We start from the raw sequence: 60,948 nt of genomic DNA on the forward strand, positions 1-60,948 counted from the left end.
CCCGATGGCTGCTTAGGACAAAATGCTGCAAAAAGGAAGACGGTGCTCTGCGGCATGATTTAGGGGTTAGGTCCCGGCAGCAGCAGGAGCAGTAGATCTGGAGCCCTCTGTGTAGCCCAAAGGATGCTGGCACAGCTAACATTTCATCCTCCTCCCCTGCTGGAGCAGTGGCAGGGCTGGGTGGTGACAGGAGTGTGACCTGTAAGCAGCTCTGCAGCATCCCTCCAGCCATAAAGCAAAGGGCGCTGCAGTGGCCAGGCACACGGGGTCATGCTTAAACCAGCAGGGCCATGCTCCCTGTGAGGCTCTGCAGCCTGGAGCCATGCAGCCTCCAGGCGGGGAGCTTCAGGTCTTCCATCACACAGCTCCCGAGGCAGGCTTTGGCACGTCCCCATCACCATCCCTGAGTCCCCATCAGGCCAACAGCAGGGCACAGCAAAAAGCTTCGCCACCTCCCCTTGAAATCTCCCCCGTGCTTCAGGGCTTTTGGGTGGAGAACTGGGAACACCGCCCTCCCCAGCATCATCTGGGGTCGGCTACCCGGCTGGTGGCAGGATGCAAACAGGGAGCACCACCAAAATACCTGCATTAATCACAGGGGCGATGGAAGTGGTGGGAATGAGTCATGGTTCCAGGGAGATTTTTTTATTCCCTCTCATAATCATTTTCTTATTATTTGGCCAGTTTTATTTCTGGAGTTTGTCCTTCCTTCCCAATGTGAAGAAACTCCCAGCAACCACACAAATAAAGCCTGCATTTTAAAGCTTTCAGCAATGCCACATTTGAAAACAGTTATTTTAGGAGCTTCCTATGAGTGCTGTGCAATTCAGCATTTCTGAGGAAGTGTTTAGTCTTGTCTTTATTAAACTCCTGGAAGCCAACAGAGTATTATTAACTGCTGAGGCAAAGCTCCTCCTACACAGGCGAGCTGAAAGGACCAAGAAATGAGAAACCCCATGATGGCAATAACCTGAGGGAGCCCCGCTTTGGACAAAAGCTGTCTCTTAGAGTGATCCTGGGCTAGAGGGCAAGATTTCGCCTTTCTGTGAAACAGGGATTCGACCAGGGTGCTTTCACACTGTAGGTTACTTCCCTGATAACTAGCATGAACATCATTCTGAATTCAAGCTGCTAACTTCAGGAGGAAAAGCAGGGAATGCCATGCACCTCAGCACTGGAACATGCCCTTTGCGTGGGGCAGGGACAGTGGGGTAAAGGCATGTTAGGTCGGGCAAAGAGCTTGGTGCAGCCCCCTGGGAGGGCACCCCTCAGCAGCTGGGGTCCACTTCTCCCTGATGGCTTGCACCTGCAGCTCGTGTGTGGATAATGGGTCAGCCTGGGGAGGCGGCTTCTCTGCCACAGCCCAGCATTTGGAGCAGCTCGGCACAGCCAAGGTGAATTCAAGGCAAGGACTAAGATGGGGAAATATCCCAGGGGGGAGGTATCAGGGACTTCCCGCTCCATCTCTCCTGTTGCTCAGCAGATCTGGATTTCCCCTGGTTCTGAGAGGAGTGTTTCTCAGGCAAACAAGCAAAAAAAACCAAAAACAATTACCCACTGAGGCTCAGTGCAGAGGGATTGCCAGGCCCAGGACATGTGGGACAGGAGAACGAGGCTTGTGGGGAAAACAACAGCCTCCTGCACTTTGGCCAGCTGCTGGCCAGCCCCCGTGGAGCCCCCATCCCGAATCGTCCTTTGCATCGTCCCCATCCCGAAGCATTCCTGTTCCCTGGTTATCCCTCTGACAAATGCGCGTACGGCGCACTTAGCGATCTCTTATTTTTCTTCTCTCTCTGGAAATGAATGATTCTTCTTTACCCGGCATCAGCAAGGTAATGAAAGTCAGTCTAATTTTTATTTTAGAAAAAGCAATTTTCATAAATGGTGTTCCACTAATGGCTCATGATCACATATAAACCCCACAGCAAATTACTCTTAATCCAGTTTGTCTGTGTTATGTTACCTGAGGGAAATAATATCAATCCTTTCTCTTTGCTAGCAAACTGTTCGCCAGGACTTCTCCAATATATATTAATCCCATCATTTATCTTTGTCAACTGAGAACAAAAATAATTTGTGGGAGAGTAAACAGAGGAGCATACAAGACAGGAGCTCAGCATTATTAAACAGAGGAAAGCAGGTGTTCACAAAACCAAGCTTATTTTTATTGCAAAAACTTGAGTAATTCTCCTTCTGCATCCATGCATAGTAAACAAGAGTTTAGGGAGATTCTAATATTTTAGAGGAAACTGAAATTTCATTGCTCAAGGAACAATGTACAAACAACCGAGTACTTCATGCAGCATTTTTATTTGATGCGAAATCCATCCAGAACTCTCTCATGTGCCAGATCCTCTTCTTGAGCATATTTGGGTGTTGCTTTTGGGGCAAGAGGCTCGACCCAAAGGCTGGAGGCAGCACAAGATGTGTGGCGCAACCTCGCGGGAGGCTAGGACCGGGCACACCCAGGGGCCCTGTTGGGGCTTTGCCTCGGTTTCTCCTGTTGCGGTTTTCCTTGGCACGGTGTTGCTGGATGCCTGACTTTGGAGATAACTCTCTGGGGTTGGTGTTTCTGCGTTTTTTTTGGGCGAGGCAGCCCCACGTCAGCAGCACACCTCTAATTGAGGCCGCTGACCCACCCCGCACCGCCTGCTGCAGAAAGAGCTATTTTTTGTCTGGCTTAAATGGGGCTTTAAATAGAGCTTCATAATGAGCCTCATTACAGCAGGTACTCCCGTGTAGCGGGGATTAAATTACCCGCGGCAGCCGCTGACCTGTGGGCCAGGTATTCCCCCCGGCCGCCCCGTGCGTGCCCGCGCACACCCTTGCGGCTGGCGGCCCCCGGCGGCCCATAAAGCAGGGGCCAGGAATGCGCCATCCCGCACGGCTGTCACCAGGGCGTAAGCCAGCTGACGGGCAGCCGCGGGTGCTGTCAGGGCGCGGGAGTTATGGGGTGCCAGGTCACACACCCCTCATTCATGGCTGGGGGCATGCGCCCCCTCCCCGAATAAATAAATTAAAAAATACTCCCCGCTGACAACCCTCCCGGGGCCTTCGAGCCGAGCAAGTGAGCGGTTAGAGCAGCAGGAGGGGTGTCCCTGCACTCTTCTGGGCATAAAGACAGCTTTATGAAATGGCAGAGACTGTCAGCGCCTTTGATGAATGGCACTGGGGAGAGGGACGGAGCCTGTACGCTGCCAGCCCCGTCCTTGGCTGGGCACATCGTCACCATGCTGTTGGCCTGGGTCACAGCAGGCACCTTATGCAAGGGAAAAAATGGTGGGAAAATGCTGTGGCACAGTGATGCTGCCGTGCTTTGTGCGTTCGGTTGCTGTTTCTTACCAGCAGTCCTATTCTGAACAGCTCTGTGCAGCCCTCCTGAACATGGAGCAAGCCTGCTGTGTTTTCTACACAGCCTCCCTCAGGGCTTCAGGTCCTTCTCTCCCTCCTTTCCCAATTGCTTTCCAGTACTGAGCTGCAAAAAATGGAGCTCCAAAAAGCAGTGAGGACAAAACACACCCCAGCCCTGCAGCTGTCTGAATAGCTGACTGAAGTTGGCTTGAGAGCAACCCTTCAGATGCTTCTTCCTTTTTTTTCACCCCAGATTAATTCACCCAAAGTCTTGTAAAAGAAATCATAGCGCAAAATTCAGGCAACTGCTTTGGTACCTAGCAAGCCATTCTGTGCAGCTGGAGGTGTGCTGCTTGACACTGCATATTTCAAGACTCTTAAAAAGCAAAGTGGAGAGAGATTTCTAAATGAAAACTCCTTGCCAGACCTTTATTATCAAATTTTTGCCAAAAGACACTTTCTCCAGCCACCTTTTCCCACACCTTGTGAGCCTGTGTGTGATGGCTGGGAGCAGGGCGTCGAGGCTGGGGAGGGGAACCACCTCCGGGCAGCATCGCCCACTGAGCACCGCTGCCACAAATGATTTTGCCAGCCAGGTATATTTGTACTCTGATTAGGATGACGCATTAGGGACACTCTGGAGGGTTTTCCATTAATTTGGTGTTTTTTCTGCTGTGCTCCAGCTGCACTACATTTTTGTGGGTCACTCCCTAACTGACAATGAAAAGCCTGCAGGATACTCATCGATGCGGCTCACTGTGTGCAGAGGGTGAAGGTCTTGAGGGGGACCAGGAGGCCACCAGTGCTGGCCCCAGCATCCCGAGCTGGCTCCGGAGCACAGGCTCAGTGGGCGGCCGAGGTCTAGGAGCGGGAACCTCGCATCCGACCTGTCTGCAGTGGTCCCCTGGAGAGAGCAGGTCCTTCGTCTTCAGAGTCACTAGGTGGCAACCTAAGGCATCCTTTGTGTTTGGGAGAGCTCTGCAGAAGGTGGAAATGCATCTGCTTCTGCCTCGGGTTGCTCCCCCTCCTTTTTTTTTTTTTTTTTTTTTTTTAATTCTGAATTACTGACAGACACTGTAAAAACATCTCTTTCCCCATGTTCTTCAGCGGCTGAGGGTGGAGGACACCTCTGGATCTGCTTTATCCCAAGATTGCACCAAATAACGAGGTGAATGCAAGCAGGTGACCACATGCTATGCAAAGCTGAGGAAGAAATGAGATGTTTCCAAGCGGAAAAAGTGATTGAGAGGGAGAAGAGTCCTCCGCTGATCTTGCTGGCTATTGGGTTATTGAGATAACAAGCAGTGAAAATCCCAAATTTGGGTCATGTTCGAGATGTCTGTGGCTAGCTTAATAGGAATTACTGGTTGGGTGCATGTTTTGAGTGTGGTTTTGCCTTCATTCTCTGACTACATTTTGTGGGTTCTTTTTCTGGACCTTTTAACAGAAAAATCTGAAAATATTGATTTTATATATTTTTTTTTTCTTCTAAAAGAGGACAGATTCAAATGTTCTGCCTAGGAACACAGAATTCATCACACTGTTGCAGCCTACAGAACATAACCAGTGTCAGCAGGGGGAATGTTTTCTTCCCATGAGCTCTGGCTTAATCAGGGGCCGGGGATCCCTTATCCTGACTGGGTGACACCTTGTAGCTGAGTGTGGGTACGGACAAGGCCAGAGCAGTCACCCCCATCTCACCTAGACACCAGCTCTCTCGGTCCACCCTTGCCACCAGCCATGTCTCCAGAAGGGGAAAGTTGCAGCTCTGTCACTCAATAACCATTTGTTTATCCCACGACCTGTCACTTCTTAATCCATCTGCTCTCATGACTTTCTTTTCCCCTCCCTTGCTCTATTTGGAGCTTCAAATTTGTCCTGCTATTGCCTCGCATGAGGAAAATACACAGAGCTAATCCTCAGCGCTGCGAAAGGCACACGCGCCTGCAACGCCAGGCAAACACTCCTGGCTTAATGCACTTCTGGTGCCCTTCTATGAACTTCCTCTAAGCGCGGAGTCCCTTTTCCCGAAATGCAGCATCCGTGCAGCTGCAGCACAGCTCCCAGACCCGCCAGCCCCAATGGTCCCAGCAGCCCTGGGATGCAGCAATGCAGTGGAGCTGCAGCGAGTATGGCAAGGTGCCAGCAGCGGTTCAAAAGGTGCTGCATGAATATTTGCTGCTGATGTTTACATCCAAGCAGCGCCCCAGGTGCCTCCCTGTGGCCATGCTGGAGGGGAGGCAGAGATACAGATAGATGGGAGGCAGAGCATCCTCCTCGGGAGCCCAGCTGCTCCATCGCTGGGAACGCGTCCCCTGGCTCCACTGCATCTCCACCCAGAGCAAGGAATCCATTTACACCTTCCTCCCATTTAATTTGGCTCCCAGCAGGCCTGTTTTATAGGGCTGTCTACTCTGGGAACAGGGATTTTTCAGAGTATTTATTCTCTCCAGATGTTCTGACCGTCTTTGGTAACCCCTCTGGTGCGAGCATTAGACAGTGCCTTCTGTCTTTGCAGGGCATGATTGAGTAGGACAGCTCGCTCCTGGCTACACACGCTAATGGCAAAAAAAAAAATGGAGTCATGATTCAGAGCAAAAGCCAGGCACAAAGTTTTATGAGACCTCAAACACTTCCCCTGTCCTCTGAACTGGGCTAAAGAGACAAAATCTTAAAGGAAAAAAGTTGGAGGGCAACTAGTTCCCTTTTCAGTAGCTGCTCAACATTGCTCAATCCTTTCCTTCAGTGCAATAAAAAATTGGGAGACTTTTGGCTGGTTCGTTTCTGACTCCCTCCCCATACCGGTATTTATGTGAGCACAGCTGGTATCAGTTATTTCCTTAGTCAGCTAATAACTGATAGTCAGGTCACTTATCCTATCGAAGAGTAGTGATCGGGAAGAAAAAAAAAAAGTAATAATTTTGTCTTTAATTTTTTTTAATTACTTTTTTCTTAGTTCTTGCAAAGTAAGTGGAAGGTAAAGGGGGATTACAACCCACACGGGATACCCAGACGGGTGTGCTCTGTGCAGTAAGAGAAGCAAATTCCCTGCCCATGCCAGCAGGCACCCTCATGCCCTGCTTTGCTCTTGGCAGCGCTCTTCTGGAGCTGTCGGCCCCACAGACCGCAGTGCGGGATCGCAGTGCTGGGGATGACACCCAGCATCGCCCTGGTCCTGCTGCCTTTTGTTGCCGCAGCCATCCAGGTACCATTTGTCCCACCACCCCGGTTAAAGCCAATTTCTCGCTGATGCCCCAGATGGATGCTGCGGTGGCTGGTGCTCATAGCCAAAACTGAGCCCCGGCGCAGACGGGACGAGGCACGACCGGAGCTGTGTGCTCTGGCCAGAGAAAACAGCCTCTGCTGGAGCACGGAGAAAGAATGGCCATTTATGGTTTGCAGGCTACAGAAACATGATCTTCTGCTGGGTTTCTAATGTGGAAATAGCCCAAGAAGACTGGATCTCTCAGTCTCAGGAAAATGACCGGGCAGTTGGCTTTCGGACAAAGAGCCCCACACATCATTATTTTGGCTTTGCTTTCTCCCCTGGTACAAAGGGCTGCTTTCTTAGCCCAAATCATTGTCCAGGATGGCCACCCCAGTGTGCTGGCCACTTGCAGCTTCTCGCAGTACTGAAGTGGCAAGAATGGAGTGGTTTGGTCTGTTACCAGCCAAATGCCTCTCACGCCTTGTACTGTAGTGTCTTAATTAATGCTCAAACACAACAGGTAAAGTACCCCTGGGTTGCTTCTACTTCAGCCTGAGCCTTCTGTCATGCCCCGCTGGGGCTTCTAAGTCTTGTAGGCTTCACCCCTGAGTCTCAGCTTCTTTCATGGAGACCAGGTTAGGAGAAAATCTGAATGACCATGGCCAGGTCTTCACCTGCCAGGGTGGGCAGAGTCCCTGCTCAGACGGAGGTAACTTGGCTGCTGGCACACAGGTGCAGGGATGGGTTGATGCTCAGAGCTGCCCACCAGCAGGTTTGTTCCTCAGCCATGAGCTGCTCCCAGCTCTGATGCCTACAAGCATGGACAATGGTCCCAAAGGTCCTTGTGCTCCCCTGACTGATTTCTGCTACAAGGCTTCACGACGGGCATGGACCCTCCGTCCCATTCGGAGAGCGCGCAGGAAGACCATGAGCTCTAGGAGAAGAAAGCTGGCAGAAAACAGGATTCCTTTGTGGAAATGGAGATGAATTTGACTGGTTTGGGATCAGCTCATGCATTAACAAATTGGAGCTTGTTTCTGGTGATGCCGTATGCTCGCTCGTTCAGTGTCACCCAGTCTTTCTCCTCTTGCTACGGCATGACCATTTTTGTTTGCCTTCCCTGTACAGACCTGGCTCCATACCTCAAAGAGCTGTTTATTTTGTAGGGGATTTCCAGACAGATCATTGGGAAATATTCCGGAGCGGTTGTCTCAGCCTGTGACCACCAGTCCCAGGCAGAAGCACAGAAAGCAGCTGTGGGACCACGTGAATAATGTGCCAGAGCCCGAGCACATCAGGCGAAGCCCAGGACGAGCCATCCTCGGGGTGACATCATGCCCGATTCCCTGGGTGGGTTTATTGATCTCAGTGGAGGAACCCCAAAATCTGCAAATGAAAATCTCATTTGTACCAGCTCTGCGCTTGGAAGGCTGGCTTCATTTCTTTCAGCAGCAACATTAACAGGACTCGTCTGTCAGGATGCAAATAGAAAGATGTATCATGTTCTGAGGACACTATTTTCCAATGGAAACATATCATGGGACAGGCTTTTTGAACAAAGGCTTCACGTAGTCACCTTTTGCTTTGGAAAGAGTTAAAAAAAAATGCAATTTGTAGCTAGAATTAATAAAGAGCTGGACAAGATCTAAAAACTATTCAGTTTTGCTTTATGTACTCATATTTATCCAACCTCAAAATAGTGGCACATATATATATTGCATCACTAATTGTCAAATAGTGATGTTTACACAACTGCCTAATCCTGGAGCCCTTCTCCTCCTGATGCACTGCTTCCACTTGGATTTAGGCTTGATGGGCTTCAAACAAAGGCACGTACAGGAATCCTCATCTATGCAAACCAGCATCATGTTCTTTTATGTCCCTCCGAAAGCTGACCAGCTGCTGGGGCTGCCAACAAGAGCCTTTGCTGAGGCTTTCCAACAGGATAATGTCAGATTTGGAAGCCGGCAGCTGCAGGTTGAGTGTTTTGAAGCGCAGTCCTTCAGCACAGCTACGTGGGGGAAACTTTCAAACACGAAGGTGGCAGCTGCATTAGCAGGCAGCGGTGTGATGGGGCATGTCTGCAGCACAAAACGCTGCATGCCAAGAGCCTTGCCTCCATGTGATTTGGTCTTTGGCAGTTTCATTGCAGCCTGTTAAGCTGAATGAGGAGCCCAGGAGAAAGCAGAGAGCAGGCGAGCCTGGTGCAGCAGCCTGCACTCGCCAGGCACCTCGGTGCTCAGGCTTCATATGAGCTTTATGAGCTTCATCCAACTTTTATTTCCTTTTGAATTTAGCAGACAGAATAAAATGTGATAAGCAGAATACAGGAAACCCTTGCGGCAGGAGGAAAAACTCTGGGAAGAAGTTGAATTCAGGGTAATGAAACAGCTATCGGGCGTTAGCACCATCCCCAAACCAAAACCAGCCCCTCCTGCAGGGCCGGGAACGTGCAGCGGGTTTCGAGCATGGCTGCTCTCCAGATCGCTTCCACCTGTGGGAAGGGGATGCTCGGTGGGGCGTGGGGCTGGGGGGCGCCCACCTTTCCGTGGCAACGCTGGCCACCCGCCAAGGTCCCAGCCTGCCCATACGGACAGCGACATGGCATCTCCACCGCCATGCCCTTGCCCTGAGGAGAATGCAGGTGTGCGTGAAGCCACCCGTGGGTGCTTTCCAGTCGCTTATCGGGGCAGAGGTATTCTCATGGTTCAGGAGTCATTTGGGGCAGGGGATTGCAGGCAGGCAGCACGACTACACAAGCCGTGCTTCCTTTGGAGACCCAGCAGACAAATCTCGAGATGATGAACTCGAGGTTTCTCTGTACTTGCAAGTGTGTAGGCATGTGTGCTCTGGGCCTGAATCATATTCCTGGACACAAAAGCAAAAAAGATGTGTCCTATCTTTGGCCAAAGAGAAAATGAAAAAAAAAAAAAAAAAAAGAAAGAAAGAAAGAAAGAAAAGAGTGGGTGATGTGCCAGAACTTTTACTTTTTATTAAAAACTTAAGTGCAGATGACGAGAAACCCACCTGTTTTTGATTTTTTTAATAAAAAGTCAAATAATCCCCACAAACAATTCCTTTGCAATGGTTTCAATATCGGAACCGTAAAGATGAACTTTAAAGGCGCTTGTAAAAGAAAGAATATTACAATAATTTCAGTGCAAAACTCCAATATCATATTTTCTTTTATTTGAAAGAAAAAGGGAATGTGGAGAAGATTTTTTTTTCCTTCCTCAGGATGCAGCAGTTTTAGATAATCTCCTCACTCCCCGAAGGGCAGGGAGAGGAGGAGGAGGACAGGGAAGGCCTGAAGACCCACAGCACTGTGCAGGATGTACCTGGGGACACTTGGTGTGGCACTCGACCTCCTCCTACAGTCTTCCCCTGGCCAAAATTGGGAACCATGCCCCTGGCTTGGCTACAACTGTGGCGTGAGAGCAGGGAGCAGCCTGTGGAGATACGGGAGCCTTCATGGGGACATGGGGGTTTCCTTCTCCCGCAGCAGGCAAGGAGAAAATGGACAACAGTCCTTGGGGCAGGATGCAGCCCTGTCACCCTCCTCACCACGGCAAGTTCCTTAAACTCAAATGAACCAAAGCATAACCCAGCTCCCAGAAAGAAATTAATAATGATAAATAAACATAAATAAGAAAATAAGAAAATAAGCAACCTTGCCTTAATATGACCTTCCCCCCCCCCCAAGAAAAGCCATGCAATTTCTTCAGGACTGTTGTACCCAGGGTGTGCAGGCCCCAGATGTGGTGGGACACAGCTGCCCTGGCAGTGATGGGGCTGGGAAATGCCAGGCGTGTCTGGCTGGGGCCAGCAGGAGCCAGGGGCGAGCAGGAAGGGGCAACGTGCTCCTTTCCCCAGCAGCATCAAGGGTGAGGACACAGAATGCGCTTCCTTTTGGGGAAATAAATTAAATTAAACTAAATGCATGGCAGTCACTCATCTGCAGGCACTGCCAGGTGTCTTGGCCCTGAGCAGGGGCACGGCGCTCTGGGGGCGGAGCACCATTCTTTTTTTTGGACCATGGGCCTGCCATCCCCCCGCACCAACGCTGCAATTTTCTGTGAAAAAGGAGAAGCCAGGGGAAAATATCCATGAGAATTAAACTCTTATTTTTCTCTGAAAATCCTTCTTTCAGCCGACTTCTTGGTCGCTCTTGCTCCAACACCAGAATTTTAAAACGCTTGGGAAGTGGATAAGGTGAATTTTAATCTCTTTTAAAACGTACTTCAGGCGGGGGAATTAAAGCTGGTGAGGATCAGGCAGCGGTTGAAGAGCACATTTCAAAACCACCGTCAATCCACAGCTTTATGAGATATCAGCAAACAGAAGCAGAGCCTGGCAAGAGCTCGCAGCCCAGGGGTGCAGCTCACACTGCCCCAAGGACACAGCTGCAGGACGGGTGTCACCTGGATGTGGCTCTGCCAGCTGCAACAAGAGGCTCGAAGGCAGAGGTGGGCACACGGGCTGGCCTGACCGGGGCTGAAAGTCAAGTGGGCGGAAGAATTCAGGAGCAGAAAATAAGCCTGAAATGAGCAAAGCAAGCAGCTCCAGACTGTGAGGGGAAATGCGAGGCTGGCCAGTAAAAGGTTTTTTTTTGCCAGTGGCGGTGGAAGGTTTCTCTTTGTTTCACTCCCCGGCTTTCTAATTTTTTTCTCTGTCCAAAATCGGTTTACCAGCTCTGATTTCCTGTTTCCATTTTGGAAAAAGAAACAATCAGACAAAAATTCCCCCGCCAGGAGTCATGCTCAAAGCATCTTCAGGCTTAGACTTGTTAAACTCTCTGCTGGGGTGAGCTGGCAGCCTTGCAGGAGCAGCCTTTTTCATCTCATTTGGAGCCTGCAAAGCCGAACAAATGATGGTTTATAGACATGTAAACCCATGGCAATCAGTCCATGGGCTCTTTTTCTCTTCGAGAACTTGCTGTTCCTGAGTACCTCTGCGCAGCGGGTCAGGGAGACAGCAGCGCAGCATGGTGGTGGGCAGACCTCCTGTCCCTGCTGAGGGGCCTCTCCACAGCATTGCTCTTGAGGGGGCATTTTCCCTGTCTGCGCCCCTCACCTTTGCCACCCTTGGCTTTGGGACCTGCTCGGATATAGTGGTGGCCACTTGAACCTCGGCGCCCAACCGTGCTGCAGCCAAGGCTCACGGGGGGGGAGGATGGGGCTGCTGAGTGCTGCAGGGTCCAGGCAGGGGGAGCTGGTGGACACCTGCCAAGGGGAACCCTTTGCAGGCCCTTGTGCTTGGTGCCTTCCTTGGTGCCCTTCTAAAGGCAAAACAATTGTTTTTTGGTGGCTTCAGGGCTGTTCTCGTGCCGTCCGGACTCCTCCTGAATTTCCCGCTGCCGCAGCCAAGGGACACCGTGTGAATTCCTGCCTTTAGACATTCTGATATTTCTAGCCCTGTGGGTTGGACAGGAAGTTCTGGAAATAATTGAGGATGACAAGTACGAGTTTAGCCAATGTGATTTATGCGGATATTTTTCTGAATCCTCCCAATCCTCAGACCTCCCTTCCGATGCGTTTCGCTGCCCCAACAGCCACAGTGGGGACGAAGCCCAGCAGCAAGGCCACCATCCCATGCAGCCCAGCTGGCTACAAGGTACAGCGACGTGCGGGGGACCTCAGGATGACCTGGTGACACCAAACAGCTCCTGCACCTTCTCCTTTCGAGCCAAGGCACCTATGCTGTCGCCAACGCAATCCCACCAAAACCACTTAATTAAGGCGAGAGATGTGCGAGGCTGTGGGGACTGTGCCCCTCTGCCTGGAACTTCCACCCGCCCGCGCTGCTTGTCACTTGTCTAAACAGCCGTAAATCACCGCCGATTCCCAGCTCTCGCTGGGGAGCTTGGTGCTTCAAAGGCAGTGAGCGCGACCCTCTGGTGAGTCACATGAGGACCCCCTCAGGCCCCCCCATCACGGGGCTGCCGTCAGCCACACCAGCAATGCGTACCCATGGGCGCACAAAGCAGACACTTGCACCACTTCCTAGCTCGCTCCTCTGCCAAATGTCAGCACTCGCTCACCCCACCAGCATTTTTTGTTTGTTTTTGTATTTTTCCTATTGTAAGTTCTTCCCAAGTATTAGAAGGAGAGTAAAAAGGGCACCAGAGATATTGCAATCCGCTTGTCTGGAGCTCAGAAGCAATCCCTGGTCTGCACCCCCAATAACCCACACAAAATGGCAAAGCGAGAGTGCTGGAAATCAGCATTTCTTGGCACTGCCTCACTGGGCAGGCTACGGCCCCAGAAAAAAAAAAAAAAAAAAAAAAAAAAGTGTCTTTGCATTTACTGATGTATTTACATTTGTTTCATCCAGGTTAGTGGAGAACTGTCCAGCGGCACCAAGCTGCTGTCCATTCCTTCTTCACACTTAGCTTTCCTCCTTGTCATTTTATTTTATTTTATTTTATTTTATTTTATTTTATTTTATTTTATTTTATTTTATTTTATATGAGGCTTTTTAACACTGCAGAGGAAGCAGAGGTTATAGCAGGCGTTTTACATGTAAGGGGGCTACACAGCATATTCAGCTGGGAATGTCATTTCCTTCAAGTGTGACCCGAGCATCAGATGTTTGCCTTCCCAGGAATCAAGGTGAAGAGGAGTAAACACATGCTCAGACCAGGAAAATAATGAAAGGCAGGGGCCGAGCTGTACGGGCACAGAGGCAGAGCCTGCTGGCTGCCCACGAGCTGATGGCATGTGGAAAACTCATCAGTGGGCAGCCTGCCAGAGCCAAACTGTGCCTATGGGTGGTCACCAACAAAGAGTAGAAAAAGAGGAAGAAAAAGAAAGAAAAGCCTGCGAGCAGATGATTTTCCACGATGGGTGCTGTCTGTACTGAGCAGCCCAAGCAGTGTAACCATCGCCCTCCCGCTGAAAGACAAAATGGCAGTGGAGGAAGGGGCGGAGTGCCCACGGTGCCCAGAGGCTTTGGGGCAGCAGTGTGGCCGCACGTGGTGGCACCTCAGGTGGCTGCGTCGCTAGGGCTGCCCCTGCCTGCAGCAGCCCCTGCCCCAGCCACCCCATGCCTTCACCTGTGCATGTAATGTCCCAGAAACGTGTTCCTCATATCCCCACACCTGCTGTGAGCCCACCCGCTCGGGGACCCCAAAATAACACCAGTGGGCTTGAGGAAACCGAGAAGGGAAACTTCAACAGGGCAACGCTGTTTCCAAAAACGTGTTCAACGTTTCAAACGTGATCTCTGCTCCCTGCCTGCATGCTCACAGTGAAGGGAGGCCCTGACCCCATCCCCCTACAAGTGCTCCATAGGCACACAGCTACCTCTGATTGCACCAGCACGGCAGGGCAAGAGCAGTGAATGGGCACCCTCAGGCTGTGCCAGGGGAGCTCTATCCCAGCTGGGGCCGGCCCAGCAGCCCCCTGCCCCCAGGCACCTGCACTTAGGCAGGGGCCAGGCAGCCTCGGGGTGCTGATGCCCTGCTCCTGTGCCACATCAGCACCTCCCCGCCCTGCTGCTCGGGCCTATTTAAGCCCTCCCCAGGGAAGCAATGTTGGTTGGCTCTCTGGGGGTTTGGCTGGGCTCCCATGTGTTGTCTATTCTCCCTGGAGGGCCTAGCCCAGCTCTGCTGCAATGGGGTGTGGGGAGGGTGTAAAGCTCCCAGGCAGCAAGTTTTGGTGTCATTGCAGCAGGGAAGATCTTGGAGAAGAGGATGGGGCGGAGCCTGAGCAAAGGTAAGGTGATATGATATGGGAAAAGGGAGAAAGATGTGGGAGGGCTGTGAACGGGCTGATGACCAGGCTGCAATGTGCAGCCAGGTTGGTTATGAAGGGCTCTGGGGGGCTTTTTGGTGAAGCAATAGCTGCTGCAGGCTGGGAGGAGCAGAGTGGCTGTGCTTTGCCTCCAATAAACATGTTACAAACTGCCAGCTTGATAGCTCGGGGGCTACAGCTCCTCTGTGTAGGCACAGAGTTCTTAGTTATGTAGAAGTTATTGATGCCTGTGCTGTGCTATGTTGGTAGCAGCTGGGTGGCTGGGCTCTGCAGCTTGCTGTCTCAACGAGCAAGAGACTGTGCTGGGGTTATTTGTAAGGGTGTGTGTGCTGCTGCTTCACTGGGATGTGTCCTGAACATCCAGTGGGTGCCAGGAGGGAGCTTACCTTCCCTCTTAGCAGAGATGTTAATAATAGAGGCTCTTTTCTCTGGGCATCTGCTGGTTTTCATTTTATCCCCCCTAATTTGTTGAGCTCTAATTCTTTTCCCTGTTTGGCCAGGCTGAGCAGCAGACTGAAAAGCGATGGGAAGAGACGTTGGGTTTGATGGAGGGATGTGTACTTGAGAGATTACACAAACCCCACTTCTTCAGGAAGCCAGGCTGAAAACCCACAATGCTTATTTTCTAAGAAAATAAACCGTTCCAATACATCAACTGTCTGCACATAGGCGGGACAATCACTGCTTAGCGAAATTACTATAATTTTCCCTTTTCTGTCCTTCCAAAACGACTCCTCTAGGCTTGGACCTCAGGCAGCCTATAAAATGTGGCTACCGAAAAATTTGAGTGTGCGGATGCTGTTTATTACATTACTGCTGAGTGCTTCTGTGTTGCAGGGCTCTGAGCTGGGGGAATCAGGCAGTCAGGATTTCTATTCCAGATGTGTTTTGCGAGTGCTCTGGAGGCTCTGCAAGTGAGGAGAGCTGCCCGCAGGGTGCAGCATCCCCCTGCTGGGCTCTGCGCTGCAGGGTGCTGTGGGTGTGCATCACACTGGGTGCCCCTGCTGCCTGTGTGCCCTGATGGTGCTCAGGTGCATTTCCCCAGGAGGAAGGAGGGGTTTGAGCTAGGAGACATGGATGGTGGGGACTTGTCTGGGCTCCCTGCACACTGGGATTTCCTTGCTTTTAGGGCTGCTCAGCTCCCCCATCCCATCCTGCCTGGTTCCAGCCAAGGTAAGGTGCCTTTTGCTGCCCTGCTAGCTGCTGTGTCTGCAATTAGGTATTCCTGGCCTCACTATGGGAGCCATTAGCTAGGGAATGGCTCAGGGGCCTCTGTAAGAACTAATTCAATTTACCCCGAGTGTGGCCATACCCGTACCAGTTTCCCATGATGTATTTGTTGGGGTAGACATTAAGAAGATAATGCAAGCTTTATTGAACAATATTGTTGGCTAGAATGCAGCTGGGGGCCACACCTTCAGGTACTTCACTGGAGGCGTCTTCCTAATTGTTCTCTAGAAAAAGGGTGATTTTGTTTTGTTCATCAGCTCTGCCCTGTGAGGCCCAGCATAGCAGAACAATGGGGTGGTGCCCTGAAGCTGCTGTTGTTGTTAGTCACTGGCTCTGGATCATTTCTCACCTGGGTGGTGGTGAGAATGGCTGGTCTTGGGTCAGAGACCCCAATGGGAGCAAGGAGCGTGGAGAGGGTCCTGCTGAGCCCCCCAATACCCGGAGAATTAATTGTGGTGAAAATTCTGTTTTGGGATCTAGCCCCCAAAGCCCCTGTGTGCCCAAGGAATTTATTGGACCTAGCCCCAGATCAGGGAGGTTAAATGGGCTCCCACACACATGCTCCTTGAGCTTTATGTGCTTGTAATATTCTAGGTTGTTTTCTGGTCCCTGATGACTTAATTCATTGTGTTTTGTATTTGTTTTATAACTGGCAGGCAGTTAATGTTATTGGCAAAAGAGTAAATAAAAGATAAATGGTGCCTGTGTTCTAAAAAATAAAAGCCATATTGTTCAAAAACACGCAGGCACCCCAAAACCCATGTTCACTGAAGCTTTGCATGGCCTGCTGTTTCTGAGCTGTCTTGCACCTCTCACCTGGTTCAGGGGCTGCTCGTGGGTGGGTGAGGGCACACTGCACCTCTGGGGCTGGGCTAGTGTGAGCGGCTCTGGGTGCTTGCCCCTCGTTGGTGAGGGTGGCTGCTGCCTCAGACAGCTGAGGGACCTGAGAGGCTGCAGCATGAGGAAAAAATAAAAAATAAAATACAAGGAGGGGTTGGGGCCTAAGAAAGTGCGAGTCTGGCAAGAGATTTGAATCTGAGGCAAATAAAAGTAAATGTTGCTAAAGCTGCCTATTAAAATTTCCATTCACCAGCTTTCCTCCTTCATTAGGGCTAATGAACAGAGCAGTCTTGGCCTTTCTTTGCTCCCCTGCTCGTGCCTCCAGGCTTTGTCATCAGCCCCCTGTGGCACCAAACCCTATGTTTTCCCTGTGCTGCCCTCCCTTTGTGCCTGGGGTGAAACCTTGGCCCACTGACATCAGTGGCTGATTTGGGGAAAGCTGAGATCTCACCCAGAAAAATATTCTGATATAAAAAATGTTTACTAGCTGGCATCAGTGTATCGAGGCTCAATCTTTGAGACCTCATTAGTACACATATGATTTTTTTTTTTTTTAACCTCTGAAGTCCCCTGTCCCAGTTTCTGGAACTATTGAAGCAAATGAAAGCACCAGTTGCTCCTAGTCCCTGGTGGGTAGACTCACAGGCTTGAGGACAGTGCTTCGTCACTGAGCCTCCTGCTGCAGCAGGAGCAGATCAGCACTGCCTGGTGTGATTACAGTTACAGTAACTAAAGGGCTCTTTTTCCCTGTGAAAAAAGATAAGCTGACCGGGTTTCTGCACTGTTGTGGAGACTCAGCCTGGTGGATGTTGTTCCTATTCAGCCCCAGATGGAGCAGCCATGCAGTGTGTTTTGCAGCGTGTCCCTAGCCCTGAGCTGTGCCCTCAGCTTCTGCCCGTTTGGGTGCTGGGAGGAGCAGGCAGTGTGAGCATGGCTTCAGGAAGCCAGTCACAGCTGGGTTGTGAAACGAGAACTGCATCCTAGCCTAATGCTTTAACCACAAACCCTCTCTCCAATGTACACTTTTTTCCTTGTATCCAAAACCCATTCAAGTGTCTGGAGCAGTTGAACATCTGGTATTAACTGCTCATCCCAGTTCTGAGTTTCAGAAAATGAATCTGAACCACTGGATTAGTCGCATCCCCAGCAGATGAGTTTACCCCTGCAACTGACTGTCTCATTCCAGCTCTTCCTGGAGTTTTGACTCCTTTGCTACCTGTTCCCTTCTAGGCCCACATTCTTCTGAGTGACCGGGGCTCTGTGCTGGGCCAGGGTGCTGGAGGACCCCTGCTGGAGGAGCGGTCAGCGCAGAGGTAAGGGAAGGGACTTCTGTCTCTCTTGGTTTTGCTGCTGCGTCTTGGTGTGTGGAACAGGGGGAAATTAGCATTGCTGTCTGAGCTGGGCCTGTCCTGCATGGGGAAAATGAGCAGTGAGCAGGTGTGACCAGCATTGAGGGCTTGCTCTGTGCACAGAGATGAACAATGGCTTAATGGAAGTGCTGGGACTTCACCATGCAGCCAGATGTGTTATTTCCTCCCAGTGGAAATGTTGGGCACTTACTTGGTGGAGTTAGAAGCTGAGGATTATCTATGCTGCAGGAAAGTCACTGCTTTCTAAACAAAACATTTTGGAATATTCAAGCCTAAAACACTTGGACTGTGACATTTGTAAGTGAAGTCTTTCATTTAGCAGTATCTCCTCTTAAAGTAAACATTGTTGGAGTAAGGTTTTTTGCACAGATGTTGAGTTTGATGGACCTGCTTGTTCTGATTGAAAAAGACTTCATTCCCCACTTGTGTGGGTGCTCTGCTTCAGCTTTATATTGCACCATATCCTGTGTTCAAGTGTTCTTATGCCAGGCCCCCTGAACATGTATTGCTGTGATGAGCTGGAAGGGGTGCTGCATGGAGCTGTAGCTTAGCCAGGTATTTTGGGGCTGGAGCTGTGCCCGGTGTCTGTTAGATGAACGAATGTCCACATTGCAGCTGATGTTACCGGGGGTGCACAAGGGTGGCATGGATTTACAAACGGATGGTGGAAGACTTCTGAAAGGCACAGTAAGGAACACCTCCCAGTGTGGATGCTTAATCTGCTGGGAGGACGGGTGGGTGTGAGGTGTTTTCAGTTCTAAATAAAAAAATATTACATAGATCAGGGCAGAGACTGTGGTTTAGAGAAGGAAGAGTGATCTGGGAATCAGGATTCACCAGTGCCTCTCCTGGAAAAGAGTTTTTATTTAACTTGAAAAACATGCCAATAACAGAAAGCATAACTCATCTTGTGAAAGTTATGGTTGGCTGTAAAATAGAATACAGAAAACTTTCCTACTCAAGCTGAAATGTTTTTCTTTTAATTCCTTGGTATTCTCTCTGCAGCATTATAAACTCTAATTCATGTCTTGGCCTGGGCTTCAAGATCTAGCTGTGCTTAGCAGAATGTAGTCCACTATCAAAACTTTCAAGATTTTGTCACACACCTTCCCTAGCATTAAAAAATACCACATGTCAGTAGGTCTTTTCCCATTTATGGGACCTATGGCTTAGGGGAAAGGCAGAGAGGAGGATTGGAAGGTAAATAACTAACTAAATGGGTTTTAACTGCTGCATGTTGTTTTAAATATCCTTTAAAAAACTAATATTGTAAACTGAGATGGGTTCCAAGTTCAGGGGATTGCATATGTCATTTATTTTCTTTCCAGGTAGTTCTTAAACCATACAGTTCCGGCCGTGATTTAATGTTGTGAGTTTAAATGGAACCGTATGTAATTAGACATTGGGCAATATAACAATGAGGATTTCTGATGTCCTGTGTGTTTTGCTGGGACATGGCTTCCTGTTAGAGTTGTAGGCATTTTTAGAGCCATGGAAAATGCTTGAGCCTTGCTTCCCCACCCAGACCGCTGTGATATGACTGATGCAACCCTGTGGATGTGCCTGTGTGCGTGGGGTGCTGCTGGGCTGGGGCAGGAGAGGGCAGCTTGAGGTTGTCTGAGCCTGACTTATGCTCAGAGCCCCCATCTTGCTCCACCATGCTTTCCAAGTAAAGAAGCAAGGGAACAGCTGCCTTGCTAGAGCGGAACAGCATTTGGGCTTTTGACTGGGGACATCTCAGACATTGTTTTCATTTTGAAATAGTGTAAAACAAATGCTTTGGAAATTTCCAAGGAAGAAAATGAAAATAAACCTTGGTTATGTTTTCACTTTGTTGTCCTGAAACTCACAACAATGCTTTTTTAGACTGTTGCTTTACCCAAACTGTCGTGTATCCAGACATCACTCCCACTGGAGCATCTGCTCTGTTCCACGAGGGCTTGAATTCCATGAAAACTGTCTCATCTCCTGCAGACCGGCTCTGATCCATGCTTCCAGTCCACTCCCCAGGGCAGTGCATAAAGTGTGTGCTGCTGTACTGAGCACAGCTCCAATGCCCTTAGCCAATTAAGACTGCATTAATTGTGGCTTGCCCTCAGGTGCATGCATGCCTGCATGGCCAGGATGTGTCTGCCCCTTGCGGCAGATGTGCTGTCCCATCCCATTTGGCATCTAAAGCTCAGGGCGAGGCCATGGAGCAGTGCCCATGGACCTGGCCAGCTTTTTGGGGTGCATGAGCACCCTGTGGCTGAGATGCCATTAATGGGACTTACTCCTCAGACTTGTCATAAATCTTTATCACCACGTATGGCTGAGTTATAAATCTCATCTGCAAAGAGCAGTAAAACACCACCCAGTGTACAGGAAGGTGTCTTCATGGCTTTAAGTGTTTGATGCAATTTTTAAGTGTTCAGTGTTTTGGAGATGTTATGTCCCTTTTAATCAGTGTTGTATGTCAGAAGGGGGATTTCATTAAATCTGGTGAAATAGTAGCATTGAAAAACTGCCCGAAGAAACAGTACAACTCTTAAACTGAAGGATTTTGTTTTGAAGTCTTATGTGAAAAGCTCTCTTTAATATTTCTGGTCTGAAAAGTGTGAAGGCAGAAACCTTAACTTGCTGACCAACAAGCTAGAAAGCTGCGGAGCCCTGCCCAGTGGGTGGCTTTGTGCAGCCAGCAGCCTGTTGCTGCTGTAAGCCCCTGTCCCAGGTTCCCCCTGCAAGAGCAGCTTGTGAGTTTTGTGCTCTGCTTGTGGATGAGGGGACAGGAGCACACACAGATGTGAGAATAAGTGCTTGGGGATGTTTAAGCAAGTAAGGAAAAAAAGAATAAAATACTTATTGATTTACTTGAAGAAACTGACTTTCAGGCTTCATCCTTTTGGGACGGGTACCCCTGAGCATGTTCTGCACCCAGTAGGACAAGCAGGGGTCTGGGGGCAGAGCGCACCCACCTTGGTGTACAGCCAGCAGCATGGCAGCATGATGGGGCCAGCAAAGATAGGAGGTACATCGGGGGAATGGATCTGTCATGCAGGGGATGCTGCCCTCTTTCCCCTACCCCACGCAGGTGGCACAAGACCTATCTGTAAAGCATGGCATCGTAATTTCAGTGGTGTGACTGTAAGATGCTGGTGTTCAATGCCCGAGCCATTTGCTGGTGTAAAACTAAGGTGTCCATGTTTTTGTTTTTTTGTGTTGTTAGAAAAGTTCTGCTCACTGTACTCACAGGTGCTCTTGTGGGCCTCTTCTCTCCAGGATGGCCATAGTGCTGTTTCTCCAGCGGCAGCTCATAGTTAATTATAATGAAATGAGTGCAACAAAAGTCTCCTATGAGGAAAAAAAGAAACAGTGCAAGCGAGTGCTAGACAGGCTAGACAGCTATTCGTCTGATGTTCATAACTCACAAAATATCAGTCATTTGCAAAGTAAATGATTTATCATAGAAAAATAAAGCGTGGTTTCCTACAGGCTCCTTTCTAGAAACCTTGCATTTATTTACCTTCACAGTGTGGCTGTTTGGAAAAGGTATTTCTTATGAAATATTAAATGTGCTTTTTACTTTGGAAGAGTTCTCAGTGTTTGGGGGAAGTAAAACTAAAGCTAACTAGAAGACTGCAAACCTGCAAGTGCGAAGAAAAGCTGCAGCTTTTGTCTGTCCTTTTGGACAAACTGTGAGTGTCAGTAAAATGTTTTTTCAGTGGTGCTCCCTGACCAGCCACAATTTAAAAGATTGAAATGTGTTTGTGCAAGATGGCTTCCTTGAAGTCTAATATTAGTACCTTATGCTGGAATAATATAGCAACAAATTCACCGTTTTTTCTCCTGATCCGGACAGTGGGTCCACAGGGCAGCTAGGAATGTGCTGCAGGAGGATTTATGGCATGTGCTGTCTGCCAGCATTCAGCTGAGAGCAGCTCTTATTTTAAATGATAGCTGGATATATTTTATCCAAAGTATTACAATATAAATATCATGTACAGTTCTATTTTTTTCACAATGGCACTAATCAGGATTCTTAAAAGGAGGAAGAAAGCTTTGTTTCAGTGAGTTAGGTACTTGCTTTCAGGTGAACAAAATGCCTTTTTTGTGGATTTTTCTTGCCTTTTCTTTTTCAAAGTGGCTTCTTTTTCTTTTGTAGTTTTTTAAATAACTGTTGAAGTGCAGTTATTTAATTGCTGAGAGAACCAGTGCTGCAAGTAAAATGTGGACAAACAGCTATCTGGTTTATTCTGTTTTCCTGCAGATACTGTCCCACACATGCTAAGCTGAACTTGTGCAGTATCACATAACTAAATGAGAAGCTGTAAGGAGCTCAGCAGTGTGAAATAAGTAGCGCACGCTGTTCATGCTTGCCTCTGTGTATGATCAGAAATATCTCTTTGGGTGCATTAGACACAACCTCCTAGCTCCCTGTCCTTAATAAACATGCATGCCTTCTCCTGTCTCTTTCCCTTCCCCAGCGGAAAGAGATCTTCCACTCCCTGCTCCAGGTGCTGGAGCTGGGTTTGGGGTAGTACACGATGGGTTCTCACAGTCCTGCAGGTAAATGAAAACAGTATCCGATTGCCAAAAGCCTATGGAAATCTGCATTTAAACAAGGTCTGCGTCAGGCAGTGCAATGATCAGCTGGTACATCAGTTTTCAGACATCTAATTAGCTCCTTTTTTTATCCCATTACATTTAGTGGTGTTAATTGGTGCTAGTATATCTCTGTTCCGCTGATTGCAGGCTGTTGGTGATGGCTGGCTTCAGGATTTTTTGAAGACTTTGACAACTGACTGAGATCAGAATTGCACACAGCAGTATTTTCAGAGGTATTTGCCAGAGGGTCAGCGTGCCTGCTTTATGTATTTTTTTGTGAGCATTGTAAATTTATTTTAAGACCTTTGGTACTGGACTCATATTTTTTTTTTGAGAATTTTCCTTTCACTTAATGGCAATGTTCTAGTAATTTTCACTAATGAAAATCCCCAAACTCGACAGTCGAAAGATGAAAATATAATAAGGCAAGTAAGGAGAACTTGATGTTTATTTGCTCTCAGAGGAGCATTTCTCCAAATTACCCTGGACTAAAGGGTGTCTCTTTTGTGCAGGCTGGTGGTGGCAGTGCCACAGGTTTCTGGGGGGGCTCAGGCAAGCTGAGCTGCCTCTATATGGAGCTCTGCTGAACCCTGCTGGGGGGGGATGTGTGTGCTGGCTGGGCTGCAGCTGCAATCCCAGGTCAAGATGCTGAAATAAGTCTAACTTCCCAGGAAATGTTCCCCCAATAGCCTAGGGATCCCTTATACTCTGTCATGTTGTTCTCTGGAATACAGCCCAAAAGACTGATGTCATGCTATGCCATAATTAGTGCTGCCAATTTATTCCCAGCTGTAGTTCTGTTTCTTTCTGAGACTAAGGCAGGAAAATTTGCACTCCAAGTTGTGTTGCTCTGTGATGAGGAAGAAGAGGGGCTGCTAATCCAGTCACAAGGGACTGGATATTTTTGTTGATATTTCTGTTGATATTTTTTTCCTATGGTAATCTCACGTCTGGCTTTGCACAGCTTAAAATCCAGAACAGGCAGGGGAAAGACCAAAAGGAAAACCAGGTTGGTGAAAAGATTTCCCCCAAGGATCTGCCCCATCCCTCAGCACCTCAGTTGTGCCATTTTCTCAGTGGGAGCATGACTCCTGTCCAGCTCCTCCGCACGTGGGCTGGTTCAGAGCTGCTGTCGTTTATGGCCAGTGCATTAAAGTAAACTGGCCCTGATTCCAGTTTATTTTAAAACTCCAGGCTGTAAACCAAAGCAGTTAAAATTTAATCTACTGGCGCGTGTGAATCAACACCCCACGAGGCTGGGTTTGCATGGGGGCAGCTGAGCCATGGTCACACTGTCCTTCCTGACACAGCTCCCCTGTGAGTCACTGAGAGCAGTGGAAATGAAATGAGTGAGGGAAAGCCCTGGGCACTTCCAGAACTGGGGTGCTTGGTGAGGAGGTGCAGTGCTCCTGTGGCTGAGGCATTTCAGCACAGCTGAGGTGCAAACAGTGGCATTGCCCTGCTGCTCTTTAGAGGCTGCTGGTTCAGCCGGAGTAGGATCCCCACCTTTTCTTTCCAGGAGGTCTCACAGAGGCATCCACATGTGTAAAAAGTCAAATGGGTAGAAAATACCTTATAAGCATGGTGTGCATCTGAGAGCTGCGTGTCATGCTGGTGAGAGGCTTTTGGGAGCTGCTTGGCTACAGGATGTTCCCAAAGAGGCGGTGTGGTGTGGTGGCGTTGCCCTCCAGCTGGGCTCCAGAAACCTGGCTTCTCTCCCTGTGCCTGAATTATGGGGCGGCTTGGGGTTTGTGCTGAGCAAGACACCCAGACCCCTGGATCCTGGGCCAGGCCATGCAGGCACCCCTGTGCCATGCTCTTGTGGCTCACAGTGACATTATGGAGCCGTTCAGCACCCGTGCTGTTAGGAGTCTGCAGTAAAGTAATCTCCTTCCTTCTGGCCAGGATGACTCCTGCACAGTCCCTTGGTGTTACTTCTGCTTTTCCAACTGCACCAAGATCAGGTTAATGTCATTTTGCCAGCAGTACTGAAAGAAATCCACTTCACCAGGGCATTGTAACAGATTACAAAGCGTTGCTGACACTTAAAACTTCAGCATGTTTTCTCTGGGTCTATTTGGAATTCCAGTACTAAATGCATGCACCTGGCCCTTCAATGTGTGGATGGCTCTATATTTGCAGTCTATTATTTACAGACATTGAAATGCATATCTTTCTACCTAAAACTGATTTGTAACAAGAAAAAGCAGAGTCATGTACTCAGCCTCGGAGAAATTCTCATGTGCTGTATTCGAAAGGATTTAAATTGGATGAGCTCAGAGGTGCCTTCTGTGCACCTTGCAGCCTCTAGCTGGTTAAAGATTGAATGTTATATTACTGGTAGTAACAATGAAAAGGTATCCTCCCCTGCCTCCTACCAAGTAAACATAAGCATTCAGTTTGGAGGATTTCAAATTCATGTGTGTTTCCGTCACCCTTATTTCATTCGTCAGGCGAAGGCATGAAAAGTATTTTACAGTTGAGCTATGCCTGGAAAAAGACATTGCTCAACATTCATTAAAATATGTAAAGCACAGGAGATGACACATCCGTATAAATCTGGTTACTTTGTACGACTGTGGAGATAAGCATCAAACCACTAAAACCCGTCCGTGGCTGATTTGGATGAGACTTCCCCCAAGCTCAGTTTCCATGAGGAGGGCAGCTCAATGAGGCCAGAGTGAGTTTTTAGTGCTGATGTCCATTACATGGATGTGTCTGCAGTTTCATGTTCGCACTTGAAAAAACAACATGAACAAAGGCTTCAGAAATGTGACTTTGCAGTTGCTTGCTCCTGCAGCAAGAAGTGAGCTGTGCTTTTTGCAATCTGGGAGCCTGCGCTAATGAAGATCTCTCTGAGAGAGACTTCCAGGCATATGGATCCCATTTGTAACCAGTGGTGAGAATATACAGGTCAGCCTGCGCTTTGGTGTCTGTCTATCCATCTGTTTTCACATTACTTGCAAATTATAGAATCCTCCAGACCCAAATGATCGTAAATCTCCACTATGAGCATGTACACTTTTCCCATCTGTCATAAAACAATGAATTAAATTCATGCCTGTCAAAATATGTGGCTGCGAGTCCGCCTTGTCCTGTAGCAGGAGGAATACAAAGCACCATCTCATTGCTGTAATTTATGGCCTCCTTGGGAGATTTGGGTGATTAGGGCTTGGCCCACCAACACGCAGAAAAACAGTAGGAACTCCAATAACTCCAAATGGAAATCTTGGGTCAAATTTATCAAACAAATCAGAGAGAAATCTATTTCTGTTTGGAGAAGAAGGAGATATATTACATGTTTAGTATACGAGTACTGCTCTGGAACATTTGGCTATTCGGTATTTGTGAGTTTTGGAATTTCTAGCTTAAATAGTATCACCAGAGGACATGTGATGTATTAGACATGAGCACATTTTTAGCCAAATAAAATATACAACTGCAAGCAAAGAGGTTTTTCAATGTTAACAACAACATATTTGTGCAAATGATGTAACTGAAAATTTTCTAGGTAGGACTTAAAAAAGCAAGATTTTTTTTTTTAGTTTGGGAAAAATACATGGGGAAGAAAATAAAATATGTTAGAAGTGGATGACAGCACAACCAATGCTGGGGGGAGAAGGTGATAAGGTGCCGTTATTCCACTTACAGAGATTTATACTGCTGGTTAATCGTTGGTTTCTAGAGAGAATCTTTTTTAGATCAATCTTTTTTTTTCCCCCTGAACAAGACCATTAATATGAAACACACACTGGCCTTGCTACTTCCTACCAAAAAAACCGTTTGCTGTTAGAGATGTGCTGAATAATAAACACAGATAAGTGAGGGCGTGCGATGAAAGGCACACATGCTCCAAATTGGTGGGGGTGCCTTGGTACGCACTCATGGGAGCGGGGGCTCATCTCCTGCTGCCCTGGCGCGTGGGGTCCCTGCTGATAGCTGGGCAGTGCTGCTGTGGCTGGTGCTGGGGTTGATGCTGCTGCAGATGACAAGGCAGAGTGATGCTGCTGTGGCTGATGATGAGGCGGTCAATGCTGCTGCACCACAGCCCTGCTCCCACACCAGACAGGATGCAATTTGTGCATGCCAAGAGAAGAATGCTGGCTGCCCATCTGTAAAGACTTGGAGCTAGTGGTTTAATCCCTAGAGCAGCCTACTATGAGACGCTCAGAAAATGAGTGGGGTATTATTTCAGCTCCGATACCCAAACAAGCTGTGAGGATGCTCACATCACTCAAGAAATAAAAATTAAAAAATTACAAGAGTTTGGGAAGATGTTTGTTATGATTTATTGCTCTCCTTTGCCTCTGGGCACAAGGCAGGTCAGAGCCAGTCAGGGTCGATGGGGTGGCTTTGCCTGCGGAAGAGTTTTTCAGTAGGGCAGAGATGAGCTGGAGTATGGTACTGACCCTGGGGGTCAGGGATGGGCAGGTCCTCTCCCTTGGTCTGCAAGTCGTTAGCTTTACTCTCGGCGTTAGTTTTACTTGTAGAAGGTGAGGGGCATACGTGACAGCAGACCATGGCATGTGCCTACAGTGGTGTCTCTGTCAGCCTGATCATAAGCTATTAAAAATACCCCTCTGCGTTTTCTCTTTGGCATCAAAGGGCTTTGCTGCTTCTGTGCACCTCCAACCACCCCCACACTGGGGTCACTGGAACATTGCCTCAGCAGCGGGTGGCAGAGCTTGTCCAGCATCTGCCGGTATCGCCAATGCGTTAAAACAACACTTGAGGACTGGGGGAAAGTCTCTAACCTAATTGCACTCCATTAGCCTCTGTAGGAGAAGTAACTTGTGTAATCTAAAGGCATTGGTTTATTGGTTCGCACTTCATAAAATAAGTTGCTGTTGGTTTTACTGCAGCCTTGGTTTTTCTGTTTAATGGGGGAAAAGGTAGTTCTTTACAGTAGAGCCCCTAGTACCTGCCCAGGCTATGCCTAGGCTCCATGCTGCAGACTGCTCTGCATCTACAAGGCTTTATTAAACAGGAACACGTCTGGAAGGTGAAAGGCTGGTTTTGCCATTTTTGCAGGATTTGGTGGTTTGGTTTTGCAGGGTCCTAGGTTTGAGAAAGAGCAGGGAAAAAGGCTGGCTAGGCAGCGAAACACTGTGCTGCTGTAGGGCAGGGGATGTGCTGCCGCTGCTCAGCGCCAGGGCTCAGCCCTTTGGAGATCCAGGTGGCTTATTGCCATTTTTGCAAGGCAGGAAATGCATTTGCCGCTGGAGAAATAATATTTGAAAATTGAAACATGTCCCAACTGTCCCAAACTGGGATTAAAGGTTGATTTTGAAATCACTTGCACATGCTAAAATGGGGGAGTGTAATGGTTCTGGGTCATTCAAACTGGCTCGTTTAGAATGCTTTCCTGTGCCCATCATGCGTTACTGTCTTCCTAACTTGTGCAATTATGAAAATCACTGGAAATCCAAAGATGGTTTTGAATGTGAAGAAGCAAATTGATAAGATCAACATTTTTTTATTCAGAAATTGTTTGCAGTAGGAAAAAGTGTTGATACTAATCCTTTACCCTGAAAAACATCGATTTCAACAAATTGCACATTCCTTTTAAAATTAGTGCCTTGCTCTTTGTGTGTCCTCATTGAAGAAGATGCAAGCCTTCTGGCCCAGAATATCTGCCCCAAGTCAGATGCTGAAGTGAGCGGTGAAACATGATTGATGAGGCTGAGGAGATGCCACCAGGGGCCTGTATGAATTCCTGAAAACCTCCCCCAGGCCCGTCCGACGGGCGAAGAGCCTCCTTGGTGAAGTGGTGGGTGCTAACACAGGGACCTCTGCAGCGGTGCCCAGCAGCCTGTGGCCAAAAACCTGTGAACTGCACCACGCCAGGCAGGTTATTGATGGTGGCCATCCCTGAAAATGAAGGAAGGGTCCCATGCCTGGCAGTAATTTTAGGGTTTCGGAAATAGTTGTGTGGCGGCTGCCTGCAATCAAAGCTGCCACAAATCATTTCCAGCCACCAGCAGCAGCGGTCAACACCAACACCTCCGCAGAGGTGTCCCCAGCACTGCACCGCTGGGTCTGTGGGTGGCAGCGGGGCCATGCTCCTTGCGGTCACTTTCAGGAGGAAAGGGTGCGATCTGAGTGCCTCTCCTCACTTTTTCGGGTCAAGTTCGAGACGGTGGGAATTGTGGAAGGTAAAGTTTTGGAATTGTGCAAGATGCAGTGTGTTCCTTCTGTCCACAGGGTTGCTTGATGTGACCATCTCTTATTGCTTGCAACAGATGGTATGAGGGCACCAAAAAGCCCTCTTTAAAAAAAAAAAGTACAGATTTTCTGGTGACATTTAAATTAATCCTTTAATGGTTTGGGGAAGGAAATGACTAAGGAAAAAGTGGCTCAGCCCTTGAAAACATTGGGGCAGGTCTGAGCTCCAGCACATCACCCTGCTTTGTGGTTTTGTTGTTTTGTTTTGTTTTTGTTTTAATGACAGCTTACAGCATTTTAGTGATTTTGCTTTGCACTAAAGAGCATGTGGTGCAAAAGATGCGTGTCTTCTTTCAGCTGTCATCGTCTGGAATCTTGATGATGTTTGGTCTGCTGACTGTACATGCTGGGGTGCTTCATCTTCCTTCACATCAGCTTCTGGAGGCGTCCTTGGTGCTTCCCGGCTCCTCCTGGGAGCCTTGGGTACCAGAGCTCCAGGAAAGACCTAGCAGAGGAATGTCAGCATCAGCACGGGGCTCATTTCCATACCTAACAGAGCCTGTAGCCAGAGGGGCACTGGCCAACACCTCACCCAGACCTCGGGGCCTCTTTGCGTTCATATTTGTTTAGATGAGTGTATGCTTTTTGGTAACAATGTGATTTTTAGTATGTTAGCAACACTAAAAGTTGGTAATTATCCCCTCATAGACTAAGGAAGCCATGGGAGTAAATGGTTTTCTGAGCCTGCCTCCCACGGGATTTACAGAGAGACTTACTTGGTCAGCTGGGAGAAAGAGCTTTGCATGATTTCCATTTGTCTTTTTCTGTAAATTCAAATGAATATATTTGAAGCCTCCCTTGCCAACAGACTACGCCTGTGCCTTCTGGACCTTCCCTGCCCGCGTACACAGCATAGATGGTCGGGAGTATTTAGGAAGCTCCATGTCCACAGTGAAGCCCTCTGAAGCTAAGAGAGATAAAAACACGGGAGCAAGGCTGCCAGAGTTCATTCCACCCATTATTTTTAAAAATAGCTCTTTTATATTTACCTTTCGTACGTTAAACCACAGCAGAGAACACTTGTAACTCAGTGTAAGACACTTACACTGTTCAGCTTCAGTCATGCAGCTCAGGCATACAAACGAGCTCCAGGTTTTATATGCAGTTCATTCTTCATATTGCCTCTCTTGGCTTGTTTATGTTAGCTTAGCTTCCATCAAAATGATGTCTTAATTAAATCTGAAAAATGGACATTTGACTTTATTTTAAGTGATGATTTCATTCTGCCATGGGTATAAATTTAAGTTATACATAACAGACATGTACTCTGCACAGCTCATTCCTGCATTATATATATTATTTAAACGATAACATTTTTTTCTCTCCATATTTTTCAACCATTTTTCTTTTTTTTTCTTTTTTTTTCCTTTAAAAAAAAAGGCAAAGCAACCACTGAGCTAGGGGAAATTCGGATTTCTGTCTTGTGCCCGTCAACCTCAGTGGGTGGCTGGGGGGAGGCATGCATGGCACAGTTCTGTCCCAAAGCGCCCCTTGGGAAGGTGTCTTGCCGCCCCAGGTTTTGTGTGAAGGTCGTGTCCTTTCCAACCAAGTGCCTTGTGAAAGGTTTTGCTTTACCGTTGGCAGAATTTGTGCATTCATGAGAAAGCAAATGACCCTAGTGCCAAGCTCCCTGTCTTTGCCCCGCATCTATCCAGGTCCTGCTCATGGGCATCCTGGGTTTCGGGCTTCCAGCGGCTGCGTGTGCCGTGCCTTTGGAAAGAGCCCTCCTCCACCAAATAGAGAACAGAGGCCTTTAAAATGTGGAAAATTAAGAAAATGCAGAACACATCATTAAATCATATACTCAGGAAGCTGTGGCAATCTTTCCTTCCACTCACAGAAGGTCCACTATAAATGAAATCTATATTTTAATGATTTCCAGTTCGGATGCCCCTAATGTGCAATAGAGAACCTCAACTGCTTGTCGTAGAATAAAAGGGAGAATTGGGTGGTAAAAAGAAGAATGCTGCAGTTAATGTGGAACAGTTGCACGTTTATATTCCACATTGCCCTGAGCAAAACTCTTCCTTTTATTTTGGAGAAAAAGCAATTGATTTCCTCCTTCGGTACAGCGTCTGTACTCACGTTATGTTTACTCATGAGCTCTGACAGGTTTACCCGTAGCAGCTTTCTGAACCAGCTGCTCTCCCAGTAACCGCTGGGGCTGTAATTCTTTTAAGTCGCAGGGCAAAAATATAATGATCTGCTGGCCTTTCAAGATGCTAGGCAGGCAGAGGGAACTGTTGACATATTTTATTTTTTGCATAGCATTTCCAATTACAGAGAGCTGGAATAGCTCTGAACTCGTCGGCTTCACCAAGCAGACAAAAACCATAGTGCTGTGCGGGTTTGGATGGTTTTGAGGAGGATGAGAGGGATTTTGGAGGTGCGGCTCCGATCACCTGTGGGGATGCTGCTGCCAGCTGGGCAGTGTGTGGTGTGCAGAGCGCTGGCCCCAGGCAGTTAAACCAACCTGGATTTGCCTCTAACAGCTTCAGGTTTGAGTCAGGTTCGTAGCCTCCCCTTTCTGTGTTTTTGTTCCCCTCCCCACCTGGGAGAAAGAAAAGGGGGAGCAGGAAACAGAGAGAAAAGTGAAGATAACTCAGAAAAAAAATCCTCTTCTTTTTTCTCTTCTTTTTTCTCTTCTTTTTTCTCTTCTTTTTTCTCTTCTTTTTTCTCTTCTTTTTTCTCTTCTGGCACTTTTCACACCTTGTATTCAGGTTGAGAGGTGGTGTATCACTAATGTGTTTAGTCTTCAAGTACAGAGGGTCTGTAGTGTGGGCTTATTGCTGTCAATGCTCCTTTCTTTTAGTTGACTAATGGAGTATTTGATTTTTTCTAATTTTTTTTTTTCTGGTGATATTAGATCTCACTAAAGATTTCCCTTAGAAAATTAAGGACATAATACCCTAAATATTTTTCTGATGTTAGACAAAACACTTTGTTAGTCACAAATGCTTACCTATGTGTTTATGTATGTATGCACATACATATGAACACATACATATATATTCTTCCTTTTCACAAACAAGTGAACTCAGAAATATACATTCCTTATCACCTGTAAAATATCAGATGTACCAGCGCTGCCTCTGGCAAGTGCTGGCTGTCACACTTGGCATATGCCATGAAATGAGTGAAGGCTGTCAGGAAGAAAATGTAAATTGCAAAATTAGACATTAAGTGCTCTTTTATTCAGTTCTAACATGAAAGTGTATTTAGTACAAACAGTAAAAAGCAGATTGTGGCTATAGAAGCACAGTTTACTATATTTTTTTCACTGTTTCAGTGCAGAGTGGTATCAGTTTGGTAAAATGGCATTTCTGTGATTTGAGATCCAGCATCCCCTGCATGCAGAGGGAATTTTTAATCCTAAAGCTCAGAGTAAATGTCGAAGCAGCTCACTTACTGCCACACGAGCTGAGGCTGCCCCCAGCAGTGCCTGAGCATGCTGCCCTGTGTTTTTTTTTCCTTATGTTAATGTGGGTTTATATATTCTTCCACTGGAGCAGAGGCTACAGCCTCTTCTGCAGTTAGGTGCAAGCTCTTCCGCTAAGGGTGTTTGTGATTTACAATGTTTTAAAAAAAATTCTTTGCGTGTTAGAGTTGCTCCATCTCGAAAGCAATGACCTTGCAGCATTGTCAGAATATCATGTCTCCTACCACTTCGAATGCCTGTTTCTTTCTCTTTGCAGTGATTTTGGCTTGGAGGGCTGGTTGGTCAGTCCTTTTGCTCTTTGCCAGCATCTGTTCTGGGAGGATGCATAATGGGACTCGCTTTGAAGCTCTGATGGAGATTGCACGGGCTGCATCGCCAAACGCAGCTCCAGCGCACACTTCACGATATGCGCTGTCATCCTTCAGAAGTGGGCACTTGGCATCCCACTGCTGTGTGTGCCCTAGGCTTTTAAAGTGTTTTTCTGACTCTGGTTGCAGGGGAGAATAGTTAGGAGAGCTGAGCCTGAAAAAGAGGGTGGCTGAAAGTCCGCTTCAAAGAGAATCTAGTCTTTTCATATCTTTGAGAGCTTGTGGCTGAAGGTCGAAGGTATTCATGATTTTTAAGAGCTAGGGCTCAGTATTTCAGTGCTTAGGGCTGGCAAAGCTGCCATAGTCAGCTGTATCTCTGAATGTCTTTGATGCATGTGCACAAAAATGCACCAGTTTCTTTGTCATTGATTTAAAGTCCAGCCTGATTTAACACTGCCACAGGTATAAACCCTTAAATGCTCTGAATGTGGGCAGGGGATACAGCCAGAGGAGGACCTCTGCTTCTCCCAGGGCAAAGGTGAAAATGGGAACAAGTCACAAGAAATTGTCGTTCTCTTTTCACATGGAAAATGTGGTCTGCATGGAGTTCAGAGGGAATTTTCTTCTTAAATAAGGGAGAAAAATACCTAAGAAAACACCAGAATTTCATGTTCTTAGGCCTTGGTCTCCAGACATCCTTTCCATGCCTGCTATATTGGCATGAAGCTATTCCTGGGTGGAAGGGAGCAGGGGGTTGGCATGTTGCAGCCTGGTGCAATATTTATCATTGCTGGTAGTCCCTGGCACACCATAATGCACCAGTGACCGTGCCAGGAGCACCACAGTAATGCTGTGCTCTCACTTACAGCTGTAGCATCGCTGTGCTCATCCCACCATGGTTATTTCCAGCACAAATCAGTGCAAATGCTGTTGCTGTACGCCATACATGGGTTTGTCGCAGGCGTGTGGACATGTTCCTGGCATCCCTCTGCAGCCCTGGGCTGGGCTAGGAGCACAGCAGAGCAGGGAAGATGTTCTGTGGCTTCTCCCTGCTGTCCATTCCTGCATGCAACAACCGGTGTGTGCTGCTGCCATCCCTGGGGGGCTGGCAGGAGCAGGGAGGTTGTTCACCATGTTTATTGCCCTGTGGTAATGCCTCGAAGCCTCTCCCATGGCACACTGGCCTTGGTCGTTCATTCCAGGCAGCTTGGCTACTGGAAAAATAAGGAAAAAAAAAAAAAACGAACAGAAGGCAAACTGCTTAGCGGCCAGATTGTCACGCCAAACTCTGGCTTGACGGGGAGCAGCAGCGTGGGGCTGGTCTTCCCTTTGCTGGCTCTGCCCAGGGGAAACAGGTTGGGCTCTGGGGTGAGGAGCGATGAAAGGGAAGGGAGGAGCATGGATCTCTTCTTGATTCAGGGTTTGGATTTCTTTTTTATAACATTTCTGCTAAAAACTTGTCAAGAAATCCAAGTTCTGTCTCACTGTTAAAAGCTCGGTGGTTTTTCATTCTGTTTTCGGGTCAATTGAGTTCTTTCTTGTTGAGTCCCTAACCTTTCTCGAAAGGCCAGGCTGAACAAAGACTCTGTCTTCTGTCCAGGGGAAAATTACACAAAACCCAGAAAATTGATTTTCTGGGGCTTGTGCAGCTCTGTGCAAGAGCCAGACCGCTCTCATTTAGCCTGGCTCTCTGCAGCCGGAGCTTTGTCCTGAACGAGGCGACTCAACGATGATGGCTTGGCGGTGCCTCTGCCTCACCGGCCAGCGGCTCAGTGGGGCTGTGCCGTGCCCACCAACCACTGATTTTTAGATTGAGATTAAAAGCAGAGCTTGTCCTAACCCAGGGACAGTCAGCTGGATTAGGCTTGATTTTTGGTATTGGGTTTCTGTGTTCGTTTACACACAGGAGTATACCTGGCAATGCTGTCTTCTTTCCAAGATGCTGCATTTTGTTCTGTATGATGTCTATAAGAGTCACTGTAGGGTACAATAGATAACATTTTGACTAAGGCAGGGCATCTTGGTGTTTTCTTTTCATCACTTGCTACTTCCAACCAGGAGCATCCATGTCTTCATCAGAAAAAAGTTTCTGCTGCTGCTTGGTCAGGGAAGACACTGGTCAGCTTGATGTGCTTGCGGCTGCCTTGTAGGGCATTAAACCTTTCTACTGGCAAAAATAGTATTTTGGAGAAAGCCAAGACGGTGGTGATGTGAACCAGCATGACAAGGTGGTCCCTCTCGCTGACCTTCCTCAGGGGGAGGGAACAAGCCTTCCCTCATGAGCCCCAGATTGCAAGTGGCTGGAAATCCAGAGGGGAGCACTGAAAGTAACACTCCAGCCCGGAGCGGCCTCGTGCCAGGAGAGAGCAACAGGAAACCATTTCTGCCGATGAGCTCAAACAGGCTTTGCCCTGAAAGTTCCTTCCAAAGAGTCATGGCTCTGGGGAAGAAACACTGAGATCTTGTCCTGGAAGTGATGATTTTTTAAAAAAACATGTTTTTTTGGGAAGAATTTAAAAAGTGTAAAGACAAAATTATATCAGTGATTTAAAAAAGAAAGAGGTTTGAGTTGCTAGATTTATCTGTGATTACTGGAAAATTTTGGATTTGAATACAAAGTCTGCTTAGCTGAGCAGTATTTCTTCTGCCTTGTGATCAGAAAGGGAACTGCTTAAAGGCAAGAGACAACACAAATTAAAAATGATGTAGCTGCTGTCTGTAAGAATACAGATCTGTCTCCTTACTTTAAAATGTTATGGGTGTTTTTGTAGCTTAAGAAAACCTTGGACTAAGCTGAGGTCAAGAAACGTTTGCATTCGTTTTGGTGCCCAGTTGTCTTTTCTGTGTCTATTCACAGGTGAATCTCCTTAACTGAAAACACAGCAACTAGACAATAATGGAGAACAGAGCCAGAAATTACCCAATGACAAAATATTTAGGAACAGATAAAAAAGAAACAAGGAGCAGCTCAAAGGAGAGCCTCATCTTAAACTTATTTTGGTCCAAATGTAATCTGCTTCACAGTCTTTCATGTTGCAGCTGTTCTCTCCTGTCATTCCTCCTGACATATGTAAGAATTTCTCCATTCTAACTCTAACGTGTCATCTAGCTGGCAGACACTGTCCGTGGTCTCTGATGTGCCTGCTTCTTGCCTTGTTCTACAGTAATGGCAGCTACAGAAGCCTCTCTGGAGCGATGCAGACTTTGTGTGCCAGATTTTGTGCTTTCTCTTGTAAACACATTTCCTCCCATGGTCCCACATGGCTCCCTGCCTGCTGATGGCTGAGACCAGGGGAAGCTTGGCCTTTGGTCTCTGCTCCTCTTGGGGGCTTCTTTAGGCCCCAGACAGAGCTGCTTGCTGGGCAAGCTGCTGCCCTGCATGGGGTTAAAAAGCAGCCAGCACAAATGCTTGTCCTCGGAAGGAGATGGGTGGCTGAAAGTTTGCACAGCCAGAAGGGCGAAGTGCTTGTGGGAATTAAGAGGGAAAAACAAACCTTTATAACTTGCTTGAATTTTGTGGCACCACTGGGATCCGTTCCTGACTTGGTCACAGTTCTGATGCGGAAAAAGTCATAAGACATGAGAAGTCCTTGTTGCAGCTGCCTGCTGGCTGCAGGGGCTTGCCCCAGCTCCTGTAGGGCAGAGGTGGGCAGTGGGGCTGGTCCAGAGGGGCCGAGCTGCCCCAGCCCGCCCAGCATTAAAACAGAGCTGGCTGCCCACCTGTGGGGAGCATTCTGGAGAGCTTCCTACAGCAGAGTTTACTCACGGGGAAGTGGGTGTTTAATTAAGAGGAAGCCATCCCTGCAGCTATGTCCCCACTTTTTGCTAAGAACTAATCTGGGAGGACATGGGCCTCTTAGTTAAGGACTCTGCAGGGAGGACACAGGGCAAGCAGCCACTGGAGCTTTTGCCCCCCTGCATTTTGCTCCCCGAAGTTCTGCCATCTTCTGCAACCCTGCTGCCTCTCCAAGTCGTTAAGGATCTTTTAACAGCATTAAGCCTGAGCTGGAAAGATCCAACCAAGTCCAACAGCAGTGCAGTCAGATGGAACCTGGGTGGAGAGCCGCCTCTGTGGGAATGCAGCTGCAGGATGCGAGTGCCAAACGGTACAGGAGGCTTCCACTGGCAGCCAGGCTCTGCGTTGATGAATATCTGCTCCAAAACGCTGTCAGGAAGGCACATGCCAAGATGTCTGTATGTTGCAGGGAAGCAGGTGCTGTCAGGAGCTCGCTCAGAGGAGAGGTGAAGCTTCGGAGCCAAGAGTGACAGCGGAGGCAGGGAGGAGGCTGTCCCCGCGGGACCAGGCGTGGCGGTGACACTGGTGGCCGGGTGTCCCAGCACCGAGTTGTGCCAGACCCGGATGCAAAAGGGGAAGCGATGCCAAAGCGCTGCATAACAGAAGACGCTCGCAGGGCAATAACTCATGTTCACATTCCTTCGGCCTTATTTGTTCGCACCGCATTGACCAAGAGGCACGTGATGTGCCGTGACGCGTGCTTTGGAGGGTCAGATTTCCGTCTGGGGCTGCAGGTGTGGAAGCCACGGCTCTGGAGGGAGTGAAGAGCCTTGTCCTGGGGCAAGCCAGGAGGCAAGAGCTCAACGTGGTCCCCTGCCCCACACACCGGTGCAGGGACATGAGGAGCACTGCTGCCTGGAGACACCAGCCACAGCCTGGGTGCCTGCAGTAGCATCCTCACATGGGAGGCGTCTGTCCTGCTGCACTGCATGGCTGAGCCTGGAGGGGCTGTCACATCCGCCTGCTGCCTGTGCATGCCCACCTGCTCAGCACGCCCACCTGTGCTGGTGGCAAAAGGAGGTTTTTCACTGCCTTGAGGAAACAGTGCTGAGCATCTTCTTCCTTCAGGAAACACCTGCTGGCAAAAGTGGGTCATCTCTCCAAACCCCAGAGCAACAGAAGCCTCCAAGGGCCTCAGGCTTAGTACAGGATTCGGGTGCTGTGTGGGGCATGTGGGCTTAACCAAACATCGCAAATCACTGCGCTAACCCTGTAAAAAGGACCCATGCATACATACCTGCACAAGTAATTCCCCTGCCTAAGCACCATTAGGAATGCTGCATTCTGAATTTATTTAGCACGTGCCTTGACAGCTTTGGGTGTATTTTTTAAAGCACTGGCTTTTGAGTCATGTTATTACATATAACTGTGTTCTTAACAAATGGACGCCTCTAGGCTTCATAGCTGTAGAGGAAATCTTGAAAAGATCCTGAGTCAAAAATGGGAAGGAAAAAGAAAAGAATCCAGGATTTATTACATTTCTTATTATTGTTTTCCTGGTTTCTGACCCTGTCTTCTATTTTCTTTGGAGCTAGCTGATGACTTTTGAACTCCTGGGGTCTGACAGTACTAGAACTGGGCTCCAGATAAAGTGCCTGACTGCTGCATTTCTGCTCAAGTAGCCTGTAAGCAGGACAAACCAAACAAAACATATATATCTATATCAATATATATTTTTTTTTTACTAGAGGCTGTGCAAGGGCATTCCTTTGTTTCCTCAGGGTTTTTTCCTGTTTGTAACACCCAACTTCTGCCCCTCTGCCTCCACACGAGAAATCCTGCAGACCTCTCATTCCACTGTGGCTGAAGCGAGTAAATCCCTTTAAAGCTCTGGAGATGCTTCATTCTGTGAGATGCTGAATGTGAGCGGATGACGCCTCTAGAGCTGAAAATTGAACTGCCACCCTCCAAAGCAAGCCAGCAAGGTGTCTCCGCAGGCTGCCACCAGAGCAGGGAGGGGGCTGCAGCCTGAAGCCCTTCCCGTGGAGTGCCCAGGCACCCGCCAGCGCTGGTGTGACCCAGGACAAGGTCCCATGGCATGAATTGGCCAGCGGGTCTTCTGGCAGAGCTCTTCACCAGCCAGGGACCTGGCTCGCTCCTCTGTGCTTGCCCATCTACACACAGATCCCCCTTGAGATGAACCTCTCTTTTCCTACATTTAAGCGTTGTGAGTCTGGATGCAAGCCCAAAAGTACATAATGTTACAAAATCTGCCAGTAACGCAGGGGAGAAGTAAGCAAATCGACTACTTTCCTCTGTTATTTTTGTTATGAATCATGGATTCATAACAGCTCACTGGAAAGCTTCAGGCCTTTTTTTTTTTTTTGGCTGGTTTGTGGCTTTGACAAACATCAGTGTCTTCTCCGTGACCCTCCCAAAGCTTGCTTCTGTCCCCGGAGCTGGAGGAGATGAGACCTGAAAGAGAGTTGCTGGTGAAGCTGATGAAAGGCGGGTTTGTTGCCTCTGTGGCTATCCAAAGGTCACCTCCTGGCCAGCTAGGGAAGGGACGTGTTGGCTCCTGGGGGCTGGATCATGGCACCTGGGCACAATGGGGCTCGGTGGATCTGGGGACGCTTCTGCAAACACAGGACTGGAGCTGTCATGAGGACACCCCTGGATGGTTTGAGGCGCTCTGCGGGATGGCTTTGTGCTGTTGGTTGCCGTGCCCCGTCTCGTGTGCTCAGCATGCGATGCAGGAGGCATTGTGGTGGGAGAAGCAGTCTGCAGAGGAACGCCTTCGCCTTAGGTCCCGTGGAGCAGCATGGTTTTCAGAGCAATATTTGGTTTGGCAGCTTCTAGATCTGTGTGATCTCCAGGATCCCTTTCCAAAACCATTTCAACTGACTTCTGGGCCGCGAGGGGCTGACCCAGCTGGAAGGATCTTTCTTTTTCGTGGCAACCAGTCTTTGAGCAGCAACGCCAATCTCTACCTCAACCTTGTATTATTTTCTTTGTGTGCCGCTGTGACATCTGGCATTTCCGTGGGAGGAAAGCACCCAAGTGAAGACCATGACTAAAGGAGAAGTTCATTGATTTTCACTTAAATTCTCCAAGAAAAGCCTGGAGCTACAGGAACGCTCTGGAGCGTCGTGTCAGAATTCTCCCTGCCTTTTTCACTGCCTCCAGGTCCTAGGTACATACTTAGCCCAGAAAGTCATATTAATGTAATGAAGGAGTTGTGCCTCTATGACAGGCCACTGGAGGGACAGGAGAAGACTTGTCCAAGGGCAGATGTATGGGGAGGCGCAGACGTGCAGTTTTTCATGGTTAGTTTATGCTGCATGGGTGTGTTTCAGGGTTCCTGAAGAAGGCAGGAGGCATTTCAGAGGCTTTCAGAATCAAGAAGGAATTATAATTGTCCTTTTCTTAGGAAATTAAGAAGACAACTACACTTAAATGTAAGTTGCTAATAAGACAACCAATGAACGTGTAAGCAGAGATGAGCAGAGCCATTTAGATGCCCATGGGTAAACTGGCAACAGCAAGAAACGGCACCCGCCCATACAGCTTGCAGCCCGCCCCTCTCTGTGCTCACTTTTTGGATGTGTTGGGTTAATTGAGGCATCGCAGCTGACAGTGGCACATATGGAATCAGTTTACACAGAGATTAAAATCAATTATTGCATGTTTTTGCAGCTCTGAAAAGGGCTCCTCTGGATCGTCTCCGTGGGTTTGGTCTGCACTAATCATTTTTATTGTCACAGCAAGAGGCGGGGGGAGAAAAATGATTCCTCTACTACTGGTGGGGATTTCTTAAAATATTAAGTTAATGCAAAAATGCCAAGCATCACAGCAGTAAAAATATGAGGCACTAATAAAATAGAGTTAATGTTTCACAGTGCATACGCTTCTCAGAGTTTCCTGCTGATTTCAAGTGACTTTGCTTTGGCCCATAAATCTAGCATTAAAGCAACAGTCAGCAATTGTGTTTAATTGTGATTAAGGTCTGAGACTCTGACAACAAGCAAACTTTCCCTTAGTCATATAACTGTGATATTGGTTGTTATCGATTATTTTATTTATCAATGTCAGGAGCTTTGCCAAGTACGCCAAGCCCTTTGTAGAAGCCCCTGATCCCATAATGGTTTTGGTTCACTGCACGTGTTGTGATTAGCCCCAGGGAAATCTGCAGGCACTGGCACAGGATGGGTCCACTTGCAACAAGTAGAAGCAAGCTGATGATGGGACAAGGAAGTGCAGAAGAAATAAGAGATATGTTTATGTTAGTCATACGGGTACCTTAATCTGTCCCTATTTTGGCATATTTTCGCATTTGGACTTCTCTTTGAGTGCATGAAGTGTGTTCTCATGACAGGTCTTGGGGTGAATAGTTACCTTCAACATCTATTTTTGCTTCCATTACTGTGATCTTTATCCATCATTTAATTTGCAGTAGGCTGAAACTTGGCGGTCCAGATGTATTTCTTTTAATCAGGCAGAAAGTTTCTTAAACAACAGTCTGAAGCGTGCCTCCTCAGACTCCTGGCTTCTAACACGCTTCTTTCGAGGATTTAAAAACAAAACAAGAAACAACAACAGCAAAACCTCCTGTTCGTTTTTCCTGCAGCAACTGCCTAATTTAATACATTCGATCCTCCCTCGGGAGGGTCATAATTCTGTATTAATTTTAAGCAGGTGCTCTGTGTGCTGCAGCCCTTTGTAACAGACATGCTAGACGATGTGCGTGGACACTGCTGCGTGCAGCCCCAGTGTGGAGCCCCCGCTTGGGCTGATGGCCCCAGACCTGTGTGCCCCTCTGGAGCCCTGGGCCCGCAGATCGTGCTCCAACGGGTGCTGCCCCATCGTGTGTCCTGGCTCGCTCACACTGTGCTTCGAGGCTCTGGGTGAAGCTGGTACACGGCCCTAAGCTACCCGAGTATGGTGGGGAGGAGCAGGGGGGATGCTGGAGCTGGTGGGGAACACCACTGTCTTTGTTTCCTTCTTTTTTTTTTTTCTTGTTCGGGACAAGAAGCCGTTTGCCAAACAGAAAATCTCCTCCTCCCTAAAAAGAATTAATTTCGGAAAGACTGAAACGTTTTGCTTTGCTGTTTCGAATCACCGTAAAATGCTCCAACGCTTCCCCTCAGGAGAGGCTTTCCCTTGGATTTTTCCCTGATGCACTTGGGTGGAATTTTCCACCCAATTCCACAGGAAAAAAGTCGAATTCGGCAAAAACCAAGGCTAGCCCCGGGAGCAGCAAGGCAGGGATGGAGCTGCCCTGTGGGGACTGGAGGACCTCAGCACCCTGTGGACCCCCAGCCCAGGAAGCTGTGAGAGCTCCCCACCCCTTTGCAGGCATCCCTATGGGGATGTGTCTCCCTCAAGGGAAAGTGCGGGGCTGTTCAGTGGTATAACAGCATTTTCTGCGTTGTTCTTTCCTAACAGTGTCTGCCATTCCATTTTGATGTTGTTTTTGTAGATGACTAAATGTGAGGCTGATGTTTTCGTGCAGCTACCTACCTTTCAGTACACATTTTCAAGTGATGAAAAAGTATTTTTCAAGCCTTGTGACTCTCTGGTTATTGCCAGCTCCCCTTCCCCTTGGTATTTCTGTGGGATACAATGTGATGGGATCCTTAGGTGGTATAGCCTGACATAACCTTGTTGAACATTTGCAGTTTCTCCAAGCACATCTTTTCCAGTCATTTTGTAAATAACTATATGTGCATCTGAAAATTACTTCATTAAAACCTTTACTAGCCTGACTCATTTGTCTGAACATAGGAACTTGTGCTTCATTTACAAAGGTAAAATTGCAGAGTTCTCAAAAGAGCTTATTTAATTTTTTTAAAGAATGTATTCAGCAAAGATCTTCCTGTAATAAGTTTGTTTCTTTTTTTCCCCGGTAAGTTTGTATTTCATTTTGTTTCATGATAAAATGGTTTAGGAATCTCAATCAGGCCGTTTCACAGCCCTTTCCACATCCTTCAGCTGCCCTGGCATATTAATGAATTTAGAGGAAATTGCTAAAGCCTGAGCTTTGTGCGCTATTGCTCTAAATTGGTTATGTTTTTGTTCTATTTGCTACTAGTGGAAGAAATAGAAATACCAAATCCTGAGCAGGCTGCAGTTTTGAAGCATACCAGCAAGGTGGAAAGGTGTTTAGCTTTCCAGTGCAATGCCAAACTCCGTTCCTTTCCCTTCCATTGCATTTGCAGAGGGTGAAACCGGGGTGCTTTAAAGCAGCAAGAGATAAAACGTGGTGAATGTCTTTGGAAAAATTCCTGTGTGTCTTGTTTTGGTCACAGATGCTCTGTTAGCTGCATCCAAATAGGAGACCTGGGGAAACATGCACCAAGCTGTGGCTGCATTGGACACTTACCATGGTCCAAAGAGGAAGCAGAATTCAGTGGAATTCCCCAGGGGATGCTCCCTGGGGTGCGGGTGGGAGCATCCCTGGCCTGCCCCTGCGGGGATGAGCTTGTCCCGGGGAAGAGTCCAGCTAGGGGAGAAGGGAGGGGTGTCCCCTGCTCGATGAAGCACAAGGCAGCCAGAAAATAGTGGGGAAAATTCTCATTAGGATGCGGAAGGAATGAAAAGAAGTGTTCTGAGCACACAGCAACTTTATCTGGGGAGCCGTTTGTGTGAAGTCTCAGCTCGTGCTGGAATGGGGGTTGCAGACCTGGACAGGGCTCAGAGAAGAGAGTTGAAAATGATCAGAGAGCTCAAAAAACGTTCATCTGCGGAGGGCATGAAAGGCTTGGCTTCACTGGCTGGTAAAGGGAGAGGGACTGTAAGGTGAAAGCAGAATGGAAACGACTGGTCAGGAGGAAGCGTTTTTCAAATACTCGCCTCTCTGATAGGGGAAGGGCAAACGGGCCCTCCAGGGAAACCGAAGTGTGGGGGATTCCCACAGAATGAAGCAAACTGTTAGAAATGTGTGATTTAGCATAAGGGTTTATGGCCAGGCTGGTGCTGGGCGTGTAACAGGGAAGGTGATGGTACCCAGATCCTCGGTATTGGAGCAAAGACCTTGCCATTCCTGGAAGGGATATTAATTACACCTCCTGCTCAAACCTTAGGCATTGCTTGAAGTACTGGAGGTCAGGGTGAGCCCCTTGATGGGCTGGGTCTACTCTTTTTCCAGCATACCTGTGTTTCCTGCAAAGTATCAAAGTATCATAGGGCATTCCTCAGTGGATACCATTCCTTAGTGTTAGGTCTCTTCTCTTCTCTTCTCTTCTCTTCTCTTCTCTTCTTCTCTTCTCTTCTCTTCTCTTCTCTTCTCTTCTCTTCTCTTCTCTTCTCTTCTCTTCTCTTCTCTCTCTTTTTCATTTAAAACTACGCTATTTTCACTATTCTAGGTACGTTATGATAGCAGTACTTTCCATCTGCCATGTGAGGGTTTCCATCAAATGCACAGAGACGCTGAGGAATACACATGTGCTCCCAGCATCAGATCCATCTGCGTGGTGCTGTTTGCTTTATCAGCAGCATCCTTTCACCTCTGTCATTGCAGCCTTGCCCCCCATCCCTACCCCACTTCTTGCTGCGTGGAACACAAATATGTTGGCTGGAAAGCAGGAAGGAATGAAGCCCATGAGTGAGTGCCCTTGCTTTCTCTAGGTTTAGCAGAAATGGGCTACTTCCAGATAAAAGCATTGTTTTGGCACTTGTATTACTATATAAAAGATCAAGCACTCTGGTGAGAATCAGAAAAGTCTATCAGGGCTGGATTTAAATGAGCTGAGAATCTCATTTTGCCCCTTTCCATCCCCAAATCACACACTTGTGTTCTCCTGGCTCCGCTGCTCTAGCTGCAAAAATTCTAATTATATGGGGATTGCCGAGCAAATCTAATCCACTAACCTCAAGAGCTGAAGTCACGTCCCAGTTGTCTGCAGCATGGTTTGTCGGCTTTAGCAACACTTGCAGGCACGCACGGTGCTGTTTTGTTATCCCTCCTGGCATCTCACTTGTTTGCTTTTCTTCGTGGGCCGGAGGCAGCCAAGTCTGCCTGGGTCGCTGCCCCCGGGGCGTGGGGAAAGCACTCGGAGCCCCGGGGTGCAGAGTCCAGCGCCTCTGCTCTCACACGTCCACTCGTGCTGTGGTCCACTCGTGCTGTGGTCCAGCTTCATCCAAAAGCTGAACTGCCCAGAGAGGTTTGGGTTTTTGTTTTGAATTTTTTTTTTCTCTTGCAAAACATATCTGAAGTGTGCTGTGAGACTTTTAGGTGCAATCCTGGCTATGTGCTCTTTGGAGCCACAGGAAAAGCCTGCAGTTCTGGTGTGATCTGTCCTGAGTGGAGGACCGAGATCTGGCTCTGTGCATGGCAATTGCTCTTCCGTTCTTTGGAAATGCCCAGCCAGGGCTCACCTCCCAGCCCATGGAACTAGATGAGAAACACAGTCTTGGTTTCAGCAGAATTTGGATCAGCCCCCAAAACAGCACATTTCTTGTTTGCATTTCACTTCCTCGTTTAAGATTAATCGATATAGTTCCCTACTCGACGTAGGAATGAGGGTGGAAAGGAGAACTCAACTCTGCTTAACCCCCAGTGTTGAAATCCGTGCAAGGAATGCTTAGTTTTATTTTCCTAGCCTTTCTTATCCTGCTTTGCTCCTCATGGGAGCTGTTTGCATGAGTGTTTTGGTGTCGTTCTATTTTTGCTAGGTTTTTCCTAATCCACCCAGCTCTGTGGGGTATATGAACATTTAACATAGTTTCGTGTCATTTCCATGTTGGTCTTGCACACTGGAATTTTATTTTAATGAATTACACGTATATTTTATTCATGAAAGTGGGGAAAACACAGCTTAAAAGAGGAGAAAAATCTACCAAAAGCCTCTGGATAGGCGATATTGCTATAGGTAGCGCGGGTCCTCCAGAACGCTTTCAAATGCACCACCATTGCCATCTATGCTTTATCAGTTGTGTCGTGGCTGCAGCTAAAGGCATGGGTCGAAATCAACCTCTGAACATGTTTAAGATGCAATTCCTGTACTGCAGAAAAGAAAAATAGGGGGAGAGTTTATTCGCAGAATGGTACACTCTGCAGAGTGAGGCTGGGGCTGTGCGTTCATCTTCTCCTTCCTTCACTAGAGGAAAGAATGGCAGGCTCCCGATGGGCTGTTTTCCCCCTGCCACTGACCTCAGCTGTGCGAGGCAGGCCCTGGGCTTGTGCAGGTGATGGGCTCGGCAAGAAAAGCAGCCCGGAGGAAGGCGTTCACCGTGTTCACGCCGCACCGGGGTGTGCTGCCAGGGACCAGCCAGACGCGAGCAGACCTGAATGCTGCTTTGCTGCCGGGCAGGCTGCGGGGGGGGGGCGTAAATAAGTAACTCAAGACGAAGGCAGCAGCAAAGAGGTGAATTTTCTGTGCTGTCAGCACACTTTGAGCAGCCAAAATCTCTTGCCACGTGAGCCCTTGCACAAGGGGGTGTGCGCAGACTCGTTGCACAGCCGTCCCATGTGACTGTTGAGCGGTGCTGCCGGTGTTGCAGGCTGAGGTGCAGGATGCTTTTCTGCAGTACTTTTTCAGCCTCCCACTGTTTTCCCCTTAGTGACTTTGCGAGCGTGACGTGATTTCTGTGTTTGGTAGCTTGTAGCGGCTTCCTTGGTGGCTGTGCCCTGTCCCCCTGAGCACCCTTCCCCTGCTCCCCAGGTGGAGACTCTCCCTCCCGCTACCAGCCCAGGGTGAGTAGCATGGGTAGCACTGGCTCTCTGAGTAGGCTTTGCTGACAGCTCTTAAGAGAAACCCAGGTGTCAGGACCTGCACAGAGCCCTCCCCAGCCTGGTGCCTCAGCCGCAAGAGACTCCAAGGCCCGGTGCTGCTTGAAGCAGAGATGGCAGCGCCGGTGCAGTGATCTGTGCTAATGCTCAGTTAATGAGAAAAATCTCCTGTCAGAGCTGTGCACATCCTGTTGTGAAAATCCATTCAAGAAGATCACTTAAAGATTTTTTCAAGCTTGATTGGGGCTTGTCATTCTGCATTCATGCCTCATTTCCCAATAAAAGTTGCTGTAAAGACAATTTTCAGGAACCTGTATGTAGTCTGAGTGAATAAACATGACTGCCATGAGCAGAATGGGAAAGCAAAATGCAAATCCAGCAGTGATGGATGCAGATGGAAGAAAGACCATTGTTCTGTCTGCTGGAGAGGCGGAAGAACCAGGAGATTAATTAGGAGTGAGGAATATTTTTCATGAAGTGTTTGATCCTCCCTTGCTTCCCCTTCTCTCTATTCTGGGGTTTTAGCAGCCTTTCCTACTGAAACCCGCAGCACGGCAGTGGTGCCCAGCTGCTGGATGGTGTCTGCCATGTGCCCTGGGTCCTCTCTGGCATCAGCCCCGTGTCTGTGCGCTCCTGTTGACGGACATCCTCTGGGCTCTGCCTCCTACAGGCTCCGGGAGAGAAGTGCTTGCTCGCAGGTGCCACGCTCCACCTGTGAACCCCTTTCTGCTCCATGTGTGCCATGAGCCAGCTGGCCGGGCTTATCCTGGCTTCTGTCCTCGGGCCCCTTCCTGGCCCTGGAACTCTCCATGCTCCCTGCTTGACCTCCTTGACCTCCTTGGCAGCACTGAGATGCTCACGTTTGTCCTTTGCTGCCCTCTTTTGCTTTCCAATAACCTGATGCTCCAACAGACATGTTTGGCACAACTCCTGCTGCATGCTCTTCTGACAGGCTCACAAACAGCATTGAAAAGAAAGCAATTAGGACTCTGGCAACATCCAACGGCACCAGTACCAGTGAGAAGGGGTGCACCAAGCAAACACCAGGCTGTTTCCCTGGCAGAAAACAGCAGGAGAGGCATTTCCTGGGCACTGAGGCCATGGCTCACCAGCCCCACATCCGGCACAGGGCCCGCGGTGCTGGGGGTGTTGCCAGCCCTCGTTCCACCTCTGCCGGTTTGCTGGTGCTGGCTGGTGTTTGCTGGTTAGGCGGGTTTAGGACGTGGTCAGACCCGCTGCCATGTCCTTGAAGCTCTGGAGAATTGCTTCCTGATGCAGCAGCTCTTTGTGGGGGTGATGCACTGGAAAATACGGCATTTGTGGTTTTAATTCACAGCACACAAATTACCTTAATTGAGCTGCCTGAGATGCTTGCATTATGTTAATGCCTGGAATAACAGCATCTTCATTTAGAAATCTGATGAAACCAATTTAATGCATTGGTGATGCCAGTACCAAGGTACTGCAACTCCTGGAGGCACGCTGCGTCTGTCCGCCCTCAGTTGCCAGCCCTGGCTGCGGGTACCGAGGGTGCACACCAGGGTCCCTTGCTGCAAGCACACGCCATGTGGATCAGGGGTTTGGCCGTTTTGCTGGGGAAGCTTGGGAAAGCATCGGTGGTATGGTTATTTTTTTGGAAAACATGATTTCCAAAAGCAATGTCACATTTTCTTGGAATTTGCCTGCAGCTGGGGGAGTTTTGGATGAGACCTCACCCAGTGTCTCACCCAGCAGAAGTAGGATTGCTAATGTGGCTCTGTGTCAGACAGGGAACTTCTGAATCGTCTCAATGTGGTTTGTTCAGTTTTACCTTTTAAACAGATTTGGTACTTGTATTTCCATTGCTTTGCTCTCAGAAATGATGTGTCCCCCGACTGAACTGTAAAAAAAACACAAAGCAATCTCAAGAGAAACATCAACAACCCCAGCAAGGAGAGCTGGGGTTAAAAACCAAGGCATGGAGTGAAAGGTTTGGCTGGGATGTAGCTGTTTCTCCTGCCTTCTGGTGCCAGCCCAACTGCTCAGCAGCTGGGGGTGGCAGAGCCACTGCTGCCATCAGCACGGCCTTTTGAGTGCTTCTCCCACAGTTAGAGATGCCACCAGCAATTCATCTGCCTTACTCTGGGGCTTAAGCTCTGAATAACTTAAAAATCACTACGTGAGGTGAAAATACTCTTTTGGCACTCAGCTGGGAAAGATGTCCCTTAACAAGTCTGCAAGTCGCTGCTGTGCTGGCTGGTCCCTGTTTCACAGGCAGGATGAAGACATTTGGTACCTGTTGGTGTAATTTTCTGTCGCGGTGTTTGTTTTGGGTTCAGGCTGAGTTGACCCATGAAAGGCTGCAGCTCCCTTGGGGCAGTGTAGCAATAAAGCAAAACCCTTCCTAAACCTTTTTTTTTTTTCTTTCTTTTTTTTTTTTTCCAATCTCCAGTTATTTCTCACCATCCAGCACCATGAGCTGTAGGAGAAGCCAGCCATCTCTCCCGTGTTGGTAGACTATTTCTTTTCCTCCTTTTTTTTTTTCCCCTCATCTTTTCCCATTTGCCAGATGAGACGCTTCTTCCCCAGGTTTCCCTGACTTTCGCTGGTATTTCCTGTCCTCCTCAGGCTGTGCCTTCTCCCCACAATATTAAGGGGGCTCCCCTCGAGGAGAGGTTGGGGCTGCTAAGGGATGCCTGCAGGAGACGAGCAGCAGAGCCTGGTACGGAGGGTGAGGACAGAGCTGGGGCTTCCCTCCAGCTCTGGAGCTTCCTCAGTGTGTGGCTAATTCCCACTCTGCAGCATGTGCTAGTAGCCCTCACCACAGCTACAACATCTTTCCTGTGCTTGGCTGGGAAGCTTCTTAGTGGGATGCATCTTTGGTGGCTCCCCTGAGAGCCTTCCTACTTCACACTGGGTGCAAAGACCCTGAAAATCTGCTTGGTGATGCTCAGTGAAGGGTTTGGGCGGGTCTCTTTGCCCTGCACCTGTGCTAAGCATTAGTACCTGCTTACCTTTGTGAGCGTGGGTGCAAGCCTGTTTGCCATGAGGTTGTGGAGAAGCCAGTGTGTGCATTCTTGCAGCTGTGGGAGAAGCCTGCATTGCCTCCCGTTCATTTCCAGATGCCCCCCCAAGAGCCCGTCCTGAATGTGGAAATCCACTGAAGGGTTGTGAGCCAGGAGAGGAAAGAAAGCCTGCAGCAGGAGACTGCTATTTTCCGTATCTGGGACTGTAGAGGGTGCCATACCATAGACTATACCCAGACTTCCCTCAGGTGCCAGCGGGTCTGGCGAGAGGCTGGCTCCTGGTGATGGCCTTTGCTCATCAGCAGCTCTTCCTGTTGGAAAAAATGCTTAAAAAATTAAACACAATAATAATAATAACCCAGCATTTGCCATCCTGGTGGAAAATAAATAAGCTTCATAAAGAGTCATTTTTAACCATGGTCTTCTCCACACTGTGGCCCCGGGAGCTTCAGAAATAATCAGGGAAGACTGGTGAATCCATGGAGGCAGGTGCAAGGAGCATTGTCCATTGCTTTGAGCTAGGAGCTAAGGCACTTCCCAGGTGCTGGAAGCGATTTTAGCCATGAGATTGTGCCAGTAATCATGGACGGGGTCCGAGCCTGGCTGCAAAGGCACACACTTGAGCTCTGCCCGTAGGACAGGGAGAGATGCTCCTGTTTGGGAAGCAGCACCCGAGGTGCAGTCTGTCCCCTGGTGCTCCAGGGAGAGGGGCTTCGGTGAGAGATACCGAGCAGGGGCCAAGCACTGCATTTTTCCCTATTTCCATGCAGCAGCAGCAGTGGTGGTGGCTCTGCAGCAGGAGGCCTGCCTGCCTTTGGCCTTGCAGCATCTTCTCGTCACGGGGCAGGCTGGGGTCTGTTCTGACGGATCGGATCAGCCAGGCTGCTCGCACGAAGCCACTGCAGTTGCAACAGTGGTAGAAAATTGCGCATCACCCTGCATCCTGAGCAGGCTGGGAATAAACTGCTTTTCTGTTCGCTGGACAAAATCAAGGCCTTCTGCATACCGGCGCTGTACTTGCACACGCTGCAAGGCACGTTTTATCAGTGTTTAAAGGCTCATGAGTAGCAAAGAGTGGAGCAAGTTTTGAGGTCATCGAGCAACGCTGAAAGCCTTGCAACGGGAGCTAACTGTAACATCTTTCAAAGGGTTCTCCTGGGGTCCATATGTGTAGACTGGTAAAGCTGTTAACGTTCCCAATTAGGTTTTAATTTATCTTAGTTTCCTCAGTATTGCCATTAAAAGTCACACCATACAACCATTAAACCTTAACATTACAATCTCAGAGTTTTGTCAGGTGCTGGCCACCAAACCTAACTATATACAAGCTGCAGAAACTGGACTTTAATTCCAGCTTTAAAAAAAAAATGTTTAAATGGGTCAAGAGAATTTACCCTGGACATCTGTTTGACGTATAACGTGAGGATATTTAAAAGTCTTTTAACAAAAACAAATAAAGGCTTCCACATTCCCAAGGACAGAAACCATTTAATCTACTTGTACAGTCCTTTCAAGAATTTACCATTTTGGCAGGAGATATATGTCATTAAAGAAACAACCAATAAGATTTATTATGGCTAATTTATGTCTGTAACAGCTAAGACATGTTTTTGGGCAGTAGAGCTCACCACGGGCAGTGTTTTCCTTCCTGCACATTCTTATTGTTTTAGTTTATTACAGCAGCACGTCTTGTGAGATCATTTATTGCTTAGCATGATGGTACGAAGAACCCATTTATTACTGGGAGACATCAACACATTGAGTGAGATCACTCCCTTTCCTTTGGGTCAGCGTACTGTAGGTGATGAAATCATGTATTTATCTACAACTTATTAGATGTGTTTGATTGACTGGGGATCAATTTTTGTTTAACCAACTGTGCTGATGAGGAAGTTTCTCAGTGTACCACCACAATGTTTCAAAACAGCCGTTAAAATAATTATCATAACGCGGGACCATGGGGCAGTCCTGTAACACATGTTTGCAGCGAGAAGAGGACAGTTCTAGCAACTAAAAATATAAGCCATATGGAAAACTCATCTGGCTCCGAGGGGAAAAAGGCTCAACCTGTTGTAGTTTTTTTATAAATTGGGAATGGTACAGTAAATGTTTGGGATAACCCAAGTCACCAGTAGGTCTTTCCTGCCATTGCTGAACTTCTGACCTCATTTCCTTGGAGGGCTGTTAAAATGAAGTCAGAGGGCACACAGAGTTATTTGCCAGCACCATTTTGACTTGTGTGGTCTAGAAAGTTAACAGATTTCCCCCCCTTCCAAGAGACAGACGTGGCGATGAGGGGAGAAGATGAGATAGCTTAATTAGCCTCCCAGGCCGCCCAGCGGGGATGAGCCTTGCGCAGCCTCCGGCGGGGTGCCAGCTTCTCCACCGTGGGGGATGTGGCGGGGTGGCATACCACCAGTGTGGAAAAGGTGGAAAATGCGGATGCTCGGCGTCACCCCGGCCTTGGTGGTGGCTGGGGACCACATTTGGCGGCATCCCGTAGTCAGGGCTCACCAGTGGGTGGTGTGACATGGAATAGTGGCAGCGGGAGAAGCTTGTGCTTCTGGTGCTTTGAAGGGAGAAGTCTGGTGGGGAGAGCTTTAACTCCTGCAGTGTGAACCGGCTGGTGGGATGGTGGGCATCCCCAGCAGGAGGAGAGCATCGCTGCAGAGGGGTTCTTGTTGTGCTGTGAGGCTGGAGCTGGCAGTGTTTTCGATGGCTCAGCTTTGAAGCTTAGTGTGATGGTTTACTCGGTAGCTGGACAACCGGTCAAAATAAAGCAAAACTGGGCAAATAAGGAGCTGGAGGATATCTCAGCATGATGTCAGAGCTCATCTGAGGACAAGGCCCTGTGCCTGGAGCTGGCCCACAGGCTGCAGCGGGCGCGAATAATGGTCAGCGCTGTCATCCTCTTGACCATGGTCTGCAGCATCCCCTGAAGTCTCCTTCCTGTTGCAGTCTTTATGTGATCCTGGCCTCTCTGGGACCTTGACAAGCCTCTGAGCATCTCCTGTGTGCCCTGTTCTGGGGCCATCTTGGGCTTCTGTGGCAGCTGGGGAAACCTGCTGGAAATATGAGCTGCAGCTGGCTCAGACTCACCCACGCCTTGTCTCCCTTAGCTTCTGGCACAGCAGGCTTCCCCAATACCTCTCCCGCCACCTAAGGGATCACCATTAGCACCTCTCTTAGCCGGGCATCCTGCAGTTGCATGCACCTCTCTGTTTAAGCCCTTGCTGACAGCAGGGGCTTGCTTTTCCTTTTTAAGGCAGTTTCCCCCCAAATCCAAAGGCAATTAACGAATCCACATGTGCATACTGCTCCGCTGGACGATTCATGAGCAGCTACGTCTGTTGTTTCCTACCGCCATCGAAGCTCACTGTCGTCTTTCTGCTGCTCCCAGCCTTGCTCGCAGCTTGTTCCCAGGGCTGAAGTCACCATGCCAGCATCACCCATCCCCTCCGCCTGCACAAGGTGAATGCGTTGCTCGCCTGCACCTGAACGCACATGGTGGTGATGAATTAGCGTGAAAAGCAGTGGCAGCAGGCAATCTGCAACATTCCGACAGTGAGCTGGGAAGTAAATAGCAGGCAGCATGTTTCATTTTATCACTGCGCTCCAGCAAACACCAGACATATGTTCCCTGGCATGATACAAGTCCACAGCCTAAGGTAGATCATACAAAACGCCAACTACTTTCAGCTGTGCCGGTGCGATGAAATGTTTCAGACATATGGTCCCAGGACTAATCTCCGCGTAGACGTTGCCTGGAAATGCGTAGAAAGCATTTGGGAAGGAGTGGTGCGTGTAGGTGGGTTCCCAAAGTCTGAGGCTCAGGGGAGGCTCTGGCTATTGGACAGGGAAGGCCCTGAACTCAGCCATCTGGGGTCGGAGGCAAGTTTGAATCAAGTATTTGCCAGCCCCAGGCCCTGATCCTACCTACCCTCAGCCACTGTCTCTGCTGTTGTCCTGATGGAACTCTCCTGCAGTTACTCTCATTAACACTCAGTTACTCTCATTAGCAGTCCCAGTGCTGATGCTGCATTACACCTTCCTCTTACACATCATTTCCTAAAGGGTTGGGGGAAATCCTGGACGATCAGCGACCCAGAGTATAAAAGAGAAAGCCTTTCTGAGGGTTTGCAGAACTAGAAGGCAAAGTTCTCTCTTCCCGTCTGTCACAGCTTGCCTTTGGGTGGCTTGATGCTGCAGGGACATGAAGCAGAGCCAAGGAGATGGTCTGTAGGGCAAGCCAGCGGGCTCTTAGCAGAACAAGTCAGGAGCCCCAGGGTTCAAGCCAAAGCTGTTTTCCACGCTCCATCCTCATGTACCCTCCTTGGTTTTAATGTGTGCTGTCCCTCACGATTGTGTGGCTCCTGCCCAGCCCCGTTCTCAAGGAAGCTCTAGGTTTCCATGGCTGGTGGCAAGGACCAGCAGGAGCAGCCTCCAATAAGGAAGGCCTGGGGGCAAGCGTGAAAACTGGGCGAGTGGGGAGGATTTTTCTCCCAAGTGTTTTTCCAGCCTCTAGTTAATATGCCAGGGTATGTGCAGTCTGCCAGCTGCATTAGACAGAAGGCCCTACTGTAATGCTCTAATGATCCTTTATGACCTTAGAAATCGTTCAAATTACGTGGGTTGGGGTGGGTAGTTACCAATTTGTCTGTGCACAGTCCGCTCCTCATAGCTTTGCAAATCCAAGTTTTGTGGCTTGGGGAAGGTCTCAGTGCTTTGATGAATCCAATTTCTCAACCAGGCACAGTGATACTCACCGGTCTGAAGGCAAGTTCATAAATCAGGACAGCCGAATATTCCTGGGGCACACTTCAATCAGCTTTAAGTGACTTAATTCAACTCAGGCTGATTCCTTATCGATTTAAATGACTCATTTAATCTAAACTTTAATGTCAATCAATCTTTCTACCTTGCTGCTCTCATCTTCTGAGGCAGGAGAAATGGGATCCAGCTGTTTGTGTTTAGGTCTGTGAATTGCTGCCAAGGCGGAGAAATGTTTTTTTTCGGCATGCAGTTATCCAAACATTCCAGAAAGTTAGCTTCCCAGGCAAGGGGAGGCATGCCATGGCACCCCTGAGAAACTGGACTGGAAGGGGTCGTCTCATCCATCCCCGCCATGGGGTGGGCTCAGTCCCACCAAGCCCCCCTGGCAGTTGCATCTGGGCTCTTCTATCTGCCGAAGTGCAGAGACCTCTGCTTTGCTGGGCCAGCTCTCACTAAGCTCCTCTAACCATTCCAGAAGGTCAAGGAGCATCTTGTCCATATCCCCTTGCTGCAGCTTCAAGCCATGGCTTCTCATCTTGCCCACAGCGACCAGAAGAAGCTTCATCCTTTCTTCTCTGTAGTAACCATTATTGATGCTTTATCTCAGCCTTCTCTGTGCTAAACAATCCCATTTGCTCATTTCTGCCTGGAGGACCACGTTTTCCAGACTTACGATCATCCTTGGTGCTCTTTGCCAGTTCTCCATAATGGGTCCACATCTTTTCTGAAGACCTCTGCAAAATGTACAGTACATGCAACAGAGTAAGGCCAAAATCAACATTCTAACATTCTGCCCAGAAACTCTTCCTGTGCAGGTAAAGCAGGTGCATGATTCTTTACCTCCAGAGCTTCGATGCCCAATGCTGAGCACCCACATCTTGAACATTTTGTATAGATGGAAGCCAGTGGAGTCAGTGATCAGCATAGCAGACTGCACTGCTTTCTTGCAGCCAAAAACTATGGGACAGATAGCCACTGATTAACTGCAGCATAACCAGTAGGGAGCTCGTCAAGTATTGTAACTGGCATCGTGAATAGTAATACCCACTGGCAGAAGTGGAAACTGATGGAGAATATCAAGAACCATTCAGGGAAACATCTGAGAACAACACCCCAAAATGGAGAGTCATGCATTTCAAATTCTGGGGAAAACAGGAAATGAGGAAATTAATTCCTTAACTGGTGTAAAGAGTTAGCAACAAGTGGCCACAGGTATTGGAGCCCAGGAAAAAAAATATTAAAAAAAAGCAAAAACAAGCAGGAGGTGACTTCAGCTCTGGCCTCACCGTGGGCTGGCCCATGTGCCCCCATCCCTGCATGCCTATGCACCTCCAGTCACAAGGGCCCCTTCCCCTTCCAGCATCACCAGTCTGGGCTGGCACTGAGGGCCCCCCAGGCAGCGTGCTGCATCAGTGCAGTGTCGGCTATGGTTGCAGGGGGAAGTGCACTTGAGTTACAGCGCCGTGCCAGCCTGGCTCAGATGCTTCCAATATGGCACTTCTGTGCGAAATCTTGAATTCCAGTACTTCTCTCCAGCATCCAAAAATTCTTTCAGAGCTGAAAATTTGCACATATGGGCTTGGCCGGGGAGAACGTTTTTCCACCAAATTTGAAAGGAAAAAAAATAGGTTCAGCCGTTTTTAATTTAGGAAATTGGTGGAGGGGGGTGTATGTGGGTATTGAAATGTTTGAAATCTCTTGCTGACACACACCCCATTTTGTTTGTTTATTTGTTTGTTTGTTTTGCTCCGAGCCATTGGAACACAAAATATTCCCTGGTTGAGTCTGAGAAAAGAGCACGATGAGGTGAATCCGCACCATCTCAATGCGCTGTCACTTTGGGGCAGTGCAAATCCTCCCGCTGCCCCTACGGCAGCATTGCTGAAGCATTCCTGTGTATTATTTTGTCTTTATTCAGGCAAGGACATACAACACTCCTTAATGGTTCAAGAGCATGTGTCTGTTACTATTGGCTGATTATGTATTTCTCGGGACAAAGGACTGAATTTAGGTTTCTTGTCCCCTGTTTTCTTAGTTTCTGTGTGCTTGGCTGTGGCATCAGCCTCTGCCCTTTTCTCAGGTCTTGTGGCCTCTTGGAAGTTTAATTATGGCTAAGCATCGTGCTGTGGGAGATTCATCAAAACTGTGAACCTGGTTGGTCGGGGCACTGGCACAGGATAAGCAACTCAGGGGTTTAGGACTTTGGGTTAAAACAGCCACATTCTGGGGGAATGCTCGAGGCACCATTTCAAGGAATCAGGGCCCTAAGGAGACAGCCCGTGGGGTGCAGTGGGGTCATAGCCCATTCTCCCTGCAGGCTCAATTCCTCATGGCTGTTCCCAGCAGCCTGCTGCTCTCCCCATCCCATCCCCTTCTCAGTTATGCTGCAGGCTCACCCCTTCCCCAGCCCATCTCTTCCAGTGCTTCTCCATCCTCAGCCTGCGTCTTATCCAGCATTTGCCATCCTATCAGCCGTGGACCTAAAACCAGAAAGTTGCCTTCCTGTTTCCATCTGCTGTTCACAGCCCTGAAGCTTTATTACCATGCTCATGCTTTGGCTGCTCTAAAGCAAGCCCTGGTTTCCTATCTCGGGCTGCTCCTCTTCCCACTGGTCCCTCCACAATTAGTCCTCACCTTTCCCACGTTGCTGGCCCAGAGCCAAATGCCGTGCTCCCAGCAATGTACACAGGCTTCGTTTGATGGCTTTGTCTGGTTTTAGCTGGTAGCAGCATATATTGCAGCTAGGATCTGTCAGCCATTGGGTCTGGTTCTTCTGCAGACCTGCTGCTCTGCCAGATGCTTCCCCTCCCAAATTTCTGCAAATGATCTTGAAAAACTGGAGTAATGGCCTTAAAAAATCAGGCCCTGATGCGAGGAGATGGATCAGAAGGCCCATGCTTGGTCGGCCCTTTGGCTGCTGCGTAATGATGTGCTGCGTGAGCCCGCCAGCACCAGGGCTTTGGCCAGGCTGCAGCGGAACCAACCCAGATGAGCCTTGGCAGTTTTATTTTTGGCACAGGCAATTAAATAGCCCATGTAATTCTCATCGATCTGCGAGCTATATGGTATTTTTTTTGTGAGCTCTTAAAAATTTAGAATCTTTTGTCTCCGGTCCATGTGAAAAGTGGACAGTGCTTTATTTTTAAGTATAATTATGTGGATTTGAAAGTTTCCTTTTCATTCTTTTTACTGTTGGAGTCTTAAATGCGGCATGGGCTATAATCAGCTGCAAAATGCATCCATGTGCAATGCACATGGCAAAAAACATTTCTAGCTGTATCTCTGCACTAACAGCATCGCTGGGCTCTGAAGCAGCCGGAACTTGGATTTCCGCTCCAGAAGAAATTCTTACATTTCACATGTTGCTTTCATGCTCGGTCAGAAAACAACAGATTCTTTCCCCCCACCAAGTGACATTGTAAAAATTATCTAGGATCAGTCAGAGTTGTTTAGACAAAAAGCAAATCTTTTACTTTTTCACATTGGCTTTGTTTTTGTTTAGCTATTTCAAAATGGTTTCAACAGAGACCATCACGGCATCCCGCCCCAATACGTGCTCTTTGTTTCAATGTTTTACAACCAACTTTTCAAAGTCAGGCTGTTCTCCTAGAATGTTTCATTTTTTAACGAAATGGCAGTCACTAATGGAAAACATTCCATCAAAATAATCTTGACAAACTTCAGATATATTCTCCACAATTGCTGCTTCTGGTTTTAGATTACTGTTGGTATCATAACCGGTACTTATTTAATATAGTGCTGTGTTTCTGAATATCTAATGGAAGAAAATATCCATTCAGGAGAAGAGCACATGAAAAGAAGAGGAATTATTTGCTTTAAAAAAAATAATAAAAAAAAGGAAATGGTGCAAATTGTGGGTATGTTGATTGGGGAATCCTTGTGCTTCAGACACACGTATGTCTCCCTTGAAAAGAAGGAAGTTCCCAAACTATTTAAAACCTTCCCAACAGACCTCCCACAAATGATAACTTCTTGAAAGCCCAAATGTCTCCAAAGATGTACGTGGCATCAAAAGGGAATCCCCTCAAATGATTAGAACCGTACAGAGTCCCATCTGGATTCGAGCTCCAATAATAAGGGTCAGGACCTTGTCCATACGTAGTAAAAAAAATACTGTAAGAAAGCACTTTTTTAGTATTTCCAGATGTAGAGAGAACATTTTTCTTTTTGAAATACAATGAGAAAGCTTTGTCAAGCTTTTTTGGAAACAAATATATAGGCAAGCACAGCTAAGAAAAACATTTTGCCAAGTAGTAAAGACACGTTAGGGCAGGTGAGTTTAGGAGTTTGGCAGCATGACGAGTTAGAAAAGGCCAGAATATTTTTGAACTGTGCTGTAAATGGGATTTATTTAAATCAAACGGGGAATCACATTTTAAGTAGATTCATAGGCTTTTTGGCCAGAAGGGATCATTAAATTTTCTAGGCTTTTCTCCAGTATAACCTAGCCCATTGAATTCCCCCGTCAGTTACTCCTGTAAAATAAATAAACAAACGAATAAGTAACTTGCATTTGGATGTCATTTTGGAAGACCTGCTTTAATCGGACTCTTTATCAAAGGTTCAAACGCCTCAAAGGCCACCGTTTCTCTCAGCCACTCATTCCAATAGCCTGCTGCGGCACCACCAGCTTTGCTTCACCTGTGGGCTCGCCTAGCTGTAGCCTTCGGACGGTACTTCTTTTTATCCCATTTCCCTCATGATATATATACAAAAAATAATAATAACCTTTAAAGCACATGGTATTTTTTTGCTGCAGAGGTATTTATGTACTGTAATCAAATCAGTTTTTGATCTTCCTTCTGATAAGTGAAACAGCTTGTGCTCCCTGAATCTCTCTCTATTTTTCGCTCAAGCCCTGGAATAGTTCATCTGGCTGTCTTCTCAACTGTATCATTCAGGCAGGATCTGAAACTCGGATGTGACTTCCTTCCAAAATGTGCTGTGAGGAACGGAATTAAATGAAAAGGGCACTTTGCTGAAAAAAAAAGAAAGGTATCTGCAGACAAGATAGCATTGCATGCATTTGCCAGTTTCAAACATAGATAACTGGATGCACATGGGAAATAATTCAATTTCCTTGAAAAATAAAATAAGCAAAATATTTTTCAACACATTTGGAGTTTGTTCTTGATATTTTGTTAAATCAACTGAAATAGAAGCATTTTCTCTTAGCTTAATTTTTGGGGACTTCATGTTTCGTTATATACCAAATGTCTTGCTCGGGGTTTTTTTTTTGGTTTATGGGCTTCTCTTCTGCTTGTTCCCCCTTCTCCCTCATTCCCATTTGAGAAATAGGAAAAGCATAGGAAAATGAAAGATTTTGTGCATATTTCGGGGGAAGGAAAAGAACTAATAATCCTCACACAAGTTCCTTTAAAAGCACGTGCTCTGCAGGCAGACTTAGCACCATTTGCTCAGCTTAGCGTTCCCCTGCTTGGGTTCCACAGCTGCAGTGAGCTGCTGTGGGGCAGCTCCTGCATGGCCGCCAGTGCCACCCCCTTCCCAGGCACCTCGTGTGGTGCTCGGGACAAAACCCATCTTTCTTCTCCGCTTGTGGCATGAACTGGCCTATGTCTGACTCTGCGGGAGCTGGCCACGGATGCTGCTGCCCACAGGAGCAGAGGGGTGGCCAGAGCTGGTCTGTAGGCAGCGGACACCTCCCTGGTCGACACCACAGGTTTGGGGAGGGTGCTGGCCCTGCTGCAGGCTCACGCTGTGCCAGCCACGACCAAAGCCCTGTCGGTGCCATGATGATCTGGCGGAGTAATAGTGATGCTGACTCTTATGTCGGCATTTTAACATCATTGTACAATACGTGCTGGGGCCGTTGCGGTGGTTGGAGGTGAAAGACCACGTTGTGACGGCGAGTGGCATGCAGCCCTGAACGTGCAACACCAGGCGGTTTTGTTGTGACTGCGGCTGGACAGGTCAGAAGCGCACGTTTAGCTGTGATCCAGCCTCTTTCTGTTTGTGAGGCAAGAGTGACGGGAGCGAAAGGGCCTGCAAGGTCATGGCATGTTTATGAAAGCTCAATTTCCTGGAAGCATGGGACCTTATGAGACTTTTGGTTTTCATTTTTAAAAACACTGTGTTTCTAGCCCTTGTGACTGCAGAGAAAAACTCAAAAACATAATCTCCGTGGACTGGTGAGGCTCAAAAAAGCACTGGGGAGTGAAAAAGAACCTTTCACGTATCTGGACTCTGAAGTCAGCTCCGTGAATGCCTGGAGCCTGACTCACCGAGCTGAGCGTTTCAGACTTGGCAGCACCTCGGGTAAACTCCTTGTGTGATCCGGTTCTTCCAGAGAGGGTCTAGAGGTTACCGGTGCTTTGCTTGGTTTTGGATTTTTGGTTGAATTTCTTTGCCTTTAATTTTATTTAAATAATTGCTGGAGATTTCATGCTGTTACCAGCCAAATGCTGTGCTGGTTACTGATAAGAACTAGTGCAATATCCAAAGGAACAACAAAACAGATGGGCATGTAGAATTAGTAGTAATAGGATGGTGGTGGTGGTCTGGGAGTTCATCACAAATGGTTCATCCTCGTCTTGACTTTTTCATGTTGAATTTATCCTGGTGAAAAAAAAAATTAGTAGTGTATAGCTATTTGCATTTAACAGAAACATGCCTGAAAAGTGAATGTGCCATTTAAAGGTACAGCTCCCCTGCCTGAGATCTTCCACTGGTCCCGGGCTGAGAGAGATGTATAAATTAATCCCGTGCTGTTAATTGATGGCCGGCACAGATTCTGTGGCCCCTCCGCTGTCCCGCACGTCTCTGGCAGGAAGCAGGGGGAAGAGGGACGCAGTGAGAGGGAGTTGAGCGGTGCTGCGAGCAACATGTGGAGTCCAGCTCCATCCATCATGTTATCTGTGCAGTTGCTAAGTAAAAGCACATTGCGGGAACCCGATACTCCCCGCCGCTAAGAGGGTGCTGCAGCGCGCTGGATGCTCGCAGGAGCAGTGCAGCCACTTGCTAGGGAAGAGTATTTTGCCCATATAGGACAAAAACTGTAAAACTTCCCGGCCTTTTTGTTTGTCACAGCCTTGCCGGTTTGGGTATAACACGAATGCTAGCTCGCTTGGTTTTGCTGTACGTTCTGAGTTATTTGGAACAATTCTGTGCTGATAGTTATCACTTGTGTACTTTTTTTTTTTTTGATTGTGAGGATTTTAGCCTTTGTGTAACTTTCCCATTACCTTGAAGAAGAGGAGTTCTGAACTGCCAGTTCTGTAAACGTTCTCAAATTTATACACACGCATTGTCTCTGGTCTAAGGCCATATAGTCTTTAAAATCTGTGCCTTGCCCCGGCTCTTAAATTCGGTTTCAGTGAACTTCCTGAAGGAAGCAAGCAAGAGCACGCTAACACC

The 60,948-nt window shown here is 48.1% G+C and overlaps 1 long non-coding RNA gene across 1 annotated transcript; it reads left to right on the plus strand.

Moving 5' to 3' along the window:
* The first annotated feature begins 14,101 nt into the window (after positions 1 to 14,101).
* LOC121067951 lies at positions 14,102 to 43,236 on the plus strand. The gene is made up of 3 exons (XR_005818523.1): positions 14,102 to 14,274; positions 17,614 to 17,696; positions 35,167 to 43,236. It is a non-coding gene; the product is annotated as an uncharacterized LOC121067951 (long non-coding RNA).
* Positions 43,237 to 60,948: the final 17,712 nt, after the last annotated feature.

This window comes from Cygnus olor, chromosome 3, assembly GCF_009769625.2.
Source record: "Cygnus olor isolate bCygOlo1 chromosome 3, bCygOlo1.pri.v2, whole genome shotgun sequence".
In the NCBI taxonomy this organism is placed as follows: domain Eukaryota; kingdom Metazoa; phylum Chordata; class Aves; order Anseriformes; family Anatidae; genus Cygnus; species Cygnus olor.